The 64,859-nt window shown below is 37.8% G+C and overlaps 1 protein-coding gene and 2 pseudogenes across 1 annotated transcript; 2 read left to right on the top strand and 1 right to left on the bottom strand.

The window, feature by feature from the left end:
- Positions 1-8,878: 8,878 nt before the first annotated feature.
- Positions 8,879-63,613, top strand: SLC35A3 (solute carrier family 35 member A3). The gene is made up of 8 exons (XM_028102125.2): positions 8,879-9,021; positions 37,070-37,274; positions 42,532-42,686; positions 42,764-42,886; positions 45,450-45,621; positions 51,878-51,996; positions 53,551-53,684; positions 60,004-63,613. Exons 2-8 carry the CDS (start codon positions 37,088-37,090, stop codon positions 60,092-60,094), a joined length of 981 nt encoding a protein of 326 aa, XP_027957926.1. The 5' UTR covers positions 8,879-9,021; positions 37,070-37,087; the 3' UTR covers positions 60,095-63,613.
- LOC114208129 (U4 spliceosomal RNA) lies at positions 13,197-13,263 on the bottom strand (annotated as a pseudogene).
- Positions 49,530-49,689, top strand: LOC148164498 (U2 spliceosomal RNA; annotated as a pseudogene).
- Positions 63,614-64,859: the final 1,246 nt, after the last annotated feature.

Raw genomic sequence — 64,859 nt, 5'->3', positions numbered from 1 at the left:
TTGCCTTTTCCTGGATGTCATATAACAGGGTCATACAGTATTCCATCATATGGATGTACCCTTTCAAAAACATTTGGATCATTTCTAGTTTTGAGCAATTATGAATCATGTTGCTGTAAACATTCATGCACAGGATTTTGTGTGAATATAATCTTTCAATTCTCTTGAGTAAATAAATACCTAGGAGCCGGATTGCTGGGTTGTATAAGCATATGTTTAACTTTATAAGAAACTGCAAAACTATTTTCCAGAGTAGCTCTATGATATTGTATTCCTACCAACAACATATAGTTTGCTGCTTTGTGTCCTTGTCAGCACTAGTTATTTTCTGTTTGTTTGTTTACCATTCTCATAGGTACATACTGGTACCTTACTTGTGATTTTACTTTTTTTTTAAGATTTTGTTTTTAAGTAATCTCTACACCCAACCTGAGGCTTAAACTTAACAACCGGACATCAAGAGTCACGTGCTCTACAGACTAAACCAGCCAGATGTCCCTGTATCCTGGATGTTGTAATTGTTATGTTAAATTGCTATGTTAATTGCTATGACTCAGCCCTGTCAAAATCCACTGAAGAATGTTAGGTTTTTCTTTGTTTTGTTTTAGCAGCTAGTTGTCCCAGTTAAGTTCAGGCAAAAAGTCTTAGCCTGCCTTCGGTGGGCCATGGGTTCCTATATATATATAATTTCAGTTTTCAGACCCTGGCAGTACTGTTTGGATCTGGTCTATGTGTGTTTTCTCAGAAGCTAAAGGGGCCTGGGTGGTGGTCTACACCATAGAGTAGTGTTCAAAACCTTTGGTCTTCTATGTCAGGTTAGTTTCACACATGAGTGCCTCAGGGTGATCCTAGCACTTCAAACACAAATCTATAAAATTCCCTTCTTGAGCTCTCTCCCATCCCAAATCTCCACAACATTCTCTGGCTCCCAGTGTTCCTTTTCCTGATCCTCCTGCCAAGAATGCCTGGCTTTCGGTCTTCCTATGCTGTCAGATGTCTCCCACAACTGGATTTCCCTTCAAGGCACGTCAGGAAGCTCAGCTGCTGATGCGGCCAACTGCTCACAGAGTGCAGCTTTGGAACTGGAGCCCTGCAAAGCCAGGAGGAAAATAGAAACAAGATATTTCCCCCATTCTCTGTGTTCTTCGGGGCTACCTCTTCTCCTTCCTCTTATTAGACAGATTTCCTCTTGGCCGTGCCCATTGCAATGTTCCAGAATTTGGGATGCCTTGAGACTAAACCAAGGAATGATAGAAGGAAAAAAATATGAGACTCACCATTTGTTAGTCTTTGAGTATTGATTTCCTCCCATATTTGTCCACTGTTATTTATTTTTCAGGGTCCTCAGTTGGTTGCTTTACATATACTCTCCAGAGTTTTTATGGAAAGAAGAAGTAGGGTAGAGTATGCTTATGCCATTTAACCAGAGCTGGACACTATACCTTTTGTAATAGTTCAAGAAACTTTGATATGTTGGTGTAACCTATTGAGACATACTTCCACAAGTTTTGTGTTCCACAGGCTGTATTCCTATAAACATATTTGAATCAGAATTTACCTAATTTGAAAGTAAGTATCTTTTGTGTTAACAGGCAATTTCATTCTTACAAGTCTTATTAAAAACTGTGTAGCCTTGAGGCTCCTGGGTGGCTTAGTCAGTTAAATGTCTGCCTTCATCTCAGGTCATGATCCTGGGGTCCTGGGATCAAGCCCCTCATCGGGCTCCCTACTCAGAGGGAGGCTGTTTCTCCCTCTCCCCTCTACCGGCCTCCCGCACCCACTTATGCTCTCTCTATCTCAAACAAATAAATAAAATCTTAAAAAAAAGAGAGAGAGAATGGGCAAAGGACATTTCTTCCAAGAAGATATACAAATGTCCAATGAACACATGAAAGGATGCTCAAAATCATTAGTCATTAGGGAAATGCAAATCCAAAGCCTAATGAGATACCACTTCCCACCTAGTAGAATGGCTATAATAAATAACAGAAAAAAAGTGAGATAAGGATGTGCAGAAATTGCAACTCTTCTACATTGCTGGTAAGAATGTAAAATGGTGCGGCTATTTTGGTAACAGTTTGTCAGTTCCTCGGGAAGTTAAACATAGTATTACCATATGATCCAGCAATTTCACTGCTAGGTATCTACTCAAAAGAATTGAGAACAGAGACTCAGATACTTGTACATGAATGTTCACATCAGCGTTATTCGCAATAGCCAAAAGGTAGAAATAACCCAAATGTCTTTTAATGGATGAATGGATAAATAAAATAAAAAGGAATGAAGTTCTTATGCATACTACAACATAGATGACCTTTGAAAACATCAAGCTAAGTGAAATAAGCCAAATAAAAAAGGACAAATATTGTATAACATTTTTTGAAGTATCTAGAATAGGCAAATTTATAGAGAACAGAAAGTACCTTAGGAGTGGGGGCAGGGTGGGGAGGATAGAGAGTTATTAGAAAAAAAAGAGATGGGGAGGAGGGCCAATGGAAATATAGAGCTGACACTGGTCCATGGCAAGAATGTTGTGAAGTCCTGCCACTATGGGCATAGGGAATATTTCTTGAATTGGTGCTAATTCTGCTAAGAATGGCTGTCTAATTCATTGTTTTCTATGTCCCTTGACATACGGGACATATCTTCCTTGGTTGTATCTGAAGTAGTCTTTAGAGAGCATGCACTCTTTGGAGGCTGAGCAGTGTTTTGAACTCATTTCTTTTCTATAGAAGGTTGGAGGCCAAAGAGTTTTTTTTTTTTTTTCTTAAAGATTTATTTATTCATTTTAGAGAGCAGGGGGAAGGGCAGAGGGAGAGAAAGAGAGAATCTCAAGTAGATCCCCCCCCTGAGTGGGGAGCTGAAGCAGGATCCATCTCATGGCCTTGAGATCATGACCTGAGCCAGTATCAAGAGTCAGACGCTTAACCGACTGAGCCACCCAGGCACCTCTCCCACCCAAAGAGGTATTTTAAGTCTTGTCCAGGCTCTTGGTTGCTTTGGCAGCACAATTATTTCATCAACATAACTGGCTTCTTTTCTACTTGATTCCTGTGTTTCTTTTGCTAATAGTCATACCCACAGTTTTTTTCTTGACACATCTCCATTTGTTTATCTATTTAATTCTAGGTTCTTTGTACCCATCAAGTTTAGTGGGAGAGCAACACCTTTATTCCCTTCTTCCTCAGCCATGTCACCCATTGAAAGGATGTACTGAGTGACACTCCAATCCATTCAGAAATTTTAAAGATGGGTATGACAGAGATATGCTTACTTTTATCCTTGACTATAGGCCTAGTTTTGATGGCTTTTGTTGTTGTTGTTTAAAAGCCTACTCAAGGAACACCTGGGTGGCTCAGTTGGTTGGGTGTCTGCCTTTGGCTCAGGTCATGATCTCAGGGTCCTGGAATCAAGTCCTGCCTAGGGCTCCCTGGGGAGCCTGCTTCTCCCTCTACCTGCCACTCCCCCTACTTGTACTCTCTCCTCTCTCTCTCTCTCTCTCTCTGACAAATAAGCAAATAAAATCTTTAAAAAAAAAAGCCTACTCAATTTTATAGTTCACCAGTTGGAGATGGAAGACATTTACCACTCCCAACACAGCAAGTTCCCGAATGTTTGTGTTCTCTTTATTCCTTTCCATTTTCTTTCTTTCTTTCTTTCTTTCTTTCTTTCTTTCTTTCTTTCTTTCTTTCTTTCTTTCTTTCTTTCTTTCTTTCTTTCTTTCTTTCTTTCTTTCTTTCTTTCTTTCTTTCTTTCTTTTTCTTTCTTTCTTTCTTTCTTTCTTTCTTTCTTTCTTTCTTTCTTTCTTTCTTTCTTTCTTTCTTTCTTTCTTTCTTTCTTTCTTTCTTTCCTCTCTCTCTCTCTCTTTCTTTCTTTCTTTCACAGAGAGAGACACAGCGAGAGAGAGAACACAAGCAGGGGGAGTGGGAGAGGGAGAAGCAGTCTTCCCGCTGAGCAGGGAGCCCGATGCGGGGCTTGATCCCAGGAACCTGGGGTCACGACTTGAGCCGAAGGCAGACGCTTAATGACTGAGCCACCCAGGTGCCCCTATTCCTTTCCATTTCTGCTTATAAATTAATCAATTATTTTTTGAATACTTATCTTTCATGAAGTATGTTGTCAAACGCCGCCAACATTAACGAACACATGCTATTAACATTTGTTTTCTAGTTTCTTCCAGAGCTATAAGCATGCAAGGTTCATTATTTACCTAACAAGTTATTGTAGGTGACACTTTTATCAAATATTCCAGGGCATAGCAAATATTGTCATTCCTCTGGCTTCTAAAATAAGCTTATTTCACCCCTAAGCCAATGTTGCAAAAGTCTGGTTTTTGTTAACATATGCAACACTCCATCTCTGGGCAACAATATCCGTATCAATCAATGTATGCTAGGTTTTGTTGAAATCTTAATAATATAATATAATATAATATAATATAATATAATATAATATAATATAATATATATTCTTAATATATAATATATATATAATTTTATATAATCTTAATATAATAACAAAGATTTATTTCTTGTGTATGCTCTGGGTCTACTGCAGGTTGCTGGGGCTTTCACTTTTCATCTACTCATTGTAGGATGCAGACTGATGAAATCAACATTGCCAGACCCAAAGCTGAGAGAAAGAAGGTTTTGGAAGGTCACAAATTGGCAGTTCAGTGCTATGGCCCTGAATGACAGACATGTCCTGTATTTTATTTGGCAACTCTAATCAAGTCCTGTTGAGATACTTAGTCTTGTTTGACCCTGCCTATCCTCAGGCCCATATGTTGTTCAACTTTATCTGTCTTTAAGTAGCCAAAATTTTGCCTCTCAGAGCTGTTATTATAGGGATGCCAAAGCTAGTCCTCCACCCCAGTGTTCCCAGATTGCTGTTTTTCTCCCTTCCTTCATGGCTATCTCTGTTCTTCACTGACACTTTTTTTTCTAATATTTTTATTTATTTGTCAGAGAGAGAGAGAGAGAGAGAGGCAGAGGGGAAAGCAGGCTCCCTACTAAGCAAGGAGCCTGATATGGGACTCCATCCCAGGATGCCGGGATCATGACCTGAGCTGAAGGCAGACACTTAACCGACTGAGCCACCCTGGTGTCCCTTCACTAACACTTCTTAACTCTATTGCCACTTTTGCTGTCTGCCACATTTTTTCTATTCTGGCTCATTCTTTTCCTATGCCATTTTTTCTTTCTTTCTTTCTTTCTTTCTTTCTTTCTTTCTTCTTTCTTTCTTTCTTTCTTTCTTTCTTTCTTTCTTTCTTTCTTTCTTTCTTTCTTTCTTTCCTTTCTTTCCTTTCTTCCTTCCTTCCTTCCTTCCTTCCTTCCTTCCTTCCTTCCTTCCTTCCTTCCTTTCTAAGATTTTGTTTATTTAATTGCCAGAGAGAGACACAGTGAGAGAGCAAACACAAGCAGGGGGAGTGGGAGAGGGAGAAGCAGGCTTCCCGCAGAGCAGGGAGCCTAATGCGGGGCTCCATCCCAGGACGCTGGGATCATGACCTGAGCAGAAGACAGACACTTAACAACTGAGCCACCCAGGCGCCACAGCCATTTTTTCTTTCTATACGTTAGCTAAATGTAGTGTTTTAGAGCATGGACTTTAAAAGCAGACAAATTGGGATTTGAATCCCAGTTTATCTTTCAGTAAGTCTGGGAACTTCAGTAAATTATTGAATGTCACTAAGCCTCCGTTTCTCTTTCTGTAAAACACAGACACTAATGCCTACTCTACAGGGCTGTTCTGAAGGTTAGATGAGATGATATAGGCAAGCTACTCAAAGGGACAATCCTTATTAAATTTATGTTATTAGAAGAGTTTCAGATGTTGGGTACTGACTTAACTTCTTTGAATGTGTTAGGTGCCTAGACTTGCAGTTCAGGCTCTGCTCACATTCTTCCCTGGCAAGCTTTTGTACTGTCTGTCTTGTCTTTGACATCATTACCAACAGCTCAGTTCAGGAAATATGTACTGAGTTTCTACCATGTGCTAACCAGGGTGCTAAATGCTGAAGATCCAGAGATAAATGAGATAGCACTGATCTCAAGGAAAGTGTTAGAAAGAATTGATATGAAACAGATCACAATACAATGAAGTAAAATTATCTAGGTAGGCACAGGGTGCCTCACAACACTATGAGACCAGAGAAGGAGATCAGACCCCTGGGAGGAAGGAGGCTAGAAAAGGCTTCAAGTTTGTGATAACATCTGGGCAGAGAATTAAAAGTGGAATGGGCTAGCTATAAAAAATATGCAGGAGCAGTGGAAACATATTCTACACTTAGTGAACAGCATGAGAAATAGGAAAAGTTCCTATGGATGGTATATACAGGGAAACTCAAAGCAGTTCAGTAGGTTTATGAATATAAATTGTAAAGCCAGGAAAGGCTAATGAAAGTATTACTTTCTTTTGGTCATCAGTGCTAGGGCGCATAACTTTACAGCAGTTGTAGGTTTCAAATATTTGGCCCTCTATTTCCTTAAAAAAAAAATTGGCCCTCTATTTTCATCATCCCTTTTGTTTGTATAAAGTTTTGGTCATTTTCAATTTCATGCCTGTCCCAGATGTCAAAACACATGTTACTGTTTCATAATTATAACTGCTTCCACTTCTCATTTTTCTCATTGTAAAGCTTTCTGAGCTAACTGAAAGGTCTTTCTTTTTTTTTTATTTTTTTAAAGATTTTATTTATTTATTTGAGAGACAGAGAGAATGAGAGAGAAAGCACATGAGATGGGGGAGGGTCAGAGGGAGAAGCAGACTCCCTGCTGAGCAGGGAGCCCGATGTGGGACTTGATCCAGGGACTCCAGGATCATGACCTGAGCCGAAGGCAGTCGCTTAACCAACTGAGCCACCCAGGCGCCCGAAAGGTCTTTCTTTAATCTAAAATTGTATTCGTGGGGCGCCTGGGTGGGTTAGTCGTTAAGCGTCTGCCTTCGGCTCAGGTCAGGATCCCAGGGTCCTGGGATTGAGCCCCGTATCAGGCTCCCTGCTCAGTGGGAAGCCTGCTTCTTCTTCTCCCACTCCCCCTGCTTGTGTTCCCTCTCTTGCTGTCTCTCGCTCTCTGTCAAATAAATAAATAAAATCTTTAAAAAATAAATAAAAAGAAAAATAAATAAAAAATGTATTTGTGGCTTAAGGTATATTTTTCTGCTGGTGTATTTTTATTTATTTTTTTAAGATTTTATTTATTTGAGAGAGAGAATGAGAGACAGAGAGCATGAGAGGGAGGAGGGTCAGAGGGAGAAGCAGACTCATCCCTGGGACTCCAGGATCATGACCTGAGCCGAAGGCAGTCGCTTAACCAATTGACCTCCGCTGGTGTATTTTTAAAACATTTATATCTCTTTCCCCTTACAACCACACATATTTACTAAGTACCATTTTTTGAATTAAAAAATATAAATAGATAGATATGTTAGAATAGTGCCTAGCTATTACTATTTTGTACCAGCCATATTTTGTTTCCAGAATATTTGGACAAACATTAAGATCTAATATAAAGTTCCACATCCAGGGATTTTCTCAAGGTCATAATACAGAAAATTTTAAAGCCAGTTATTTTTCTAACACAGTTTAATTTTATTTTCCTGCTCTGTCTCTACGGAGGTAGTTTTAATCATGTGCAATATAAACAGATGTAGGCTTCATTTACAGAGGCATTGTGTTAAGAGGAAAGAGATAGGGGCGCCTGGGTGGCTTAGTTGGTTAAGCAGCTGCCTTGGGCTCGGGTCATGATCCCCGGGTCCTGGCATCGAGCCCCGCATCCGGCTCCCTGCTCAGTGGAGAGCCTGCTTCTCCCTCTCCCTCTGCCTGCTGCTCTGCCTACTTGTGCCCTCTCTCTATCCCTCTGTCAAATAAATAAATAAAATCTTAAAAAAAAGAGGAAAGGGATATTCCTGCTCTACAATTTGATGATCAAACTGGACCTAGAACATTAATTTTAGCTTGTCCACCATCAGAATGGACTGCCGTGGTTGGAGGGTTTCCAACAAAGATATCAGAAGGCCTTCAAAAGGTAGTGTTGTGGGGCGCCTGGGTGGCTCAGGTCATGAGGGATCGAGCCCCATATCGGGCTCCCTGCTCCAAGGGAAGCCTGCTTCTCCCTCTCCCACTCCCCCTGCTTGTGTTCCCTTTCTCGCTGTGTCTCTCTCTGTCAAATAAATAAAATCTTAAAAAAAAAAAAAAAGTAGTATTGTGTAAGGGATCCATGAAGCCAGGAAGGGGTTAGTCTCTTAGGACTCTGGGATCCTCTGGCCCCATTTTTTTTTTTTTTTTTCTTTCTGTTGTTGTTTCTTCCCCTCTCCTGGTTAATAGCACTAAGAGAGCTTTGGGCTCTCCTCAAACTCAAGGTCTCGGCCAGGATGGGAGAAGTGGTCATTTCCAACTCAACAAGCCTTCTTCTGGACTCCTGGGTGGCAGACCATGCCAGGGCTAATCTCGCTGTTTTCAGGGACAGTAACAGCTATTTCTAGCAGTGGGGTTGTTTGTTTCCTGGATCCGCCTCTTCACTCCCTCAGAGGGTCCTTTGCCCCAAAGGACTTGCCTTTCCTTTCGCAGTCGGACGCCCTGGCACCCTGCACAACCGGACAACCCCGCAGAAGCCCGGGTCGGAGCCACTCCATCTAACTCTTCCACCCCGGACACATCTAGCAGGAGGCAAGTGCCCCGGGCGGCGACGCGACGGTGGAGCCTACACCGGGGGCTGCCGGCCGAGCCCCCTAGGTGCCTCGCCTTCGGGACAGAGCTGGCAAACGCCAAGCTGGGGCCGCCACAGCCGAGCCGGGAACGGCGGTTGCCCGGGCCGAGGCGGAAGCCGGAGCATTTGGGGGACGGGACCGCGGGAACCCGGAAACGCCTGGGCCGCACCAGGCTTGCGGCGGCTAAGGCGGCTGGAGCCGGCGGCTCAGCGCGTCCAGGGGTCGCGGGGGACCCAGCCGGCTGGACAGCCTGGGGTGCCGGGCGGAGCTGAGGCGCCGCCCGGGGTGCAGGCAGCCTGTCGAGCTGCGCGGAAGGTGAGCGGGGCGGGGGGGGGGCGGGCGTAGGGCAGCAGGCTGCTGCAGCAGCCGGCCGGAGCGCGAGAGGCTACTGGGGGGTCCGGCGCAGCTCCGGGAGGAGGAGGCGGAGGCGGAGGCGGAGGAAAAGGTGTGCGGGAGCCTGAGGGAAAGTCCGTCAGAGTGAAGGGGACGGAGTCCAGCTAAGCACGGGTGGGAGGGGATGAAGTGACACGTTGTACCTCCGAGGGACGACGTGCGGAATGTGCTGGGTGGAGGAGGAAAAGGGCCCGAGGAAAGGGGTGTGTCAAGCGAATGAAAACGGCACTGTGTGCCTCAGAGCCTGGGGCGTGCGGAGCCCGGTGGCCGGTGGGCCGGGCTGGCCGTCGTTCCTTCGGGGAGCGTCCCTTGAGCTCCCGCTCCGAGTGTAGCCCTGTGGTAGGCGCCGATCCACCAGACGAGGACCCTGCGCTCAAGAAGCCGCAGGGACTTCAAGAGATGGAAGGGCTGTCCTTGGTAAGGCTAGTACACGGGCAGGGGCAGTCCGAAGCTAGGTGAGATTCCTATCAGAACAGGTGTGTGTGCGCGCGCGCGTGTATGCTGGGGGAGGGTTCTGAGTGTTGAGGAAGGGAGGATTTTAATAGCATTTATTTAACCAACTAACCACCTTTCAGGAACGCTGGTTCAAATGAACTATGAAGAATGATATTGAACGTTGAAATGGGCCTTGCTTAGCCAACCACCTACGTTTCATTATTTTAGTAGAAAGACTGAATCTTTTATTATGTTTTATTACACGCAGTATTTGAAAATGGAATCAGAGTTTTGGGTTTTCAGTCAACATTCAACTTTGATAGTTAAAGATGAAATATGGTACAGTTTCTCACTTGGTGCTCTTAGGTTCATTGGTAAACTCCGGTTGTTTCCTTTAAGGGAATGAGTTTTAAGTTTATGTTAATGGTCCTAACATTTCCTACCTAACACTTCCTCCTAAGTAGAGTCTGCTTTTTCAGCGTCTCAGTTTACTTCTCCCCTTTTTCTTTCCCTCTACATCCGTGCTAAATGTGGTGTTTCTCTTCTCTTATTTGCAATATAGCAATGGCTTCCAAACTGGACTTGCTTCCCTCAATTTGTCCCCCTTCCAGTCACTCCCCTCCATACTGCTTCTTAGAGTTAGAGAGCTTATGCAGTCCCTGGTTACTCTTCCCTCAGAAACACTCAGTGACCCTCTATTGGATCCAAAATACATTTAAAATTATTTAGGGTGGTATTCAAAACCTTTCAAAATTGCAGCTCTCCATAGCTCCAATCAGATCAATATGTCCCTTTCATTTTTTAAAATTAACTTTATCTCACATAATCCTGGTTTTTTGTTTTTGTTTTTGTTTTTGTTTTTAGCTAAACTGCAGTAGTTATTTGGAAGTGTTATTTCTGAACGTGCTTTATGCCTACCTGCCTTGGTCTTTGCTTGCATCCTTTCTTCTACAAGGATTTTCCTTACCATCTTTGTAGAGATTCTACTTATTTTTTTTTTTTTTAAGATTTTATTTATTTATTTGACAGAGACAGAGATGGGGGAGAGAGAGAGAGATCAAGAGAGGGCACACAAGCAGGGAGAGCAGCAGGCAGAGGGAGAGGGAGAAGCAGGCTCCCCACTGAGCAAGGAGTCCTACATGGGGCTCCATCTCAGGACCCCCGGGATCATGGCCTGAGTCAAAGGCAGATGTTTAACCATCTGAGCCACCCAGGCGCCCCGATTCTACTTATTCTTTAATGCCTTAAATGGCACCTTCTTTTTAAAAATATTTCTTAAGATATAATTGACATATGACATCATATGAGTTTCACGTGTACAACATAATGTTTCGGTATTTGTATATATTGCAGAATGATCACCACAATAAGTCTAGTTAAAGTTCATCACCACGCATAGTTAATATACTTTTTTTCTTCTTTTTTTTTAAGATTTTATTTATTTATTTGACAGAGAGATAGCGAGAGCAGGAACACAAGCAGGGGGAGTAGGAGAGGGAGAAGTAGGCTCCCCGCAGAGCAGGGAGCCCGATGCGGGACTCGATCCCAGGACCCTGGGATCATGACCTGAGCCGAAGGCAGACGCTTAACGACTGAGCCACCCAGGTGCCCTACTTTTTTTCTTCTGATAAGAACTTTTAAGATCTACTCTCTTAGCAACTTCAAATATATAATATGGTATTATTAACTATAGTCACCATGCTATACAGTATCCCTAGGACTTATTTTATTTATAACTAGAAGTTGACACCTTACAAAGCTTTCTGAAGTCTACCATTAGTCCAAAATACTCTTTTTTCCTCTTGTGTGCTGAGCCCTATAATTTTATAATATTTGTTAATTTGCATTTTATTATGGTTATTTGAGGAATTTATACTACCTCAAAGATTTATTACTAGGATCAAACATGGACCAGAAAGGCAAATTCAAATATAAGATTATTAATAAAAATCTGAAATAAGGTTACACCACCACACAAGAATTAATCTTTGTCTCCAGAATCACTTGTATCACAACTCGTATCCAGTTGTCCAGCTTCAGCTTACAGGGCTTTAGCAAAAGGGCAGTTTTTGTTCTTAGTGATTCCAAGTCGGAAGGGTGGGAGAAAGTTGGGAATGTTAGTTTGGACAGTCATAGTGAGATATTGGAGGAAACTAGAGGAATTCAGGATCCAGTCCGGTTTATCGGTAGATAACAAAACCCCAAAGACAATAACAGGTCTAGAATCTGATATCCACAGTAGTGTGCTACTGAAACATAATTTTTTTTCTCTACAGTCATCTCCATTTCTACCAAAGATAAACAGAGTATGACTAACTTGTGTGTAAAATCAGTCTAGTTGGGGCGCCTGGGTGGCTCAGTTGGTTAAGCGACTGCCTTCGGCTCAGGTCATGATCCTGGAGTCCCTGGATGGAGTCCCACATCGGACTACCTGCTCAGCAGGGAGTCTGCTTCTCCCTCTGACCCTCTTCCCTCTCGTGCTCTCTATCTCTCATTCTCTCTCTCAAATAAATAAATAAAATCTTTAAAAAAATAAAAATCTTTTAAAAAAATAAAATAAATAAAATCAGTCTAGTTTCATTAAACTTGGTTTGATTACTTATGTAAGAATAGTGATTAACCATATAGGATCTTTTAAAGTCTGCCTTGCTGGAACTTTTGAGAAGGAATCTCCAGGTGGACTTTTAAAAGCTCCTCAAGGCTAGGAAACCAAGCCGAGGATTCACCATCAGACTTTGCCTGCAATACTTTTAATTTCTTTTTTTCAAGATTTTATTTATTTATTTGACAGAGAGAGAGACCCTGAGAGAGGGAACACAAGCAGGGGGAGTGGGAGTGGGAGAGGAAGAAGCAGGCTACTCGCCAAGCAGAGAGCCTGATAATGATAAGGGGCTCCATCCCAGGAGCCTGGGATCATGATCCCAGCTGAAGGCAGCCGCTTAACCAACTGAGCCACCCAGGAACCCCCTGCAATACCTTTAGATTTGGGTGAATTCCTCTCTTCTCTCTTCTAGAGGTCCCTAAGAGATCCTGGGTTTCTTGGGCCTGCCGGGAATTGACCTTCCTTACCTCCCTGATTAAGACTGAGAACGCTGAAAGATACCAGTTGGGCTTTTTTTGGAGGGGCTTTATTGGCTCTATAAAGTCAATCTTTGTTTCTTAAAGTTGTTGGTCATATCTGATATTATACCCATCCTTCTCAAATGTGACATTCCAGTCAAAACTTAGGCAGTATAGCCAGTATTTCCAGTTGTGTCTTGTTACAGGGAGAACAGATTCATATTGAACTTGTACAAATAACTACATTGCCATGAAACTAAAAATACTAAGGGTTTCTGAATTCTGGAGGAATTAGGTAAGGAGAAAAAGATAAATGTTTCAATTCTGTTTACGAAGGTACCCTTTACCAAATTGTAAGTTAAAGAAAGCTTAAGAGAAAAGGTTTCCTTTAATCTTTAATTAAAAACAAAATTTTAAAAAAGATTTTATGTATTTATTTGACACAGAGAGAGCAGGAGCAGGGGCAGGGAAGAGGAGGAAGCAGGCTCCCGGTTGAGCAGGAAGCCTGACTTGGGGCTCGATCCCAGGACCCCGAGATCACGACCTGAGCTGAAGGCAGATGCTTAACTGACTGAGCCACCCAGGCGCCCCTTCCTTAAATCGTTTAATTAGCAATAATCACGCCTCAGATAAACCTCATTGGCTACGATACTGCCACTGTGCAAAGCTTCCTTAAATCTTTTAAACAAAATGTTAAAGAACCAGCAGTGTTTGAAACAAAAACTCAGAAATTATAATCATCCTCATCAGTTTATTCAGTCCCGTTTAATTCTTGTTTTGCTTGATCTTGGATTGTAGTTTTATGAATCCTTCAGTTTTTTTTCTATGGAATTCTGAAAATTCTTAGTTCAATGGTATGATCTTAAAAAGTTGTCAGAAACCTGTTTTCTAGAGTACTTGTCAGAATTATTTCCATGAATCTTTTTGAAGACAAGCATTTTTGGATCATAGCAGCTTGGAAAAGCTTTCATGAAAACATCAGCATAAAAAAATAACTACTGTAAATGACAAAAGACTTAAAATGGCCATGGTTAAAGATCTGAGAGTTCATGGGCGTCTGGGTGGCTCAGATGGTTAAGCGTCTGCCTTTGGCTCAGGTCATGATCCCAGGCTCCTGGGATCAAGTCCCGCACCGGGCTCCCTGCTCAGTGGGGAAGCCTGCTTCTCCCTCTGCTTCTCTCTCTCTCTCTCATGAATAAATAAATTAAATCTTTAAAAAAAAAAAAAAAGATCTGAGAGTTCATTTCTAATGCAGTTGACAAGGATATTTGGTTATTTCTGTGACACATACTTTAAGATGATAACTGGAATTATGACTGATGACATTATACCAGCTATATCAGATTTTAAGAAATTTTATACAATTTCTGGAACACATATTAATAACATCCATCCATACAAATATAACCTAAGAAGGTTAAACATCACTTCTTATTTAGCAAGGCTTTCTATATAATCTGACATATCAAATAAACCTCATTAGTTTGACATCTCTTTTTTTAATAAGGAGAGAGAACAAATCTTTTGAGATGTTTCAGGGACCCTCTGGAACAAATCAAAGTTCCAGGTCCAAAAGACTTCATTTAGGATTTAATTTTGGGGAATTTTGCCAAACATATTAATAGGGTTTAAAACACATGATTAAATAGGATCATAGGTCCTGTGAAACAATCCCTTTAAGGTGACAAAAACATTGAAGGCAAATACTGAAAGTTACATAGTTTTATATATATATATATATATATATATATATGATATATAAATGTCAGCTTCCAGTTAGACTAACTTGACCATAGAGTTCCTATATATATATATATACACATATATATATAACTTTAGCTCTTTTAATAGAGAAGACTCTGTTTTTTTAAGTAATCAAAGACCTGATAAAGAAAATGGGAAGCACAGGAAGTTATTTTGATGAAACACAGGATCTTTGTTTTCTAAGCAGGTTACTTAAAAGGTAAAGGAAAACCTTTCACAATCTTATCAAGAGTAGATCCATAGTCCAAGAAAACTTTGTTTTTTTTTTTTTTTAAGATTTTATTTATTCATTCGAGACACAGAGAGAGACAGACCATGAGCAGGGGGAGAGGCAGAGGGAGAGGGAGAAGCAGGCTCCCTGCCGAGCCAGGAACCGGATCTGGGGCTCGATCCCAGGACTCTGGGATCATGACCTGAGCTGAAGGCAGATGCCCAATCATCTGAGCCACCCAGGCACCCTGAAAACTTTGTTCTTTAAGGAGAAACAAGACTCAATTCTAGGGTGCCTGGGTGACTCAGTCAGTTAAGCGTCTGCCTTCCAGGGAGGTCATGATCCTCGGGTCCTGGGACTGAGTCCAGTGTCAGGCTCCTTGCTCAGCGGGGAGTCTGCTTCTCCCTCTCCCTCTGCTTCTCTCTCTCTCTGTGTCAAATAAATAAATAAAATCTTTTTGAAAAAAAGACTCAATTCTAGTTTTACATCAATGTACTTTTGATATTAATGCTTGTTTTTATAACCCTTATAATTCATGCATTCAATTTTAGCTACTTGACCACTCAAAATAAATTTCTCTCTCTCTTCCCAGCTTTCTATGTCTATTTGTTTTGTCTTTTATTTTGCTCTTTCTCATTCTGGAACAACCAATTATTCTACTTTAGGACAAAATTACTCTTTTTTTTTTCCCCTTGACAAAAACATATCTCCATATCCCCTAGTTTTTCATACCAAAACACATTTACTTTCCTTGTATACAGAGTTCCCCCTCTTATTTCTAGTATTTTAATTACATATATTAATTAGAATTCTTAACTCTTAGAACCCTTATTTCTAGTGAAAACTAGGAAGTAAGTAATTTTGAAATGTTTTCATACACCGACATTCTGGTTACCTCAGGACGTGCACTCCAACCCCCCCCTTTTTTTTACCTATTCACTGAATATCCATCATTTAACTTGACTTCGCAAAACTCTAAAGACATAAGTTACCAAAAAAATTTGGGAAACTATTTCAAGCAGACATACTATAAAAAATAATTATTGTTGAAAAGTTCATTTATGAATTTTTATATTTTTAAATTTTTTTACATTTAAACTTTTACATTTATTTAATTCACTTGTTTGAATAAACGTATTCAAACAAATACGTTTCAGTTACTCATGAAAATTTCATGAGACATTAAGCAGCTTACTATTTTTTCTTGCTGACAGATTTTGTAACATAGAGATAACGTGTGCTTATTTGACTCGTAAACCCAGGTAGAAAAGCAGTATGTCTACATTATATTTAATGCTGACAATTTTGGGATATATCCATTTTGTTTGTTTGTTTTTATTATTGTTGTTGTTTCAGCTAAACCAACAATATTCTTATTTGCCAAAGATTACTGGAGTCATGTGAACTTAAAAACATTTGTGTTAGTTTCTGTATTCCTCTCAGAGAATTTTAAATTAATATAGTACTCCTTTTTCCATAATTTAAATTGAGCTCTTTTACAAACTACTTTTGGCAAGACCATCTAGAGGTAGAAAAATATCACACATCTAAAACATGTAGACAAACAGAAATGAGATCTTACAGCTTTTCTTTTAAATTCTTAGCCATATGTCAGGTACAATAATAGAAAACTCACTAGTTGTTGTTTTTTCTTTTTTAAGATTTTATTTATTTATTTGACAGAGAGAGACACAGCGAGAGAGGGAACACAAGCAGGGGGAGTGGGAGAGGGAGAAGCAGGCTTCCCGCAGAGCAGGGAGCCGGATGTGGGGCTCAGTCCCAGGACCCTGAGATCATGACCTGAGCCAAAGGCAGACGCTTAACGACTGAGCCACCCAGGCGCCCCGAAAACTCACTAGTTTATATAAAAGAACAGTTGGATCCAAATTGTGTTTCTGGCAGATGGAATAAGATAAAGTTACCTGTTCAGATGGCTGAAGTTTTTTACTAATATTTGTTGAAAAGACTTTTTTCCCCCTAAGTTTATTTATTTAAGTAATCTCCACCCAATGTGGGCCTTGAGCTCATGACCCTGAGATCAAGAGTCACACACTTCTCTGACTGAGCCAGCCAGGTGCCCTGAGAAGACTTTTTTTTTTTTTAATTTTTAAAGGTTTTTTTTTTTTTATTTTATTTATTTATTTGACAGAGAGAGAGAACAAGTAGGCAGAGAGGCAGGCAGAGGGAGAGGGGGAAGCAGGCTCTCCGCTGAGCAGGGAGCCCGATGTGGGGCTCGATCCCAGGACCCTGGGATCATGACCTGAGCCGAAGGCAGCCGCTTAACCGACTGAGCCACCCAGGCGCCCCTGAGAAGACTTTTTAAGATTGTTCATTTGCCCAGTATCCAAATAGCTCCCTTTCCCTTTTCAGCATCAGGGTAGTTGTCTCTAACTCTCTTAGAGCGCCTGATGGAGGATAGGGGGCTTAAAGTTCAAGTGACTGTAGGCATCTGAGGGCTAAAGTGGGAAGGAAGGAGTCTTGCAGGGGTGGATAGAGGGATGGAGGAGATGGGGCCTGAAGGATTCGAGGGAACTGAATGGAAGATTGAAGTTGGCTAAAGGAGGAAGAAGGAACAGAAGCAATGGGAAGGGACAGAGGTCTTCGAGGAGCCAGTTTGGGAAGATCTTAGGTTTCCCAAAGAAACCAGTGCAGGCCCAGCTTATCCTCAGCAAAATCATGCCAATAAGAAGGAGGTAGACAGAGTTGGTGGAGCATATAGCCAGCAGGGGTTCAGGAAGAGGACTTCGGTGGACTGAAAAGTTCTCATGGGAAGAATAGGATGAAGTAGAACAGAGAGGCCTTAACAAATAGCTCTCCAAATACCAGCTTCCAATTAGACTAACTTGACCACAGAGTTCCTTTAAAAAATCCTTTCAGACACCTTATTATCAGGTTTCAGTTGGGACAAACAGTTAATATTCCTGGCAGTACTGAACTCCTTTTTAAAAATATTTTTTTCCAAAAAATGTTTTTTTTAAACCAAAGGTAAACCTATCAAGTGACTTAAAACCAAAACCAAAACCAATAAGCCTTTTATGACTTAACCGTGATGCAAGAGACATCCCCAGAGAAGGTAAAAAAATGCAGCCCTCCCAAGGTCTAGAACCACTACTAAAGATAGCCAAAAGAAAGAGACAACATGTCCCCATTTCATCCCCACGCCCCAACTGGCAACAGTCAGTAGGATGCTAGCTTCCAATGGGGTGCAACCCACATTTCTGTCCAGCTCCTGTTCTATATTCTGTATTCTTATATTTTCTTACTCTTATATATTCTTATGACTCCTAACCTGATGGTTGAGCCACTTGCACACCCAAGAACCAATAACCTGCATGCCCCAGGCAAGCAGAAAGCCAAGCCAAATATTTAAGGCACAAAATGAGACAAATAGGGAAGTAGTAGCTGCACTTTGGGAGGCAAGGATCAGTAACCAGCGGGTACCCCAAAACCAAATTACCAAGAATCTTAATTCAGAGAACTAATATTTACAAATGTTTTTCTTCTGCTAATCTGATTTTGGAAAGGAAGGGACCGTATGAAATTTTACCATGTTCTCTTGACTGACTGGGCGTTACAGACAGATCAAGGAGAGCTGATTTGGTAAGAATTCTTACCCATCTCTGGCTTCTGCCAGTTCTTCCAGGGTCCCATCTGTGAGCTCTGGGGTCCCATCTGTGAGTTCTACGTAGGTATTTCAGCAATCCCATCCTTTGTCACCAGGAACTGTAGGAGAAGAAAATAATTTTCTTTTCTTTTTTTAAAAATATTTTATTTATTTATTTGACAGAGAGAGAGGCAGCGAGAGAGGGAACACAAGCAGGGGGAGTGGGAGAGGGAGAAGCAGGCTTCCTGCCGAGCAGGGAGCCCGATGCTGGGCTTGATCCTGGGACCCTGGGACCATGACCTGAGCTGAAGGCAGACGCTTAACAACTGAGCCACCCAGGCGCCCCAAGAAAATAATTTTCTTTCTGATCTTCTGAGTTCCTAGCCAAGACCCTTATAGTAAAAGACAGATTAACAAGAGAAAAACAGAGGCTTATTAACATATATTCTCTATGTATACAAGGTATACACTCAGGGAAAATGAGTAACTCAAAGGAGTAGCTTTAGAATTCAGGATTAAATACCATTCTGAGAGGGAAAAGGGAAGGGAGATGTAGGCCTCTTAGGGGAAAGTAAGCAATTTTTAGGAAAGATGAATGGACCCTTAGAAGAATAGGTAAGAGGTAAGATAGTTTGTGGCAAGGTTTGTCTGGGTATAGTGTTAACTGTTAATCTTCTCTTCTGTAGTGAGTCAGTCCTCCCTGGTTGATGAAAGTCCTTTGGGGAGGGGATTTATGACAACTGAGTTCCTTGTAGAGGATTTGTTTTTAGGCAGAACAGGGAGGTTTGGGGAAAGCCTCCCTGCATTTGCTGTTTTTTAGGTACCTACAGCTCAAAATAACGAATATGCTAAAGTGGCATATTTTATGGGTAGCATATTCTATTTCCTTTCACCCCCATTTTATAGGTGAGAATATTAAAGGTCATGCAGGTCAAATAACTGGCCCTAGGTTCTGCAAACACTCTTTACGCTGCTTCAGTTATATTTGATATGGATATAATTTGTATCCTTAGATGTGTCTTTTTTTTTTTAAGGTTTTATTTATTTATTTGAGAGAGAGAGAGCACGAGTTGGGGGGGGCATCAAGATGCAGAGGGAGAGGAAGAAGTGGACTCCTCATTGAGCAAGGAGCCTGATGCAGGGCTCAATCCCAGGACCTGGAGATCATGACCTGAGCTGAAGGCAGATGCTTAACTGACAGCCGCAGATGTGTCTTTCACATAGTAGGAGCTCAATATGATGAATGAATGACTTGATACATATTAGAATCAACTGAAATAACCTCACTTAAAGCCCAGTCTTATCATTCAGTAACTGTGAAGTATAACTTTTTTTTTTTAAAGATTTTATTTATTTATTTGACAGAGAGATGAGATAACTTGAGAGCACAAGTAGGCAGAGTGGCAGGCAGAGGGAGAGGGAGAAGCAGGCTCTCTGCTGAGCAGGGAGCCGGACATGGGGCTCGATCCCAGGACCCTGGGATCATGACCTGAGCCGAAGGCAGCCGCTTAACCGACTGAGCCACCCAGGTGCCCCTGTGAAGTATAACTTTTGAGCCTTTTTCCTTCTCCTGAAAGTTTTAGAGAGGGAACTTTCTATTTGATATTAATCTGCTGTGGAATTTGTGTGTGTGTGTATGAAACTGCAGAAAAATTCATAGTAAATTGTAGACCTATCAGTAACTGAAATCAAACCAGCAGTTAATAGTGTCATTGAACACCATCATTTGAACATCACTAAACCAGCAGTTAATATCGTTATTCATGTGTATGAATTTATTATTAAAGTTCAGATCAATATGAATTGGTAGCTAAACATTAGATGTTGACCCTCTAAAAAGCAAGTCAATCCTAAGTACATTCAACTTAATTGTCTGCTTTAATGAAGGAGTGTAGTGCTGTGGTTATATATTTTTAATGAATTTTTAAATGTCTTCTATGTAGATTTTGAGAGTGTTTGGTATATAAATATGAGAGTTTTTACTTTATAAGCTTGAATGTTACTCAGCTTCTCTATCTAAATTGGCTGCCTGGAATTCTTACTAGTTTGTCATTCATATTGGAGATACACTCAAAAACCAAAGAACCAGTTGCTGTCTGGAGATAAGTGTTTTGGTTGAAAAAGTATGCTAGATCAGGAAATACAGTAGAAATTAGAGTTAAGATGAAGTTGAAACTCTTAGGTCACAACAGGTAAAATGCTAAAAAAGATCATTCCAGTAAGAGAGTGTCTAAATACAACATTATATTTGCTCTGCTTACTTTTTCTGTAAAAGTTGGATATGAAGTTTTTTTTTAAAATTCATATGTTCTTTAAAGCCACATTTAAACAACATTTCTAGGGGCTCCTGGGTCGCTCAGTCGTTAAGCGTCTGCCTTGGGCTCAGATCATGATCTCAGGGTCCTGGGATTGAGCCCCATATCAGGCTCCCTGCTCCGCAGGAAGCCTGCTTCTCCCTCTCCCACTCCTCCTGCTTGTGTTCCCTCTCTTGCTGTGTCTCTCTCTGTCAAATAATAAATAAATAAAATCGTTAAAAAACAAACAACATTTCTAGTAGCATTTTCTAACATGAGTAAGTCTTGTAAAGGTATTCAGTGAATATTCAAATAAAGCACTGTAGTATTATAACCACTTCTTCTGACTGATATCTTTTAATCCTCATAACCATTGTGTGAGGTACATACTCTTCCCCCCTTCCCTCCCTCCCATTATAGATGAGGGAAAGGGGGGACAGGGAGATTAAATAATATGCATTATTTATCAAGTGGTGGGGACAGAAAGTGAAATTAGGCGGTCTGAGTCCAAAGGCATACTCTAATATACTATGTTGACTGTCCATCTAAAACGTAGACATTTTTAAACACTTAGCCTTTACTGCAAAAACCATGCAAAAGACTTACTGCAAAAATTCATAAGCCATGAATTGATAGCTTTGACTGAGAGAAATCTTGCTTTATATCTGAGCTCTGACATGTTATGCAAGGCAAATTATATACTTAATATCTCAGAACCTACAGATTTTTTAAATCTGTAAAATTAGTGATTCCTTCTTTTACAGATTAAATGGGATAATACCTATAAAGCACCTAGCACAATGTCTGATATGCTGTAGGTGCTCAGTAAATGTTCTTTTATTAATTTAACTTGTGAAGTTACAATTATTGGGAAACATTTAATGAGAACCAGTTTTGGCATGGGTGCCTGTATCTTTTATGTATTATACAGAGAGACTTAATTTTCAAGGATCATTTTTCCTTTCTGAGAATTTACATATTGTAGAGTTTATTTATTCTTTTATAAATTCAACATAGAATACCTGCCTGTTATGTGACATATCCTCATGAGGAGATGCAGGAAATACAATGATGAATAAAACACAGATATGCATATATGTCAACAAATTAGATTGATAAAATTTATAAGTGGTATTACAAAATATAAATATAAAATCATATTGGAATATAGTAGAGGGGAGGCTTTAGTCTGCTTGAAACTTAGGAAAACTTCACTGAGAGTAGATTTGTATTTTGATACAAGATGAGAAATAGATAAAGAAGAGGAAAGAAAATTTATAATTAAAAAAAATTTTTTTAAAGTAGGCTCCAAGCCCAGTGCGGAGCTTGAACTCATCACTCTGAGATCAAGACCTGAGCTGAGATCAAGAGTTGGATGTTTAACCAACAGCCACCAAGGTGTCCCAAGGAAAGTGTATTTTTTAAAAAGGGATATTTATTCAAAGAATGCATGAAGAAAAAGTGTTTGAGACCGGTCATAGTTTATGGCAGAGAATTTAAGTTGGGGCCAGATTGTGAGAGATTGTTTTGTGTGAGTTTGAACTGTATCTTCTATTGGCAGGGAGTTAGTTAAACTTTACAAAAAGAGAAGAAATGTGATCAGATCAACATTTTAGTAAGGTATCAGCTATATGGAGATTGGAGTTGTGAGAGTCTGAAGGCTGTCCCATCAGTTGGGAGGCAGAGTGACATGCGACTTGGACAGTAAATACTGAACAGGCATAATTGAAATGTACTCAATAGTTTTAAACCCATGGTATATATAAACTCCTAAGACTGTAGGTTTACCTGGGAGTGGTGGCAATTTCCTGTTTAGAAAGGGTATTGGTTAAAAACCACCACCACCACCACCACCACCACCACCACACAGCATTTGAATTCTAATAGTGGAATTTTGTCCTTAGGGGAGGGTGGTATTCTTCCATTAATTACCCAAGCACAGTTAATAGCTAGAGTAAAAAATTTTTTGTCCTTGACAACGTGTCAAACCATAAATTCATAAATACCAGCTAATTCCATATGTTCTATTAAGTTTCAGTTAAATTATTTTAACATTTTTCTAAAATTTTTACCATTTGTGAGTGCTACAAAGAAAAACATCTTGGGACTCCTGGGTGGCTCAGTCAATTGAGTGTCTGCCTTCTGCTCAGGTCATGATCCCAGAGTCCTGGGATTGAGTCCAGCATCGGGCTCCTTGCTCAGCGGGGAGTCTGCTTCTCCCTCTGACCCTCGTCCCTCTCGTGCTCTCTCTCATTCTCTCTCCTTCAAATAAATAAAATCTTTAAAAAAAAAGAAAAAGAAAAACATCTTAAAGCCCCTGATCTTTCAGGTTTATCTTCAGGCTGAATTAAATAAATAGCTAAACATTATTTTTAATTATCCTGGTATACTTTAATTCTTAAACATTTGAAAAAATGCTAGAACCTTGTTATTAAGGTTAGTACTTGGGGAACAACACTATCCTATAGAATGATTATATTATGTTTGACTTCCTGCATATAGATAGGTATATTTTAGATGGCATGTTTTGACACACATAGTGTACTTCAAACTGGGCAATAAGTCATGTTTAAAGGATTTAATTTGGGGTGCCTGGGTTGCTCAGCCAGTTAAACGTCTCCCTTCAGCTCAGGTCATGATCCCAGGGTCCTGGGTCGGGCTCTCTGCTCTGTGGGGAGCCTGCTTATCCCTCTCCTTCTGCCTGACACTCCTCCTGCTTGTACATGCTCTCTCTCTCTCTCTCTCTGTCAAGTGAATAAATAAAATCTTATAAAATAAAGGAGTCAATTTGAGAATAGTCTAGTGTGAACAGAAAATTTAAAATTGGAAATTGTTTTCTAGATTATAAACTCTGATTACTGCTATTACCATTTTAGGTTATAAAAACAAAGACATGAATAAAAATAGTGATGATCTGTACTTTCTTTTACCTTTTATGTCCTTTAAAATAGCAAAGAAATTGATGTTGTCTGAAGTAAGCATTAGAATTACTTTGTAACATTGGTCAAGTCCTTCCCTTCCCTCTAGAAATGTTATTATTAACCATTTAGTTTTGTGAACTAAGTGGATGGGCTTTACATTTTCCATGACAGAACATCACTAGAGTAATATCTCAGTTATTTGGTATCCTTGATTTTTTTACTGACTCTGACATTTATTTTAAATAATATTTATTAAGCTGTGTGAGAGCAACTGTTGTATGCACTCTTCAGTGTAAGCCAGTATTCCTGGTAACTGATTAATTCTTTTGAGTACTGAGGGTGCCTGGGTGGCTCAGTTGGTTAAGCGACTGCCTTCAGCTCAGGTCATGATCCTGGAGTCCCGGGATCGAGTCCCACATCGGGCTCCCTGCTAAGCAGGGAGTCTGCTTCTCCCTCTGACCCTCCCCCCTCTCATGTGCTCTCTCTCTCTCTCTCTCTCTCTCATTCTCGCCCTCTCAAATAAATAAATAAAATCTTTAAAAAAAATTCTTTTGAGTACTGAAAACTTAATTTTAACTGTCTTCCTCCTAGGAATGGTTTCTGCCTAAGTAGACATAGAATGGAGAACAATTAAGTTTTAAAAATACAGATACTTGTATTGATTTCCTGTGGCTGCTGTAACAAATTATCCCAGATGGGTTGCTTAAATTAAAGAGAAATATATTCTCCCGGAGTTCTGGAGGCCAGAAATCCAAAATCAGTATCACTAGGCTGATAACCATAGTGTCAGCAGGACTACCTATGCTCCCTCTGGAGGCTCTAAGGAAAAGTCCATTCTTTTCTCGTGCAGCCTCTGCTGGTTTCCAGTCTTCCTTGGTTTGTGGCTGTATCACTAGTCTGCAAGGCCAGCATCTTCAAATCTCTCTCTGGATCCATCTTTTTTTTTTTTTAATTTTTTATTGTTATGTTAATCTCTCTGGATCCATCTTCACACTGTCTTCTCCTCTTGAGTATTTGTGTTCTCCTTTTCTGTCTTTTATAAGGACATTTGTGTTGGTGTTTACGGCTCATTTAGCTAATCCAAGGTAATTTTCCCATCTCAGGATCCTTAATTTGGGGGCCATTATTCAGCCTACTACAATCCTCAGGCATATTGTAATGTCTGGACATGTGCTAGGATATAGAGATTATAAAAATGTGTAGAGCATAGGATCCTGGGACCCTATGAAATTGTAAACTCAATTTGCTTTTTTTTTTTTTTTTTTAAGATTTTATTCATTTATATGAGAGAGCATGAGCAGGAGGAGAGGCAGAGGGAGAAGCAGACTCTTCGCTGAGCGGGGAGCCCAATGCAGGGCTCAATCCCGGGACACCGGGATCATGACTTGAACCAAAGGCAGACAGTTAACCAACTGAGCCATGTAGGCACCCTTCAGTTTGCTTTTTATTTCAAGCCCAGACAGGATCAGACTTTGGATTTGTTTTTCAGAAATACTGACTTTGTAGCTAAAAGAGATAAGTTGTTTTAGGGCTGTGATAGAAGCTTTCTGATACCTTACCTGGACCATGGGCTGTGAATATAGGGTCTCAAGTTCATTATTTTCTTTCTCCAAGTTTTCTAGTTATTTTAGAAGCAAGAAATGAACACCATTATATGCCAATTTCCAGTAAAATGTTTGTGGCAGCAACTACTTGATCACCCAAAATCTAATGTTGATTATAGGTATTTTGAGATGATAGTTTAAGTAATTTTTGCATTGGCATGCTGAACAACTACAACTGTCTCCTTTACCACTGGTAATAGGGTCCTTAATGGCCTTAAATCTAGTCTCATCAGAAAACTGATTCCAAATTACTATCATTGTGGTTCTGTTACCCTAGAACCACATTTGGTACCAAACACTGTATCAGGGTTCAATAGAGAAACAGAACCCTTCACTATTATAGAATAAGGGATTTGTGGTAGGAATAAGACCTTTCGCAATTATGGGAAAAGCAGGGGAAGTAAAGGTGTAAAAAGAGAGTGTTGGGGGAAAAATAGTGTTGGAGGATTACTGAAAAGTCGCTAAAAGCAGCCCTCCTGAAACACTGGTGTGGGTACACAAGTCAGAGCTTTCAAAGGAATCTAGGGAGCGAGGCATGTCCTATAAGCCAGAACAGGATCATGTAATCGAGCTGATGGAAAGGTGTATAGAAAGCTGTCCTCTCTGTGTAGCTGTCTTTTTCTGTCCACAGTCAAGAGTCTGGTGGAGAGCATGAGCCCACTTTTGTGCAGTAGCATCAGCAGTTGTGAGGAAGAGCTGACCTAGCGCAGGGAAGAGTGAGGATAACTAGAACCTAATTATGTTTCTGTTTTACCACATTTAACCCTGAGTATTTTTTGTGAGTAATGCTCTTGTGTCACCCTGTCTCCCAGGTTTGTTTTTTTTTTTTTTTTAAGATTTTATTTATTTGAGAGACAGAATGAGAGAGAGAGAGCACATGAGAGGGGGGAGGGTCAGAGGACGAAGCAGACTCCCTGCCAAGTAGGGAGCCCGATGCGGGACTCGATCCCAGGACTCCAGGATCATGACCTCAGCCGAAGGCAGTCGCTTAACCCACTGAGCCACCCAGGTGCCCTCTGTCTCCCAAGTTTTGTGCAGACTTTGTGTTTAGCCAGTTCTAACCTCGCACCATACAGAGAAAGGGACTTTGGGAAATATGTTTGAGTTTAACTAAGTTGACATAAGATATCATCATTTTCCTATGATATTTTTCTCTTGCACCCTATGTTATGGGAGTTTACATACTTAATACTATTTTTTGAGTTGTTTGAATAATGTATCTTCCAAGCTAGAGGATAAACTTCATGAAGAAACAGACTATATTTGTCTTGTTCATCATTGTGTACCTAATGGCTGAGCATCGTATGTATTAAATATTGATGGCAGGGCGCCTGGGTGGCTCAGTCGTTAAGCGTCTGCCTTCGGCTCAGGTCATGATCCCAGGGTCCTGGGATCGAGTCCCACATCGGGCTCCCTGCTCAGCAGGAAGCCTGCTTCTCCCTCTCCCACTCTCCCTGCTTGTGTTCCTGCTCTCGCTGTCTCTCTCTGTCCAATAAATAAATAAAATCTTTAAAAAAAAAATATTGATGGCAAGTTGTGGAGAGTTGTAGGATACCTTTATTTTTCACTTCTGCCCCCAGTCTCCTTGGTCTTGAACATTTACTAATGGTTAGTGCCTGTGGACCCTACCTGGCTTTTACATTAATAAAAGCTATTCTTTTTAGAATAGCTTTATTTTTTTTTTAAGAATATCTTTAACTTCTGCCTTTAGCTGTAAGTGGAGGAAATGGCCATAGCAGAAAGTGGTAGAGCAGAATAGCACAGAGGTGGAGAAATGGGAGATTGAAGCACAACACATTCAAAGGGGATCTTAGAGCCATACTTATTAGATCATTATGTTTTCCAAATTACCAACATTATATAAAGAGTACAATAATACTGAACAATTTTTAATCTAAAGATTAGAATGCAAATAGGTTTTATATTTGTATAGTTGAAGAAATATTTGAGTATTATCGATTTAACTGAATGTAAGAATGGAAATTCTGCAGGAGTGAAAGAACAAGTTAAAAATTGGCAGTACTGTAATTTACATACAGGTGATATTTGCCTTATGTAAACAGACACCTGACACATTGAGGAAGAAAGGAAAGGAGAAGCAATGAAAAGTTGTTTTACTTAGAATGTAAGAGGAACCTTAGATAGTAAAGAGCTGATTATTAAAGTGTTACTGAGCAGGATTGTGCTTTGCACTTAAAAGTGAACCAAGTTAGTGGAAGTTATTATTTCTATCATAGAAACAATTGATTATACAGATAGTATAAATTATCTTTGACTCATTTTTCTTTCACTTTTATAAAAAATAAAATTTTTTGATTTTCCACAAGATTATTAATGGATTTCAAGTATGACATATTTTTGCTACTTTAAGGAAATGCTGTGGCTACTTCTGAGGTAGTTTGAAAGGAAGGTATATAAATGCCAGTGTCAGAAGTAAAGGCAGTTGTGATGAATTTTATTTGTCATTATTTAGCATACAGTTATAGGTTGCAGTTTTAAAGTTTGGCATCATGGAAGACAGTGGACAAAAAATTGCAACTGAGGTCAGTATTTTTGTATGTATTTATTTACTTTTTCTGTTCATTTACTTGGGAAAATCTTAAAAGATCTGTTTTTACCAGTAACTGTTTCTGAATAGCATATAATGTGAACTGATATTTGCCTAGCACTTTATAATTTGTGTGTTTTCATGTGTACTCTGCTATGTCATTGACCTTTAGTAGATTATTATATTGTACTTAGGGAGTATATTTCAGAACTAGTGTTTAGAAAATATAAATATAGCTTACTCTAAAAACCATAAGTTAAGAAATTTAGACTTTTATTTTTACAATTGAAGGAAAAGTGATATGCAGAATTTCTTAGGTACTTAGTAGTCTTTAAGAATCTGTGTAAATTTTCTTACAGTTTAAAAACATTGACTAAACATTTGGTCTTTTGGGACTTTTAGTAGCTGGAGACATATCAGTGAAGTACAGATAGTCTTGTTTCAGTAGAAATAATGGGCTTCATATATAGTCCTGAAGATTATGCATATACTTTGATAAGCTATTGGAACAAGTCTGTAGCCAGACTGATACTACAGATTTACCTACAAGGACCTATCTGTGTCTGAAAAGATGAGTAAAAATTATTAGTATATAATGTTTTGAATATTTCAAAATTTAGTTAGTGCATATCTAATGCACTTAGATGTGTTATACACAACTCATTTCTCACTAACCCTGATTAATTTGGGTGTAGAGGGGGTAGCAGTAGTGTACATTAATGATACATATACTTCATGTAATGTATATTTTTTAAACATTTTAAGCCTTTAAAATATTTAAGCCTTTAGACTCAGAATTGACATTGTAAAGCAAGAATCTTTGGAAGCTACTTTTTTTTTTAAGATTTTATTTATTAGAGAGAGAGAGAGAGCACAAGCAGAGGGGAGGGGGAGAGGCAGAAGCAGACTCCCCATTAAGTAGGAAGCCCAACGTGGGGCTCGATCCCAGGACCCGGGGATCATGACCTGAGCTGAAGGCAGACACTTAACTGACTGAGCCACCCAGGCAACCCAAGAAATTTTTAAATTTTTAAAAGGAAAATGATGCTAAATGTTTATCAGTAGGAGATTCGGTAAATAAAAGGTTCACTCATTTGATGGAACTTTAGAATTGTTAAAAGCAATGAGCTAGGTCTGTATATCAACATAGATGGCAAAACAATACTGAATAGAATAAGGAGAATGCCAAATAATGGATACAGTTTGATGCCATGTTACTGTAATTATGGCTTATGATTATATTATATATGTACGAAAAAAATTTGGTAATAGACTAGAAATATATACTTTAAACCTGTAATAGGTTCCTACTGGGGAAGGGGAAGGGAATAGGACTTAGAGTGGTGGCTTAAAGGGGACTTTGACTTTAGTTGTAATATTTTATTCCTTTACAAAAGGAAAGGTAAACAAATGTAACAAAATTGAGACATCAGTTCTGGGTGATGGAATCATGGATGTTTGTTATGGTCTTGGTACTTCACTGAATTTTAAAATTCCATTTTTTTCCCCTCAAGAAAGATCTATCTATTAGGAAAAGGTGGAACTTTGTGATTACAAGACTCTGTTTTCCGTGTAACTAAGAAACCCAAAAGGTTGTTGAAAACTCTTAAGTGGAAATATGAAATGGTCTAGGTACTTTATTTCACCTTTGCCACTAAAGTCCTGGGGTTTAGGGATTTCCAAAAAACTGAAATAAAAATTATTGACAAAATCTATATCAAATATCATTAGATGTTTTTGGATAGTTGATTATGGTTCAAATTTTTACCAATTAAAATAAGTTTTCTGCATTTTTCTAAGAATATACTGCTTTTTAAAATAAAGTAATAAATGCTATTTTTAAAAAGGAGAATAAGACAAAGAAGAGCCATCAGAATGAAATAGTGTCCTTTAGTAATCAACAAGAGTGCATTTTTCAGGTTTTAGCTATTAAGTAAAAGTGGAATATCTAAGCATCCTTGCTCCTCTGATCCTGCTATAAATCTGAGAGCCTCACTGAACCCAAAGTGAGTTCAGGGAGCTTAGTAACCAGGGACCTTAAAAAAACATGGGCAGTAATTTGTTGACTGGTTTGTAAGGCTTTTGGTAGTAAATCGAAAAAAGCTACATTTTTTTGGGCACCTGGGTGGCTCAGTCGTTAAGCGTCTGCCTTCAGCTCAGATCATGATCCCAGGGTCCTGGGATCGAGCCCCGCATCGGGCTCCCTGCTCTGCGGGAAGCCTGCTTCTCCCTCTCCCACTCCCCCTGCTTGTGTTCCCTCTCTGGCTGTGTCTCTCTGTGTCAAATAAATTAATAAAATCTTTTAAAAAAAGAAAAAAAGTTACATTTTTGAGAGAATTTAACACAGTTTCTTATTGATTATTGGTTTGTAAGTTTCTTAGAGAGGAAATTTTAATGAAACAAAGAATAATATGGAAACTAGAGGATTAGCACTACCTGAAAGGATAAAAAAAAGGGGGAATTAGGTGGCAAGAGAAGAAAATGTAGGGAGGACTAAAATTCAATCTTAAACATAAGATTGTTTAGAGTTTGTGTTCAATGGTAATGAGAAAATATTGTATACTTTAAAATGAAGAAACAATATTAATCTTATAAATTATAGAAGTGGAGTATAGTCTTTGTTTTGATAGATTTCATATTTATGGATTTGCTGTGAATTTATGGTCTGTATTAAATGAACATATTTAATTTTACCTGTATTATATTCCAAAACCAAGTTATGTATTTATATAATCTTAGAAATACTCATATTTTTACTTTCCTTAGGCAGAATTGTGAATTAAATTGTAATTCTTTACAGTTGATCTGTACAAATGATCATTTGTTTGTATATATTTTACTTTTCAACTTTATATTAGAAAAACAATCCAGTTCTTTCTTCCTGTGTGTCTCCTTTACTCCTTATACAGAACACTTCACTTCTAACATTTTAGGTCACCAAATGTTGGGGAGAAGGTATGGTTTCCTCACACCAAGCAATTCTCTGTGACATCAGCTGGGTATCCTACAATTTAACTCAATTAGGACACTATATACCTTCAGATAGTGTCAGATCCCACGGATTAGGGACTCAGTCCTATAAGAATGCTCCCACCCTATTTAAGATCCAGTTGCAAGTAGTAGGTCACCAAATTACCCACAACTCTGTCCAGTTTGGCTACAAATCAGAGGTTCCCACCATCTCCTCCACAAGTTGGATTAATTCCCTAGAGTGCCTCATAGAACTCAGAAAAACGCTTTCTTAAACCAGTTTATTAATGGATATGCTGAAGGATACAAATGAACAATTAGATGAAGAGCTATATAAGCACAGGGCCCGGGAAGGTCCTGAGTGCAGGAGCTTCTGTCCCTGTGGAGTTGGGATGTGTTATTCTCATGGTGTGTATAGCTTGTTATCCTGAAAGCTCTCTGAACCTCATACTAGTGGAATTTTTATGGAATTCTCATCGTAGAGGCATGATCAATTGATCACCCAGGAAATTACAAGGGTTTCAGGAGCCCTGTGTCAGGAACGGGGGCCCAAGATCAAATATTAGAACAAAAGATGCTCCTAGTGCTCTTATCACTTAGGAAATTACAAGGGTTTCAGGATCCCTGTGTCAGGAGGTAGGGCAGAGACCAATATATATTTTTTCTATTATCTCACATACTTTAAAAAAATGCATTGTAAGAGACTGTTAACTGTATTAATAATTAAGAATTGAATTATCACGGTGAATGTGTTGATGTTGTATATGCTTGGAAATGGAAAAGCAAAATAGTAAAAATAGTATATCCTGGTTTAGAATCTGACCTTTAAAATTTCATTTGAAAAGAAAGAGCTTTGCTGTTACGACAGGTACATTATGGTCTTAGCTGTACAGAATAAACAAAAGACTTCCTTGAATAGATTTTCCAGGAGAATCAGGTGCCTATGCCAAATGTAGATTGCTGGCAACTTGCTCTCCTTCCATACAGAGATAAAGGCTACCAGGATGTCCTCTGGAATTCTACAGTAGCGTGTCGTGAGAGCTAGCGAATCTGATATTTAACTATATATTTCCAATTAGTTAGTTAAATGACCTTGAACAAGTAATCTAACTTCTCTGTTTACTATTTTCTTCATTTTCTTTTATTTTTTTAAAGATTATATATTTATTTATTTGATGGAGACAGACACAGAGAGAGCACAAGCAGGGGGAGCAGCAGAGGGAGAGGGAGAAGCAGGCTCCCCGCTGAGCAGGGAGTCCGATGTGAGAGGCTCGATCCCAGGACCCTGAGATCATGACCTGAGCCGAAGGCAGACACTTAACGACTGGGCCACCCAGGCGCCCCTATTTTCTTCATTTAAAAATGAAGATATTTATACTAGATGATTTCTAAAGCATCTTCTACCTCTAAAATGCTGTAATTTTATTTCACATTAGGACTCTTGCTAATGCAGATTTACAAAAGTGAGATGGTTGATACATAAATCGATGTATTCTTTCCTCTAAGCTTGATCCTTTATGTGTGACAAAAAAGACATATATTATTCAGATTTTCTCTCTGAAATTCAGATGAAGTACTTAAGGTAATTTTTTTCAATCATTCTTTTTCGTCACTAAAAATTTTATCCTCATATTGATGGTGTTACATTGTTTGATTTTGGAGCATATTCTGTCAGAGAATTGCTAAATTTAATGAGCTAGACTTTGTGCCTTCAAGGATAGGCTGTCACTGTAACCATGGTACTTGGTCTAGTATAGGCACCAAATAATGACTGTTAAATGTTTGAATATATTACATGCTATTTTAATAATTATGAGGTAAGGGAAGATAGAGGATCATATATCTAAAACTGTAAATGGTGGCTTGGTTGTGAGAGCTATAAAGAGATATACAATAAAGAGGGTCCATATTAACAAAACTTAGGATGGAAGATGGAATCATGGAAAGGATAGAGTTGGGCTGAAGAACAGACTAACAGAACACCATTGGTATTAATCCAAAGAAATTGCAGCCAGAATCAAAGCTATGAGGAAAGCCTGCTGAGGAATGCTACTGCTTAGTATGTTCTCTATCTTTAATCAACTTTGTTAAGCTGTAGTTTACACACAATAAGATGTACCCATTTTATATGTTTAGTTCAGTGAGTTACAATAAGTGAATACAATTGTATAACCATCACATAATCAAGATACAGAATATTTCCATCACCACCAAAAATTTCTTGCTATCCCTTTGCAGTCAATCCCCAACCTCAACCCCTGGCCACAGTCAACCATAAATTTGCATTATTGCAAATTACTTTTGCCCTTTTTAGAATTTCATATTAATGGATCATATAGTATATACTGTTTTGTCTGTGAACTTTTTTGCTGTTGCAAAATGTTTGCATTGATGTTTTAACATGTATCAGCATTTCATTTCTTTTTATTGCTAAGTAGTATTCCATCATAAGGATGTACCACTGTATGTTTAGTAATTTACCTGTTAATGGGCGTTTGGGTTATTTCCAGTTTCTGGCTGTTACAAATAAAACTTCCATGAATAATCATACACAAGTATTATGGATAAATGCTTTCAGATCTTTTGGGTATACACCTAAGAGTAGAATTTTTAGGTTATATGAAAAGATTATTATTATTTTTTAAAATAAACTATCAAACTGTTACTTAAAGGGGTTGTATCACTTAATATTCCCACTAGCAATGTTAAGAGCTCTATTTGCTCAAAATCTTCTCCATCGCTTGGTAGCATCAATTTTTACAATTTTAGCCATTCTAATAGGTATATAATGGTATCTCATTGTGGTTTTAATTTGTATCTCTAATGACTATGATGTTATGTCTTTTCATGTGCCTATTAGCTATTCGTTTGTCTTTTTTGGTGAAATGTCTATTGAGATCTTTTACTCATGGATTGTCCTGTATTTATTATGTTGTAAGAGTTCTATATATATTCTGGATACAAAGCCATTGTCAGATACACGTATTGAGAATATTTTCTCCCCTGATGTGGTTTGCCTTTTATTATTTTTATAGTATCTTGGGATGAACAGTTTTAAATTTTGATGATATCCAATTTATCCATATTTTTCTTTTATGGTTTGAGGTTTATGTATCCTGTCTAAGAAATCTTTGCATGTCCCTTCTGGGTGGCTCAGTCGGTTAAGCTTTTGACTCTTGGTTTCAGCTCAGGTCATAATCTCAGGGTACTGAGGTTGAGCCTGGAGTCTGCTTCTCTCCTTTCCATCTCCCTCTGTCCCTCTCCCTCCTTGTGCTCTCTCTCTCTGTCAAATAAATAAGTTTCATTTATTTGAGAGAGAGAGAGAATGGGGGAAGGGGCAGAAGGAGATGGAGAAAGAATCTCAAAAAGGAGATGGAGAGAGAGAATCTCAAGCAGAGCCCCACGTGGGGCTCATCCTCACTACCCTGAGATCATGACCTGAGCTGAAACCAAGAGTTGGAGGTTTAAATGACTGAGCCACCCAGGCACCCCAATAAATAAATCTTTAAAATACAAAAGAGAAATCTTTGCCTATCCCTACATGACTATATTTTTCTCCTGTTTTCTTCCTGAATATTTATAGCTTTAGCTTTTATGACAGATCTGTGATCCTTTTCTAGTTAAATATTTGGTGGGAGGTAGATAAGGGTAGAGGTTCACTTAAAAAGATTGCAGATGTCTTGTTCTAGAATTATTTTTTTGTTACCATTGTCAAAGTCATTTGACCAAATATGAATGGATTTACTTCTGGACTGTCTTCTGTTCCATTGATCTATGCTTCTGTCCTATGTCAGTAGCAGTTTTAATTACTAGAGCTTTATAGTAAGTATGGAATTTCAGGAGTTTAACTTTTTTTTTTTTTTAGAGGTTTATTATTTGAGAGAGAGGGAGAGCATGCCTGCACATGAGCGGGGCTGTAGGGGCAGAGGCAGCAGGAGAAAGAGAATCTCAAGTAGACTCCCACTGAGCTTGGAGCCCAAAGCCGGCTCCGTCTCACGACCCTGAGATCATGACCTGAGCCGAAATCAAGAGTCAGACACTTAACCACTGAGCCACCCAGCCACCCCTCAAGAGTTTAACTTATTTTTTTTTAAGATTTTATTTATTTGACAGAGAGAGACAGTGAGAGAGGGAACACAAGCAGGGGGAGTGGGAGAGGGAGAAGCAGGCTTCCCGCTAAGCAGGGAGCCCGATGCGGGGCTCGACCCCAGGACTCTGGGATCTTGCTGAGCCGAAGGCAGACGCTTAACGACTGAGCCGCCCAGGTGCCCCGGGAGTTTAACTTACTTAACACTGTTTTTCCTTTTCAAAATTGTTTTGGTTTTCTATGTCCTTTGTATTTCCATATAAATTTTAAAGTCAGCTTATCAGTTTCTACCAAAAAAGCATGTAGGGATTTTGCTTGAGATTGAATTGAATCTTTAGATCAGTTGGAAGCAAAGGATGTGACCTTGGGTGGAAAGGCAGTTAATTGACCACACACACTGCATTAAGTCCTTCCTTGAAATAGGCTCTTAGTGGAGCATCTCCCTGTTTTTGACAGTTATAGCGGTTGATAGTGTTGTTCAGATCTTCTGTATTCATACTGGGGGGTTTGGTGTATATGTGTGTATATTCTTGTAATTACTGAGAAAAGTGGGTTAAAATCTCACATTATAACTTACGGATTTACTTGCTTTTTCCTTTTAATTCTGTTAGGTTTTGCTTCATGTATTTTGAAGCTAGTTATTAAGCACAATATTCATCTATACTGGTTATATCTTACTGATGTATTGACTCTTTTATCATTATGAAGTGTCCTTTATTCTAGAAATAATTCTTACATAATTTATTTTTCCTGATATTAATTTGGCCTCTCCAGCTTTCTCATAGTTATTGCTCTCATGGCATATCTTTTTCCATTCTTTTACTTTTTAACGTATTTGTATCTTCATATTTAAAGTGAGCTTCTTAGAGTCAATTCTGAATTACTTTAGGGAAAATATAGGAACTTTGCAACTCTTACCTTTGGGGAAAGCTGGGTGAAGAGTACACAAGAACTCTTGTACTATTTTTATTCTATGTGAATCTAAAATTATTTCAGGAGTGTTTATAATTGCTTGTTGTTCATGCATTGTTACAGTAGCTTCTTTTAAATTCTTGTCTGGGGGCACCTGGGTGGCTTAGTCGGTTAAGCGTCTGCCTTCGGCTCAGGTCATGATCCCAGGGTCCTGGGAATTGAGCCCCACGTTGGGCTCCCTGCTTAGTGGGGAGTCTGCTTCTGCCTCTGCCCTTCCCCTCTGCTCGTGCTCTCTCTCTCTTAAATAAATAAAATTAAAAAAAAAATAAATTCTTGTTTGGAGGTCAGTGGGGTGCCTGGGTGGCTCAGTGGGTTAAGCATCCAACTCTTTTTTTTTTTTTTTTAAAGATTTTATTTATTTATTTGAGAGAAAGAATGAGAGAGAGAAAGCACATGAGTGGGGGGAGGGTCAGAGGGAGAAGCAGACTCCCTGCTGAGCAGGGAGCCCGATGCGGGACTCGATCCCGGGACTCCAGGATCATGACCTGAGCCGAAGGCAGTGGCTTAACCAACTGAGCCACCCAGGCGCCCAAGCATCCAACTCTTGATTTCAGTTCATGTCAGGATCTCAGGGTTGTGAGATCAAGCCCCACACTGGACATGGAGACTGTTTAAGATTCTCCTTCCCTTTTCCTCTGCTCCTTCCCACCTCTCCCTTGAAAAAACAAGAACAACAAAAAACAAAAACAACAAAAAGTTAAAATTCTGGTAATTCCGACATCTGTGTCAACTCTGTATTGTTGTTTGTTGATTGTCCTTTCTCATCCTAGTTGAGATTTTGCCTGGGTTTTGTTGTTGTTGTTTTTTGGTGTGAGGAATATACTCCTTTTGGATTGTATCGAGGACATTTTGGGTATTATGAGACCTTGGTTCCTACTTAAATCTTCTTTATTAGTATGGAGGGAGGGTGCTGCCTCTTTGCTCACAGTCACCTTGCTTAGGGCCGGAGTGGTTCATAGGCCTCAGCCTCAACAGTCTTTGTAGCTGTCGCCCCGGGTGGTAGGGAAGAGGGCCACTGTCTCCGCCCTCATTAATGCAGGGTGGAGATGGTCAGCGAGTCTCTGTTCCACACATTACATAGCATCCAGTTAGTAGGGCTCCATTCTGCAGAGCTGCTGTCTTCCTATTCCTTTGGTTGGAGACAATGGGTTTTTCGCAGGACTTCTGTTTGTTGTTGCTTTCCACTTGTTGTGGTTCCAGGTTGTGAATTGTTATGGTAGCCAGGCTGAGATACATAGGTGGCAGAAGTCTCCAAGGAATTTACTATTGGGTTATCACTCAGGATCTGGGGTCTCTAGCCAGTTTGTCTTATTTTCTTCAACTTCCAGAGTCTTATAGTAGTTAGCTTTTTTCTCTAGTCCAGGGTTTATAGTTGTAATTAGCAGGAAGAAAAGGGTGGAATGCACTTAACTATCTTGTCTGGAATGAGAAGTCTCATACTGATTTTTAATATGTTTCTGTGTTTTCTAATTTTATTTGCCCTGCTTATTTATTTTTCAGGCAAATGAAGATAAAACAATGTCTGCCAACCTAAAATACCTTTCCTTGGGAATTTTAGTCTTTCAGACTACCAGTTTGGTTCTAACGATGCGTTATTCTAGGACTTTAAAAGAGGAGGGACCTCGTTATCTATCTTCTACAGCAGTGGTTGTTGCTGAACTTTTGAAAATAATGGCCTGCATTTTATTAGTCTACAAAGACAGCAGTAAGTTTTTTGGTTTTCTGTTTAAGTCATTGCAATTTTTTCGATTGTTTTTGTGTTATTTACATATGATACATACATAAGTGTATATTGGTAACTACATATTTAAACACTATTGCTTTATTATCTAATGTAGTACTAAAAACATTTCAATATTCTTCATTTTCTTTTTTTTAAGATTTTATATATTTGAGAGAGAGAGTGTGAGTGCATATGCACAAGCGGGGATAGGGAGGGGCAGAGGGAGAGGAAGCAGACTCCTCCTTGAGCAGGGAGCCCCATGTGGGTTTTGATCCCAGGACCTTGAGATCATGACCTGAGCCAAAGGCAGCTGCATAACCGGCTAAACCACCCAGGTGCCCCCTATAGTTTTCATTTTCTTAGGATGGTTTTAGTCTAGTAACAAACATATTTTATTCTGATCTATATCATGATTCATGTCTTCTGGCTAATGCTAGAACTGTGAAATGTAGTTTCTTGCATTTATAATTGAGATTAAGAGTAATTCTATAATCTATAACTTTTAGAAATTTAGAGAAGTCATAATTAAAGTCAATGCTTTTTATTTTATTTGCTGCATTGATTAGTCCAGCAGTGACTAATTTGATATAGTTTTTTTTGAACAGTTTTATTGAGATATAATTCATGTACCATACAAGTCAGATTTTGAAGTGTACAATTCTGTGTTTTTTGGGTATTCTACATTATTAATTGTTTGAAGTTGTAGTAAAATATACTTTTACACATACACGTATATCATAAATTGTATAAACTTAACCATTTTTACATATAATTCATTGGCATTAATTATATCCACAGTGTTGTGAAACCATCAGTACTATCTATTTCTAAAACTTCATCACACCAAACAGAAACTCTATAACCATTAAGCAATAACTCCCATTCTCCTTTACCTTCAGCACTTGGAAACCTCTAATCTACTTTCTGTCTCTATGAATTGGCCTCTTCTAAATAGTCCATCTAAGTAGAATCGTACAGTGTTTCTCCTTCTATGTCTGGCTTATTTAACTTAATGTTTTCAAGGTTTATCCACATTGTAACATGTATCAGAACTTTATTCCTTTTTATGAATAAATAATATTTCATTGTATGTAAATGTATGTGTGTGTATATATAACATTTTAGTCATTAATGTATTCATGGGCACTTTAGTTTTTTTCTACCTTTTGGTTATCGTGAATAATGCTGTAATGAACACTGAATAATACTGCAATAGAGGTATGTCTCTGCTTAACTCCCTGCTTTGATAAGTTTTGAGTATATACTTTGGAGTGGAATTGCTTGGTCACATGATAATTCCGCGTTTGACTTTTTGAAGAGCCACCAGACTTTTCCACAGCAACTGCACCATTTTATATTCCCACCAGCACTGTCCAAGGATTCAGATTTCTCTACATCTTCACCAACACTTGTTATTTTGTTTGTTTTTTTAAATTATAGCACATCCTCACCAACACTTGTTATTTTCCATTTAAAAAAAATTGTATAGCCAATTCTAGTAGTGTGCTATCTTATTGTGGTTTTGATTTGATTTTCCCTAATGATTAATGATGTTGAGCATCTTTCTATGTGCTTATTGACCATTGGTGTGTCTTTAGAGAAATATCTGTTCAAGTCTGCTGCCTATTTTTTAATTAAGTTGTTTGTAAATTTGATATACTTTTGAAAGTATCATGGTGGCCAGTGTGTCTGTAGCATATTGGTCTGGGAGGAAAATGGAACAAAGAGAAATTGAATTGGCATTCAGTAAAAAGACAATGTAAGATAGCTTTGTAGGCTACAGATTTCACCATAAAAATGAAAAGAAACAATTGAAATGTTTAAAATATGTCCCATTTTACACATGGAAAGACCAATGCAGTAACCATATTGACAGCAGAGGAGATGCAAGGATAGGTTCAGAAAGTCATGTTTGGAAGCTGTTGCACTAGTCCAGGCAAGAAGATGATAGTGTCTTCGATCACATTGCTAGAGAAGAGATGAGGTTTATGAGATGTTGTGAATGGGAGGTATATGCAAAACAACTTCCAAAGCTGAAGGAGCTCTGAGACTAAAGAAAAAGGCTGACAAATGCAGCTTGACAAGGGTGTTGTGAGTGGCTGCAAGAGGAGTAGATCTCTGCAATACCACCTCCATTAAGACCTGCTTTTATAGTCCCTAGAGGTGGAGAGTACATGTTGAGGGACCATCCAAGAGGAAAATGTTTTGTTTTGTTTTGTTTTAAGATTTTATTAATTTGAGAGAGAGAGAGAGAGTGTACCAGCAGGGGGAGCAGCAGAGGCAGAGGGCGAAGCAGACACCCTGCTGAGCAGGGAGCCTGATGTGATGCAGGGCTCGATCCCAGGACCCTGAGATCATGACCTGAGCCGAAGGCAGACGCTTTACCGACTGAGCCACCCAGGCGCCCCCAAGAGGAAAATGTTTAAGAAAAGGTGTGCGTCAGTCATATCTCCAAGACAGATCATGGATGTTATATCCCAAGGGTGTACTTAAGGATGTGGTTAAACAAAAGGAAAGAGTGTGTGTGTGTGTGTGTGTGTGTGTGTGTGTGTGTGTGTTTGGGTGGGGGGGGTGAAATCTATGCTCCAGAATGCTTCATATCACAGAAGGGTCATCAGCAGAGTTGTCCAAGATGGCATTGATTTGGTTCACAAATCAGCATCTCTTAAAAAGATGTCTTTTTAAGCTACAGCTCACATGACTTGCTAGTAGATTAGGTGTGTGATGGTCAAAGAAATGGGGAATCCAGTCTGAGAAATAATTCCTAGGTTTTTAGGTTAAATTACTGGGTGAGTGGGTACTGCAGTGAATGATATATGGAAGATAAGTTAAGGGGTAATTAAGGTTTCTCTTGGGCCATGTTAAATTTGAGATGCCCATAAGGCATTCAAATGGAAATGTTAAATAGTATGATATATGAATATGGAGCTCAAGGATTTGTCATCTTATATATTGCTTTAAAGTCAAGGATTGGATGAAGTAATTTAGTATATACTGAGAAGAGAAGGCCAAAGACTAAGCTCTGTAGCATTCCTAACATTTAGAGGTCAGATTGAGAAGAAGAACCAGCAAAAAAAGACTGAGTCAGGGGCGCCTCGGTGGCTCAGTTGGTTAAACATCCGTCTTTTGATTTTGGCTCAGATCATGATCTCAGGGGTTGTGAAATCAAGCCCAGCATCCGGCTCTGCTCTAAGTGTGGAGTCTGCTTGTCCCTCTCCCTCCACTCCTTACACCGAACCCCAAAGTAAATAAATAAATAAATCTTAAAAAAAAAAAAGAATTTCACCTGTAAAATGGTCTAGATCTGGTGGTTTAAAAAAAAGAAGACTGAGTCACCAGTAAGGTAGAATAAAATTCACATAAATGTGGGGCACCTGGATGGCTCAGTGGGTTAAGTATCTGCCTTCAGCTCAGGTCATGATCCTGGGGTCTTGGGATCAGCCCCAGGGAGGGCTTGCTGCTCAGCAGGGAGCCTGCTTCTCCCTCTCTTCTGCCCCTCCCCCTGCTTGTGCTCTCTCTCTCTCAAATAAATAAAATCTTAAAAAAATAAAAGATTTTAAAAAGACAAATATTTAAAATATGTTTATATAAATATATAAAAATATATAAATATAGATCAACCTAACTAGCAATCAGAGAAATCAAATTAGAGCCACAGACTCAATTTCACTACCTTCAGATTGACGAAAATAAAAAGCCTAACAATAACAGGAATTGGAAGGAACATGGAACAAGACCTTCCCTAAACTGCTGGTGAGAAAAATATGTGATAGCATTAATTATTTAAAAGTTTAATTTATAATTAAAAAATTTTTAAAGATTTTATTTATTTGTCAGAGTGAGAGAGCACAAGCAGGGGAAGCTGCAGGCAGAGGGAGAGGGAGAAGCAGGCTCCTGGACAAGCAGGGAGCCTGATGTGGGACTCGATCTCAGGACCCTGGGATCATGAACTGAGCTGAAGGCTGATGCTTCACCAACTGAGCCACCCAGGTGCCTCTAATTTTAAAAATGTTTAAATGAGCTAATATTTTAGGTTTTTTTCCTACTAAATCTAAGAAAAATATCTTTTCGTAACTTTTAGTTACATCTTATTTTACTATTATTATTTTAGCGTGAGGAAGGGATAAATATCAGATATTAATCTTTAAATAGTATTTTCATTTTTAAAAAGTTTTCATAATGAAACTTTTCACGTTTTATGTTGGGAGAGAAAATCATCTATGAAGTATCATTGTTGGCAAAGTAGTAGGATTCCTTAGATTTCTCCTGTCTTTGCGGGTTTATGTATCTTTTATTTTTTAGTTTTTTTTATTTTAAGTAGGCTCCATGCCCGATGTGGGGCTTGAACTCAGGACCATGAGATGGAGAGTCACATGTTCCACCAACTGAGCCAGCCAAGTGCCCTGGGTTTATGTGTTGGTAACCTTCTTTGGACACTTTTTGTGACTAATACTGTATGTTGGCTAGCTCAAAGTCCATTCCCAGCCCCTTTCTCCCTTTGTTGTTTCTAATATGAAGAATATGAAAGAAAAAAACTACATTGCCCAGCTCCCAGCTCCCTTATTATAATGGGTAGCTGCAACATTATCCTGGTCTATAAGAGCAATGCCCACTAGGTCACTGTGTCCTCCTGTTCTTTCTTGTTGCCTAAACACAGGAACCAGACAGAAGTGCAGGAATCATTTGGTGACTTTTTTGCAATAATCATGTAGACAATAGATGAAAAGCATGAAGGTAAAAAGCCAGTATATATGGAGAGAGAGCTTAGGTCCTGATATCATCGCCGAGCTGCTGTAGCAGCTTTAGACCTGGACCTGGACCTGTGGGGAAGAGACAGATCCCTTTGAAGTTCAGCTGATGATAAAATGGAATGCACAAAATACAAGTTTTTATAATGTTGCTACTATAGAGTAAGAATACTCAGCTGAAAAATTAATACTTGCTCTGAGCTTTTGGTTATCATAAATATATGTGTGTGTGTGTGTGTGTGTGTACATATATAATCAATTTGCTTGTGTTCCCTAATGAAAGAATATAAGGAGAATGCTTCTTAAAGTGCTATATTATAATATTTAACTTTGAAAAATTAGTATCATTAAAGGTATACTTTAGACCTAAAGGTATCTTAACATGTAGGACTATTTCTGTTTTTTTATGGGTGAGAAAACAGGCCTTGAGAGAGTGTACGTAAATTATTCAGAGTTACTTAATGATTTTTCCCATTTCATGTTTTTACTAGAATGTAGTCTAAGAACACTGAATCGAATACTACATGATGAAATACTTAATAAACCTATGGAAACGCTTAAACTTGCTATTCCATCAGGGATATATACTCTTCAGAATAATTTACTCTATGTGGCCCTGTCAAATCTGGATGCAGCTACTTACCAGGTACTTAAAACATATTTCTAGTAGTTCTTTTAAGAAACAAACAAACAAACAATAATATTAACTGTTTTCTTTTTCAGGTCACATATCAGTTGAAAATTCTTACAACAGCATTATTTTCCGTGTCTATGCTTGGTAAAAAATTAGGTGTGTACCAGTGGCTCTCGCTAATAATTTTGATGACAGGAGTTGCTTTTGTACAGGTAACTATTCAAGATAAGTATACCTTTCATTTTTATCACAGTTTCAGAACTTTAGTTACTGTGTATGGAGAATATAGTTCTATTAATCGTTGAAGCAAATAAATGCTTATTCTTACAACTGACATATTTTTTGAAGGTTCCTTTGAGCAATACTATATTGGGGCTGCAACTGATAAAAAAATAAGAATCTGACTGATTTCACTTAGCTTATACTCTCTACATCCATCTATGTTGTTACAAATGGCAAGATTTCAATCTTTTTTTATGCTTGAGTAATATTCTACTGTATATATATATATACACACCATATGATTTTACTCATATATGGCATTTAAGAAACAAACGAACAAAGAAAAAAAGAGATAAACCAAAAAACAGACTCTTAACTATACAGAACAAACTGATGGTTACCAGAGAGGAGGTAGGTGGGGAGATAGGGGAAATAGGTGATAGCGATTAAGAGTCCACTTACCTTGAGCCCTGAGTAATATACGGAATTGTTAAATTACTATATCGTACACCTGAAACTAATATAGTACTGTATGTTAACTATATTGGAATTTAAACAAGGAAATGAATGATTGAAAGGAAGGAAGGAAGAAAATTTTAAAATTAAAATAAATAAAAATAAATTATCTGACATGAAGAGATAAACAATCTAGGAAAATAAGATACTGCATATAAAACATCTGATTTTTACTGGATGTCTGAGCATTTGAGATTATTAATCACTTCCTTCTTATTGTCTATCAGCTTCCCTGATACCATTCTTTCCTGGTTTTTCTTATCTTTCTAATGATTCCTTGTTGGGTTCCTTCTTGGGATCCTCTTCCTTGATACTTGATATTGGGGTTGTTGGTAGGCTTGTTCTTTTCCTTAAATTATGTCTTTATTTTTGGAGACATCATATATTCTGTAGGTTTTTATTAACCCTTAAATGTCCATGGTTCCTTGGTCTATGTCATCACTGTAATTTGAGATTTGTATATCTAAAAATCTGTTGGACATCTTAGCTTGGTTATTCAGTAGACCTTATAAACTGAGCATATCCAAAACTTTACCTTTTCTTCCACCAGACCTGTTCTTGTTTCTATTTTTTCCTCATTATTTACTCTGCCTGGGAGTTGGCCTAAACTCTTCCTTAATGACTGTGCATCTAATCAGTCACTAAGATTTTGCTGATTCTGTTTTGTTTTTTTTTTAGGATTTTATTTATTTATTTGAGAGAGAAAGGGCGTGCAGGGGGGAGGGGCAGAGGGGAAAGTAGGCTCCCGACTGAGCAGGGAGCCTGACACAGGACTCGATCCCAGGACCCCAGGATCATGACCTGAGATGAAGGCAGATGTTTAACTGACTGAGCCACCCAGGCGCCCCCTGATTCTGCTTTCTAATGCTTCTTGATTCTGTCCTTATCTGTCTTTATCATCACTTCCCCAGTTCATGTGTTTTTTGTTTCTCACATGATCATTTACCTCCTGATTTTTTTTTTTTACTTCATTCTTACACATCCCTCAAAACTCAAACTCCACGTAGTCACCACTATGGTTTATCTAAGATTTTATTTATTTGTTAGAGCATGCACAAGAAGGGGGAGTGGCAGGCAGAAGGAGAAGCAGACTCCCCACTAAGCAGGGAGCCCCACACATGGCTTGATCCCAGGACCCTGGGATCATGACCTGAGCTGAAGGTAGACACCTTACTGACTGAGCCACCCAGGCGTCCCCACTATGGTTTATCTAAAAACAAATCCAATCATGTCAGTTTCCTGCCATCCAGAGTGTGGTATGTCTGTCACTTTCCCCAGAGTGTGGTATGTCTATCTTGAATAAATATTTTATTTTTAAACAATGCAAGCATTTTTTTTTAAGATTTTATTTTTAAGTCATCTCTACACCAAATGTGGGGCTCAAACTTACAAAAACCCGAGAACAAGAGTTGCATGCTCTACCAACTGAGCCACCTAGGCACCCCTTGAATAAATATTTCTAATAGTTATTTTTAAATGGGTATTAAAAAAATTTAACTGTCATTTCAAACCCATATTTTCATAGATATTGCTAAGGATAAGTTAAAATAAGTATTACATTTTAAAAAGTGAGTTGTTTTAAATTAAAATACCAAGTAATAAATAGTTCAGGTGGAACACAGATTTGACAAAAACCATGAAGATGATAATTTCTGGAACACTGATCTGTAGGATAAAGCCCATAATGGTTAACATGGACCTTCCATAATTACCAACAGCTCTGTTCTCATTTTTGCTGCTCCGACAGTTCACACTCTGAACTTCTACAATTTATAGAAGTTGTTTTGTGCATCTGTGCATTTACTCATTCTTTCTCTTTTTTAGGGAATTTTTTGAAATTGTAAGTTGTAATGGTAATATCACAATGGGAAAAAAATAAAATGATTCTAAGTTTTTCTTTCAAAAGCTCTCCTCTGCAAATCCCCAAGGATGGTATTGGTTACATTTTTATCTTAAGGTCTGAGAGTGGGCTCTAAATATGCACTTTGTAAAATATCATAAGGACTAAACTCCAGTTTTGTTTTTCTTTTTGTTCAGTGGCCTTCAGATTCTCAAGAGCTTGATTCTAAGGAACTTTCAGCTGGTTCTCAGTTTGTAGGCCTCATGGCAGTTCTCACAGCATGTTTTTCAAGTGGCTTTGCTGGGGTTTACTTTGAGAAAATCTTAAAAGAAACCAAACAATCAGTGTGGATAAGAAATATTCAGCTTGGTAAGATAAGTTTTAAGTGCTTTCTAATATTTTTTTTAATGATTATATTGTTAGTTTTAAAGATTACCATATATCTTTATTTTTCTTTTATTTTTTTTTCAAGATTTTATTTATTTGACAGAGAGAGACACAGCAAGAGAGGGAACACAAGCAGGGGGAGTGGGAGAAGGAGAAGCAGGCTCCCTGCTGAGCAGGGAGCCCGATGTGGGGCTGGATCCCGGGACCCTGGGATCATGACCTGAGCCGAAGGCAGACGCTCAACGACTGAGCCACCCAGGCACCCAAGATTACTATATATCTTTAAATAAATAAGCCTCTGGGTGCCTGGGTGGCTCAGTTGGTTGAGCAGCTGCCTTCGGCTTAGGTCATGATCCTGGAGTCCGGGGATCGAGTCCCGCATCGGGCTCCCCGCTCAGCGGGGAGTCTGCTTCTCCCCCTGAACCTCCCCCCTCTCATGCTCTCTCTCTATCTCATTCTCTCAAATAAATAAATAAAATATTTAAAAATAAATAAAATAAATAAATAAGCCTCCCATAGAATCTGCCATTGGGATTCAAATATCTGGCAGAGTTTTCGCCTTTCAAACATTGTATTTTAAATGAATGCCTTTTATTCAAGAAATGGAATTTTAGGTCTGTGACATAAGGGTGTATGTGGCCTGTTTCGGTCCTCACTATCTGGAGACTTAGGAACTTTATTCTTGGTTGCTACAATTCTTGGACAAGATGTTACAAATGACCTATTTTCCTCCTGGAAAAGGAGATTAAAATACTTGGCACATTTCAGTTATATAATACATGTTATTAACTGTTATCACCATGTTGTATATCAAATACCCACAATGTACTCTTTAAATATCTTGCAGTTTTGTCAGTTTTACATCAGTAAAGCTGAAAAAGAGAAAAAAAAAAGATACATAAATGGATAAAGTTTGAAATGATGCAATTTTCATCTTTGTTTTAAAATCTTAATACCTTTTTTATTTCAAAATGTTATGTTTTAGCTTTTAAATACTGTGTCATTTTTCTGACTGAAGGTAAATAATTTAAAACAAACACACCTCACATATTGAAGGATTGCCTTTGAACAAATTTTTTTTATTTTTTTAAGATTTTATTTATTTATTTGACAGAGAGAGACACAGCGAGAGAAGGAACACAAGCAGGGGGAGTGGGAGAGGGAGAAGCAGGCTTCCCACTGAGCAGGGAGCCTGATGCGGGGCTTGATCCCAGGAGCCTGGGATCATGACCTGAGCCGAAGGCAGACGTTTAATGACTGAGCCACCCAGGTGCTCCTGAACAAATTTTTTTTTAAATTTTTTATTTATTTGAGAGAGAGAGAGAGAGAGCAGAGCGAGCGAAAGAGAAAACGAGTGGTGGGAGAGGGGCAGAGGGAGAGGGAGAAGCAGACTCCCTGGGGCTCGATCCCAGGACCCCAGAATCATGACCTGAGCTGAAGGCAGACAACCAACTGACTGAGCCACCCAGGTGCCCCTGAACAAATATTTAAGCTATTTATATGCAGTATTATAGCCTTTAATTCCTCATACAAAGATTCCAGCATTTAGTATTCCTGGTATATATTCATTCTGGAAAATACTGCATGTGAGAGACAGCTCAGTTGTAAATCAACTATTTTGTCTTAAGCCTCTGTCCTTGTGATTTTGGAGCTCATCTTTGGAAACATTATTTTTTTCTGTCTACATCAATTTTTTTTTTTAAAGATTTTATTTATTTGTTTGAGAGAGAGAGAGAGAGAATGAGAGATAGAAAGCACGAGAGGGAAGAGGGTCAGAGGGAGAAGCAGACTCCCTGCCGAGCAGGGAGCCCGATGCGGGACTCGATCCCGGGACTCCAGGATCATGACCTGAGCCGAAGGCAGTCGCTTAACCAACTGAGCCACCCAGGCGCCCTGTCTACATCAATTTAATAGGTATACCATGTCTGCCTTGGTAGCAGTCAGGCCCTCCACAGTGAATGTCTATACTCCTAATGGCCTATATTTTAAGTAAAACCATCCCAAACAAACCTTCCAAATTTGATTAGTCCATTTTTCCAGCTGTTTTCAAATAATGTGATAACAAACTAAACCTTCATTTTTATCACAGGATTTATTTTAGTTTCTGTGCAAACTCTGTAGAAATGTATCAAGTTGGGTTTGTTTTTTTTTTAGAGAATATTCGAAGTAAATACTTTTAAAGATTAAATTAGCTTCTTTTTGTTCGTTTGTCTCCAAGGCAAGTACAGAGGCTTAAAAAGCACCAACCAACTTAATTCACCATTTCAGAAACAGTGTATCTTTAGTATAGTGGATAAGAACACTTGATTTTGTAGTCAGACCAACTCAAATCCTGATTTCATCACTTAACCACCTTTGTGGCCTTAGGGATGTTACTTAATCTTTCTCTGCTTCACTTTCCTTATTGATAAAATGTACTTAATTATAGTACTAACTCCATATGTTGCTATGAGGATTAAATGAGTTAATACTTGTAAAGTGTTTAGAATAAAGTGCCTTGCATAGTAAGCACTAACGTCAGCTATTTATATAAATATGCAAATATCAGGAAAGAATGAAATATTAAAACATTGTGTGATTGCCCCAAATTTTCTTGAATTATAAGATAAAAACGAAAAGTCAGAATTCATGATTCTGTGGTACATCATGGGTTTCTTATTCTTTAATTTGACCTCATAACACAATCTAGTGAATGGTAAGCTAACTCAAAGTTTCGAAAAGGATACATAAATTAGTTGTAGATAACTTGAGATTACAAAAACAGAAAATAAAACATTATTTTTTAAAGATTTTATTTATTTGAGAGAGACAGAGCAAGAGTGTGCACACCCACATGCATGCACTAGCAGGGGTAGGGGCAGAGGGAGAGGGAGAAGCAGATTCCCCGCTGAGCGTAGAGCTGATTATATACCAGGACCTGAACCAACGTCAAACGCTTAACCAACTGAGCCACCCAGGTGTCCTCAAATTAAAACATTTTAATCGCATTTGTCAAGTATCAAACTGTCAAAGATTAGCAAATTGATAAGATCCAGTGTTAGCCAGAGAGTGGAGAAACAGGAACTCTTATTATCTAGGATTGTCAGGAGTGTAGATTAATATAACCTTATTGGATCTCAAATTGGGAATGTTTAACAAAATTTTATTTATTTATTTTTATTTTTTTTAAAGATTTTATTTACTTATTTGTCAGAGAGAGAGAGAGATCACAAGCAGGGGGTGGACAGAGGGAGAGGGAGAAGCAGGCTCCCAGCCAAGCAGGGAGCCTGATACGGGGCTCCATCCCAGGACCCTGGGATCATGACCCGAGCTGAAGGCAGACGCTTAACCGACTAAGCCACTCAGGTGCCCCAGGAATGTTTAACAAAATTTTAAATAAATGTTTTGATGAAAAAATTCTTCTGGATAAGAATTTATCCTACAGATATACTTACACAAGAGCATAAAGATAGATGTTCAAGGTTATTTATTTTAGAATTGGTTATAATTGTAAAAAATAGAAAACATGTAGAAGATTGCTCAAAGAAATTATCGATATGATTAAATAGTGCAGTGGTTAAGATCATGGAGTCCAGAGCCACACTGCCTGGGTTCACATCCAGAGTCCATCACTTACCAGCAGTGTGAACTCAGACACGTTTACTTAACTTCTCTGTGTATCAGTTTCTTCATCTATGAAATGGGCATAAGAATATCTACCTAATAGGGTTGTTGTGAGTTAACATACATAAAGCACTTAGAACAACTTGTGGCACATGATGCTATGTATGTATTTCATATTATTATCCATACAATGAGATATTATACAACAATAGAATGAAGTAGATCTGTACATACTGACATGTATGTAACCTTCTATACTATATACCTTTTATCATTATCAAGAGTTAATCGCTTCTTCGCCTTTTGGCTAAGATCAAGTGTATTATCAAGAGTTATTTTTATTTATTTATTTTTTAAAAGATTTATTTATTTATTTATTTATTTAGGGCGCCAGTTGGGGGAGGGGCAGAGAGTGAGGGGGAGAGAATCTCAAGCAGATTACACACAGAGCACAGAGCCCACAGCCCACAGAGCACAGAGCCCAACATGGGGCTTGATCCCATGACTCAGATCATGACCTGAGCCACAACCAAGAGTCAGCTGCTTAACCAGCTGAGCCACCCAGGCGCCTCTCAAGTGTTATTTTTTACAATTAAAACATAGAAAACTGATACCGTCGTAAGTGTTTCTTTTTGTATTTTTTATTTTTCTAGTTTTGTAAGTTTGTATGTTCAAAATTAGACGTCTTAAAACGATTGATGTATACCTGAAACCGATATAACACTGTATGTTAACTGTACTAGAATTAAAATAAAAAACTTAATTAAAAATGATTGAGTTGGCATAAATAAAATTAAAAGAACATTTCATATCCCTTTTAGTTTGTTTCCATCATGGAATCTTCAAGTAGTTATGACTTTATAAAAAAAGTTGCTTCACCCTGCACTCTTTGATTACAAATATTATCAGAAACTACTCCTAACAGGTGGCCCTTGTAGGCATTCATTTCTTTCTTTATAGCTTATGATTGCTCCTGGAAATCTCGTAGATCCAGTAGTCATGTGATAAACTCTGTGGTACAACTAAGGAATGCAGGAGTGAATAAGACAGTTTCTCCTCTCACTGAACTGGCTTTCCTTAACAGTGAGACTTTAGTAATGACAGCTTCTGATGTTGCCTATTTCTTAGCTTTCAATTTTTGAATACTACTTAATGTACTTTCAGAACTTCTTTTTTTAAAATATTTTTTATTTATTTATTTGACAGATAGAGAGCACAGGTAGGCAGAGAGGCAGGCAGAGGGAAAGGGAGAAGCAGGCTCTCTGCTGAGCAGGGAGCCTGATGCGGGGCTCGATCCCAGGACCCTGGGATCATGACCTGAGCCGAAGGCAGTCACTTAACCGACTGAGCCACCCAGGTGCCCCTCAGAACTTCTTAATAAGGAAAAATGCTATGCCACATACTTGAGCTTTTATATCTACATATATAAATATGTAGATATGAAAGTCTAGAGCTAGCAATAGGAAGGTATGAGACAATGAATATGTCGAAAGTGACCATTTTTCAAATATTTGAATGAGGCAGCGATGTAGTCATGTAATGTAAGCATTATATATATATATTTTTAAAGATTTTTTTATTTATTTGAGAGAGAGAGCACATGAGAGGGGGGAGGGTCAGAGGGAGAAGCAGACTCCCTGCCGAGCAGGGAGCCTGATGCGGGACTCGATCCAGGGACTCCAGGATCATGACCTGAGCCGAAGGCAGTTGCTTAACCAACTGAGCCACCCAGGCACCCTATATATATATATTTTTAAAGATTTTATTTATTTATTTGAGAGAGAGAGAGTATGAGAGCCCAGGGGGAGAAGAGGGGAAAGGAGAGGGAGAGAATCTGAAGCAAACTCTGGACTGAGTGCGGAGCCTGTTGAGGGGCTCAATCTCACAACTGCAAGATCATGACCTGAGCTGAAAGCAAGAGTTGGCTGCTAAACTGATTGAGCCACCCCAGTGCCCGAAGCATTGTATTTTTTAGTGTTCCAAAGTTGGTAATCTCTGCTCTTTTCTATATTTTCCTGTCTTTGTCTTACTGTCATAATATAGTACTAAGTATAATTTTGTTAGGTTTATATAAATATCCAAGTAAAAGATTTTTGTTTAAATTTTATTTATTTTTTTTATAGATTTATTATTTGAGAGAGAGAAAGAAGGGGGAGGGGCAGGGGAAGAGGGAGAAGCAGACTCCACGCTGAGCAGGGAGCCCGATTCAGGGCTCATCTCAGGACCTCAGGACCCCAGGATTATGACTCGAGCTGAAGGCAGATGCTTAACTGACTGAGCCACCCAGGTGCCCCCCAAGTAAAATATTTTTTAAGTAGTCAAATTTTATCAACAAGGAAAAGCTAAATACAAAATTATTTCGAGGGGTGCATGGGTGACTCTGTCGGTTAAGCGTCTGCCTTCAGCTCAGGTCATGATCCCAGGGTCCTGGGATTGAGTCCCACATGGGGCTCCCTGCTTGGCAGGGAGTCTGCTTCTCCTCCTCCCCCTACTCATGCTCTGTCTCTGTTTCTCACTCTCTCTGTAAAACAAATAAATAAAATCTTAAAAAAAATTTTTTTGGGATGTCAATGGAAAAATATTCCTCCAGACAAACTAAGTGACACATGACATAAACTTTACTTTTTTTTTTTAGGTTTCTTTGGGAGTATATTTGGATTAATGGGTGTATACATTTATGATGGAGAATTGGTGTCAAAGAATGGATTTTTTCAGGGATATAACCGACTGACTTGGATAGTTGTTATTCTTCAGGTAAAGCATTTAAAGTCTTATATTTAATGCTAATAAACTTTATTTTAATGTAGATAATCACATAGCTCCTAATGTACTATGTGAGGGAAAAAGACCCCTCCTGTTGGTGTTCTCATTATATCTAGTTTATTCAGGGACGTTAAAATAGAACTGGTCTTAATGCCATAATGAAAACTTACTTTGAAAAGATCATAAATGAACTTTATGACATTTAAATTTGACATCATTAAAATCAAGTTTAAGAATAAAAGAGTTGAAGCTGAAAGCAAATGTAACTTTGGATTTTTTTATAATTCTTATTGTATAGGAAGTCTGTGATCAGCCCATTAAGGCTCAAAAGCAGATCTAGATATTTAAATCTGTAACAGTTTATAGCCATATATTATAGTTATATATTAAAATATTCCTGTCAAATTACCTCAGTTGATAATTTGAGATTGTTCAAGGGTTGAATAATTTCATCATCAAAAGTATACTTGATTACTCTGGAGAATATAAAAGTAAAGATACAAGTCACTGCCCTCACAAAGCCTTTCTTTAGAGGTATTTGAAGCTGTAAGAAGCAAGATCTCTTATAGAAGTTGGGTGAAGATAGCAAAGGATAGTTGTGTTTTGAAAGCAGAAAGGATACTTCTATTTGTAAGGTAGGAGAAAAGGAGACAAGGATAAGTGAAAATTCAGAGGAAATTTGAATCAGAGATAGGTAAGTCAAGAGAGTTTGTATGATGGCTTTTGTCCTAGCAGAGGGAAGCCCTCTTTCTGTGGGACTTGAGTAAGATAAAGAAGGTTTGGTACGGTCGATATGAGGGATTCATCAGGGACTAAATAGATGAATGCGTACATTGCCAGGAGGTAATAGGACATCAATTTGTAGTGAGCTCAATGGGCATAGTTTGTGACTTTCAGTAATAATAAGCTTCTGTCATATGAAGAGGTACAGTGGAAGCTGTTAGCATGGGTAATCCAGATTTAGGATTTATAAGTAGAGTTTGGCAGAAAACAAAACTATGTAGTATGGTAAAACCTCATTATTTAAGTAGGCACAATTTGGAATTTGAGAGGGATTTGGTAGAAAGTTCTTTCAGAGTTTTTTCAGGAAGAGTAATCTGACAGTAATAAAAGGTAGATTGAACGGTGACAAGCTGGAGGAAGAAAGCCAGATAAAATAAATTTCAAGTTACACTTTATTTTTACTTCAAAAGTAAAAACATTTCACTGATTCAAGTGACCAGTCTTTCCACATTTGTCTGAACAAGTGGTGTTTAATTACTAAATTGGTTGAGGATAGATGTTTTATTCACAGTATAGTCAAACTATATTATAACAAACTGCAGATTACACTGGTAGTTACTTCATCAGGTAACTTTTGAAATAAAAGGGCTGTTGAACAAAACCTGGAAGTGTATTGGTTATAGGATATATTTAATAAAAATCACTTATTATAATGGGATTAAATTTATAGAACAAAAGCTTAGAGCTTCATTGAGTAATGAGATTGTTTTGAAAAGCAGTTTTATTTGTTTGTTTAAAATAATTTTTTTAAAACTTTTGCAGGCACTTGGAGGCCTTGTAATAGCTGCTGTTATTAAATATGCAGATAATATTTTAAAAGGATTTGCAACCTCTTTATCCATAATATTATCAACACTGATATCCTATTTTTGGCTACAAGATTTTGTGCCAACCAGGTAATACATTCTTTTCTTTTTCTTTGTCTCTTATTAAGAATCTTAATAAGATCTGGTATGAAAATTTTGTTTTATTACAACTTTTGAAGGATCAAGGAAATATAGTAAAAAATCCATTTAGTGGTCTTTTTTTGTTTTTAAAAAATTATTTAAATTCAATTTAGTTAACATATAATGTATTATTAGTTTCAGGGGGAGAATTTATTTATTTATTTTTTTAAGATTTTACTTATTCATTTGACAGAGAGAGACACAGCCAGAGAGGGAACACAAGCAGGGGGAGTGGGAGAGGGAGAAGCAGGCTTCCCATCGAGCAGGGAGCCTGATGCGGGGCTCAATCCCGGGACCCTGGGATCATGACCTCAGCCAAAGGCAGACGCTTAACGACTGAGCCACCTAGGTGCCCCCAGGGGGAGAATTTAGTGATTCATCAGTTGCATATAACACCCAGTGCTCATTAAATCACGTACCCTCCTTAATGCCCTAGACCCAGTTACCCCATCCCCTACCCATCTCCCCTCCAGCAACCCTCAGTTTGTTTCCTAGGGTTAAGAGACTATGGTTCACCTCCCTCTCTGTTTTTATCTTTTTTTTTTAACATTTTTAAATTTAAATTCAATTAATTAACATATAATGTATTATTGATTTCAGAGGTACAGGCCTATGATTCATCAATCTTATATAATACCCAGTGCTCATTACATCACATGCCCTCCTTAATGTCCATCACCCAGTTACCCCATCCCTCCACCTCCTCCTCTCCAGCAACCCTCAGTCTGTTTCCTTTCCTATCATTTAACTGTCTTCTAAAACAGATTTCAAACTAAATGCATAAAAGAAAATCTTCCACTAGAAAGTTTTTTATACAAATTTGTCTAGCCAGAATTTTCCCAATAGATTGGAAAATTTTTTCCAAACCTTTTTTCCCAAAGTAAAATGTCATATAAAAAAGTTCATAAGTCATATAAAGTCATAAAATAAGTCACATAATGGCATTTTTATGTGCAGAATTGATATAGGTAAACCCAGGAGAGTAGATAACATTCTTTTTTTTTTTTTTAAAGATTTTATTTATTTATTCGACAGAGTGAGAGAGTACAAGCAGGGAGGAGTAGTAGAGGGAGAGAGAGAGAAGCAGGCTTCCCGCTGAGCAGGGAGCCCGACGCGGGGCTCGATCCCAAGACCCCGAGATCATGACCTGAGCCGAAAGCGGACGCTTAACCATCTGAGCCACCCAGCGCCCCATGTAGATAACATTCTTAAAGAGGATAGTTTATGTAGAGAATGTGATGCATGAGAAAACTCTTAGGTGGTGGCAGGAAGAAGAGTGGTTGGGAAGAGAATTGCAAAAGGAATGATGGGTGAGGCAGGAGACCCTGGATATGTGGTGTCATGGATGCCAGGGGAGGAGACGGAGTCAGGAAGAATGAAGTGTGATTAATACCCATTACAGCTGGTATTGAAGGTCCTATTATTTTTTTGTAATTACTAATTTATAATCCCCAAGTAATGAGATTATATTTTAGTGGATTCCGGGTTACTAGTCTTGGTTTTCCTCTAACTTCACTCCCCTCCTCATCTTCTCAACCTCTAAACTTTGGAGTCTCCGAAGGATCTGTCCTTGAACCTCTTATTTACACTCACTCCCTTGGGTGATCTGTATTCCCAAGGCTTTAAATACCATCTATATGCTGATAACCTTCCCTTCCTTTCTTTCTTTCTCTCTCTCTCTCTCTTTTTCTTTCTTTCAACTTTCACATTTTAATTTGAATTCTAGGCTTGTATATTTAATTGCCTATTTGATATTTTCACTTGACTGTCTACTGCATAATTCATTCCCTATCCTTATAAGGGTTTCCCAATTTAGTAAATAGCAGGACCTCCATTCTTCCAGTTGCTTATGCCAAAATTCTCCTTGGCTTAAACAGGAACAGTTCATCCACAGTAACCTAAGAGAAGGTCTGTAGAGATGAATGTAGACAGACTTAGAAAGTTAAAATATATGGAAGTTCTTTATCTGTTGAGTGAAGTAAGAAGTAAGGTCATCAACTTCTCTTTACCCTTCGCTCACACATCATTCTAATGTAGAAATAAAGCCTGTCGCCTCTTCCTTTTTAATATCTCCAGAGTCAACCATTTCTTATAACTTCCATTGCTACCACCCTGGTACAAGGCATACTCATTTATCATTAAGGAAATAGTCTCTTGATATATCTCCTTGCTTCTTTTCTTGCTCTGTACCCCTATAATGTTCTCCATTCAGCAAACAGACTGACTATTTTCAATGTAAATTAGGTATCACCACTCTGCTCAGAAACCTTTTGCTTTCCATGTCACCTAAAAGTTGTCATTATTAATGGCCTATTTGATATGGCCCTCAGCTACCTTTCTGTCCTCATCTGATATTACTTTCCTCTTGTTCACTCCTTCTTTCCTTCCTCTCCTTCCTTCCTTCTTTCATTTCTTTCTTTTTTTTTAATTTACAATAACCTCTTTGCCATAGGCTTTGACTTGCCCTTCAGTCATCTTTAAATACTCATCCCCTATATATTCCACATGACAAACTCCCTCACATCCTCAGGTCTTGGCTCAAATTTACTTTATCAGGAGACCTCCCTAAATAAAGGAGCACCCCCCCCTCCATTCTAACATTCTTTCCGCCTTTCTTCAGATTTATTACCATTTTATAAGTCAGCAAGGCCAGGGTTTGGCCTATAATAGGTACGCTGTGTGTTTGAATGAATGTTCAAGATCTTAAAATTTTAATACAGCTAGTAAAATTCATTTGTGTTATTGAGAGTGAGATAAGATTATGGATGGAATGTGGCAGCAACAAAACATAATATGCTCTTTATATTTCTATATTGAACATTTATGGTTTCATTCTTCTAGCAACCTGGATAATAGGTCTGGGACAGGCATGTTGAAATGTATAATTTCTCTGGGGCATGAATTTTAAAGTATTTCTGTTTCCAGTTTGGTATGGGAATGAATTGCTTAGCTAGTGAGACCAGCCTAACAACTAGGACCTATATCTTAATGATGCTTTAGCTTCTATTCATTAAATGGGGAAATTATGTGCTGGTGTATTATTTGAGTATGTTTGGAACTTTATTTTAGATGTTTTGGAACTGTAGATTTTTAGGGTACATTGAAAAAGGCATACCTTTAAAAAAAAACATCTCATATAAGGCTGACTCAGGGTGTTAACTTTTAAATCTTTGAATCATGCAGGGAATAAACAATAAACAAGTAAATGAAAAGGTAAATCAGTAGAGGGACAAAAGAGAAGTAATTTGTCAATAAGATATATACCTGCATGTAAATCCATGTTTCTGAGGGACTGTGTAAGGTATGTTGGGATGAAGATAAAAAGAGAAAAGACAATGATTCTGTTATTATTGAATGAACGAATGAATGAATGTTTTGACACTGAGTCATGAAGGAGATGGATTATTTTTCTTATAGTATAACTAGACCCTCTATCTTTATGTATTCTTATTTTTGTGAAGAACATCTCTTAAGCAATAAATCCAATGACCTCTATTCCAAATGTATTAATGTATTTTCCTTTGTTATCCCCATTTCACTTCCTAAAACTGTTTTTTGTTTTATTTTGTTTGTTGTTTTCTCAGAAGTGATTCCCCTGTACCCCCTTTCTGACTGCTCCTTTAGTACCCTATCAATCCTTACTCTTTCATTCATCTCATTCACTGCCATGTCTTGTTTGTCTTCTCTGTGAAGATAAGTCCCAACTTCACTTCCACTCTAGATCCCTATTTTCAGCTGACTGCTAAACATCTCTATTGATATATCACCAGTATTCCCTTTCCTAACTTACTTTTCTTGTGTTGATTATTTTGCTTATTGGTATTAACCATCCTTGCATTTAGGCTTGTTCATTCTTCCATCAAAAATTCACTGTGTGTCTTCCTTTCATTCTGCCAGATCCTGGACAAACAGGAATGTATGAATGAGATAGGATTTCCTCTCCTCAAGGAGGTCACAGTGATTAGAGAGGTAGACATGTGAATAAATGAGAATTTTATGATCAGTGCATCAATGAAGTATATATACAATTCTGTTGGAAATCAGGTGCTCAAATCCTTGAAACAGTCATTGTATTCTGATAGTTTTTTCCCAACAAAATTTTTTCTCTCAGAACCATCTAAAAATAGCTGTCTTGACAAGTGGAGGTTTCCTGACATTATTAGGTATTCTAGTAGATTCTGTTAGAAATTTCATAGAATTGGGGTGCCTGGGTGGCTCAGTCATTAAGTGTCTGCCTTCGGCTCAGGTCATGATCCCAGGGTCCTGGGATCAAGCCCCTCATCAGGCTCCCTGCTCGGTGGGAAGCCTGCTTCTCCCTCTCCCACTCCCTCTGCTTGTGTTCCCTCTCTTGCTGTGTCTCTCTCCATCAAATAAATAAGTAAAATCTTAAAAAAAAGAAAGAAAGAGAAAGAGAGAAAGAGAGAGAGAGAGAAAGAGAGAAAGAAAGAAAAAGAAAGAAAGAAAGAGAGACAGAGAGAGAGAGAGAGAAAGGAAGGAAGGAAAGAAAGAAAGAAAAAAAGAAATTTCATAGAATAGATTCCTGCAGTGGGTAGAAAATTGGATCAGACAACTTTTCAGTTGAGCTCGTGATTCTCTGTAATTCCAGAGGTCCAGAAAGCTAGGCAAAGGTCAGAATGCCTGACAAAGAAAGTTTTCAGTCAGAAGCTTATCCAAAGCCTAAATAATTATGAAATATTCCTATGTGGTAATTTTCTTCAAGAGGTATTGTAGGAAGTTTTATGTTATCATAAACTTACATGTGTACCTGCATCCAAGGCTTTTGAAAAGTTGCCCATTTACATAAAACCAACACTAGATATTTATCACAGCAGATAATTATTGAGCTCCCTCTATATCCTAGGCACTTGGGGTATAATGATAAATGAGGAGCACGTGGTTAAGCAGGGGTGCAGATGTGTCAATAATGCATCATTTAATATGGTTTAATAAATGTGATCATGGAGTACCTCTGCCTAGGGGAATGAGTCTTGGAGACATTAGACCTGAGTTATGAATAATCAATTTTCTTGGGAGAAAAGGCATTGCAAGCAGAGGGAGTAGCATCCACAAGGACACTGTCCTGAAAGGCACACTGCGTTCACTGAATGGAGTGGCTGAATCATAGATTGGGTGGATGGAATATGGGAGATGAGGTCAGAGGAACCACATTAGGAAGGGCCCTCTATGTTATAATAAGGGTTGTGATCTTTTTCCTTTACAGAACAAATGTTTATTGTTGTAAAGCTCATGGGAGTGACTTTGAACTGTTAATAGAAGCTTTAAAACCAAGACTAACTCATGTCCCTGTAATAGTACTTTGAAGAATATATGTCTTAAAAGTTAAGATTGGTATTCACTTTATGTCCACTTTAAGTTCCAGTACCAGTTTAAATTCGTTTCCAGTTTACAATAAGGTATATTATATCCCTGGATAGATAAAATAAAGACTAAACCAAGTCTACCTGCATTTAATTGAATTTCATTTTGTAAAGCATCCTATGAAATTGGTCCCGAGTTTTGCCTATTACTACCTTGGATTTTAAACTGAACTTTTACTAAAAAAAAAAAACAAAACTTTGGTCTCAAAAGAATGCCATTTTCCATTTATATTTTCAAATATTTAAAAGTTGAGATCTTTTTTTTTAAGATTTTATTTATTTATTTGATAGAGACAAAGTGAGAGAGGGAACACAAGCAGGGGGAGTGGGAGAGGGAGAAGCGGGCTTCCCACGGAGCAGGGAGCCCGATTCAGGGCTCGATCCCAGGACCCTGGGATCATGACCTGAGCCGAAGGCAGACGCTTAACGATGTAGATACCCAGGCGCCCCTTAAGTTGAGATCTTTTATTATTCAGTGTATTGCAGGCAAAAGACATATTAAGGGGAAATACATTTAAAACATCTTTGCTTTGGGAGACAATACAGTGCAGTGGATGAAAGTACGGGCTCTAGAGTCAAACATACCTAGCTTTGAATCTTGTCTTCCTCTTAAAGTTGTAGGACTTTAAGCAAGTTACTTAAACTCTCTAGCCCTCAGTTTCCTCGTATATAAAAAAATGAGGGTAATACTAATACTTCATATGGTGGTTATAAGAACGAAATGAGATGCATGTAAAACACTTGGCTTGAATACCTAGAATGTAGTATTTGTTAGCCGTATTACTGGAACATTTTTTCCCAAGTTATAATTGTTTTTATAAGAGAAGAAATAGAAGTTGTTTTGCTTTTAATCTGATTGTCTCTTTTTCATTTTTTCTTCATCTATTTAGTGTCTTTTTCCTTGGAGCCATCCTTGTAATAACAGCTACTTTCCTATATGGTTATGATCCCAAACCTACAGGCAATCCTACTAAAGCATAGTCGTATACTATCTTTAACTGGTTTTTCACAATGGTGCACTAGGAATGTCAACATTAATCTTGCATAGAGGACTTCTACAGATTCTAAGAAGACATCATCATGCTGAATCTCATATTGTTCAAATGGTTTGAAAATATAAAAGTTTAAGGATAAAAAATATGTGTATATGTTAACGAAATACCAATTACATCTAGAAATCAAAGCTTGGAACTATTTCCAGGGATTGGATTAATTATTGGAGAAAACTTGAAATCTGGGTTTAAAAAGATTTGACCTTTTGATTGCTGCAGAAATGCCCTATGCACTCTTTGCAAGAGCCCACAAGTGTCAGATACCAATTTTTGCAAATTATCTATTTAATCTTATTAAATTTTTTTTATCTTTTTCTGTACAGAAATATCAAATCACATGGAATATTCAAAGTTTGAAAATTATAATTATAATTGCCTATAAAGCTGTGAAGAAATAGAAGTATGATTTGAAAAACATTTTCATGTATCTGAGATTTTTATATTTATACAAAAGATAACTAAAGAAAGGATTGCTAAATGTCATTTGTTCAACTACATAAAAATCGATAAAGTTACATCCTGGGTCTAATTTGTGAGAGAATAAAATTCGTATTTAAATTTAGTGTAGGGAAATACACACATCTATTTCTCCATCTACATTTTAAGATCTTTTCGTGCTTTGAAACTGCTGAAAGCAATCCAGTTGCTCCTGGGCTAGATAGTAGCCAGAGACTATTGCACTAATGGAGTTTTGTCCTTAATCTTCTAATTGTATTTCTTTTCTGTAAATCAGATAAATCCTTAATATTTCTTTAAATTAAACTTCTATATGTGGTAGTTTCCATTAAAATTTCAAAATGAATTTAAAAGGATTAGTCATTTAATAATTTAAAATAATTATTATTGTCTAATATCTCCACTTGGAGAATTTTGAACTATCAAAGCATATTCTGTACACAACTAAAATGTTTTTAAATGAACATTTTGGTCATTGATCTGTAAAAACTTCCTTTAATCTACAACTGTTAAAAACAACAACCAAAATAATAATAGTATAGATTTCAACTAATTGAGACCAAAATGACCTTTCTTAGAGACATTCCGGATTGCCATGATATTATATTATTTTAAATGGCACTGTAGCTGTAAACTCAAGGCTGCTCAGAACTTTTTGGCCTCTCATAAACCCACCATCCCAGGAATACTCTGGTCACATGTCTGGGAGAGGTAGCGAATTCTGAGCTCCCTTTCTGTGGCCCTGTAAAAGCTGCTGGGAAGGAGCCACCACTTAGATTTAAGATAGTGGTTTCTTTTCCATTTTGATTAGCACTGGAGTTGAGGTTGTAAATTACATGAGTTATTTAATAAATTGGCTCAAGGGGGAGAGAAAATATAGCAAAAATGGTAAAGTGAATTGTTGGGCAAGAATACTTTCTAAAATTGGAGTATGGATTTAATTTAATTATTGACTATAGATAGAATTACCTATTATGTATAAGAAGTATTTTACTTTATTTTTTCATTCATGCTTTATATATTTTTAAAAGTTTCCCAATCTAACAGTATAAAAACTGTAAAAAAAATAAATATTTTTATAGAGCTATAATGGATTTTGTTAAATAGAATTTGGCTCAAAAATTCTGTGTTACAAACTTTTGGGTACTTTTGGCTTATTAGGACTGGCTGTGTTCCTTTACTTATGCAAACCATGTCTCTGCAGGACACAGGCCTAATCTGTTCCATTCTGAGTTTAAAAGTGATTAAAATTACAAAATATCTTAAATCAGTTTGCTGGTGATTCCAAATTGGAACTAACTAAACATTCTGGAAGCCTGATTGATTTAGCCCTATGATTTTCAGTGACCATCTTTTAGAGTATTTGTTTAATAACTTTACCACATTCTGAGCGTGGTGTTTTTAGATTGTAACAGCATTCAGACATCTTACTATCTACTGCTGAGTGAAATCTAAGCCCTACAAATGCAAAGAATTCAAGAGTACATATAAAGATTTATGTTCAGCCCACATGGAAGTACTAGTTAGGTACTAGTATGTATTAAATCAGTGTACATTTACAACTAATTGTTATTTCGGGCTGAGTGTCCCTTCAAAAAATGATGAAAGCAAATATTGGATATCAAGACATGTTAGTTACCATAATATATTTTCTGGTGTCCAAAATAACACAATTTTAAGATTCCCACTAAAGTTTATAAAAATATAATCAAGAGTTGTGAGAAAGGACAAAGTAGTCTAAAGCATATTTTCAAACCAAACTTTTATTAGACAAGCTTAATTTATACTTTGCTTTTCTAGTAGGCTTAAAGATGTTATTAGAGATTGGGTTGTGTAGCTTATAATTTTTAATTCATAGAGAAAGAATCGTATTTGAGAAGGGGGGCCTGTATCCTAGATCATGTCATTTATACAGATAATGCCATTTTCATATGTCTGTGTGGTGTGTGTTTTGATGACCTCCAAAAGCCTTATTGTATCAATCTTATATAATGATGACTTCTTGATTATTTAAATTCTTACTTTTTAAAGTTTACTTGTTATCTCTCAACTACTTTGTTCATTATAAAAATGCCCTAATTCATGGGAGAAAAGTGCCAGTTGATAGTTCTATTAAAAAATAAATAAGAAAAAAAATAAAATAATAAAAAATAAATAAGAATATGGTATTTGGGAAGAAAAGTTTGAAATTCAATATGTAGATGTTTCAACACAGTAATATCACCACTTCTTTAGCAAGTGTTTTTAGGGAAGTTGTAGGCTACCTTTATGGCAGAAACTGTAGTTTAGAGATGCAAAACTTAAATGTTTACATCAACTTATATTGAATGTCACAATTTCATAGAAGGAAAGGTAGTTTAATATTAAAACTAGATTCTAAGGAGACAAGAATCTGAAAAGAAACTAATTGACTTTGTGCCCAGTAGACTGAGTAATATTGATTATTCTTAAGAATTGATACACTTTTCCTACATATCAAATTATTGGACTTTTAAAATGTCATTGTATAGTCATTCAACTGAGTTTTGTTTTTAAAAATAGGGTTTAGCATCACTTATTTTATTTACACTTTCATTGTTATTTAATTACATGTGGATGTATGCTTTACATAAGAAAAGGTTTATAAATTATTTATGCTATATTGAAAGTCATCTTAAGAATCTCCCAGATATGTAGCATATTTAAAGTAATTACAGGACCAAAGAAAAAGCACCTTTATCAAAATCTGGTCCTACGTGCCTTGCTTTACCAAATACCTGACTTTTCTGGAGGATATTACTGTAATTCACTACTTTGGACACATGGGGAAATTGACGTTTTACGAATAATATAATTCAATTTTTTGGATGTTTCAACATTTGCTCTTTAAATCCATTATCTAACAGAATATTAAAATAGGTATATTATATAAACATTAGTAAACAGTACTTATTTAAATAAATTATGCACCATTGCTCCATCATTGAGCTTTTGAAACTTCAACAAATGTATATAGCTGTCATTTGGTTGTTTTATTTCTTATTATGAGATATAATTTACTGTGATTTTTAAAATATTTTTTTAATGATTTGAATTCTGAATTTGTTTATATGTTTATGTATTTCATTTGTTTAGAAATCCTTTGAGTTTGGGAATGTGATTTGTATATTTAAATTTTTTATGGACATAATTTAGAGGAATGTATAAATTCTTCTTTTGTTAAATGGCTTTTTAATGGATCAATTTCTCTTTGTCATTTTTTGGTACCCAGTTATCTATTGAGTAGATTAATGAAAAAGATTTTCGTAATTAACCATATAAATTTCTTCCTATATTTCCTTGTTTCCCTTTTCATCCGTGTTTGACTTAACTGAATTAGACTCCTTACCGTACATCGGAATGACTCCCTGATCCTTTCCATATCTCTCTAGTTACCTTTATCATGTGTGATCTTCCTTCCTTTTTTCTAGCCTATGCTCTAGCATGGAAGACTGGGTTTTACTTAAACTAGTTAGAACCGCTCTGTGTGATAATAGCCTAATTTTTTTGTTCTTGTTTTAAATAAATTATCTCTTTGCTAGCCTCAAGGTTAAGTAATTACAGTAATTGGTATATATTTTCTTCATAAGTCGTTGAATATAATTGCTTCTATCATGACTATCAATTCAGTGCATAGAAATCAAATGATAAGCAATATAAAGGATTTCATTTCCACCTCTATTAGTGAAATAACCTTGTACAAAATGCTTTGTTTTAAAAGATCACTAAAGACTATCAGCATTTTATTTATTTATTTAAGAATATCAGCATTTTAAAAATGGATACTTTGGTTTCTTCTTGTGAAAAGAATTAACTGAAAATCTTTTCATCTTTTCGGAATTGGAATACTTCTTTTGTTGGAAGTATATCACAATCCTTGAATCTCAGTGCTATGCAAATACACCTCATAATTCAAATCTTATAATTACTACCATTCAACAGAGTCATATAGTGACCAGCATTAGTAAATGGTCTTTCTTACGGTTCTTAAAAGTTCTGAATTCCTTCAAAGCAGGATTGATTATTACATATATGTTCCAGAAAAAAAAATAGCAAAGAGGAAATAACTTGGCTTCAAACGCCAAAGATATGAAATTCTACTATAGTAGAGAGTGTCTTGGTGACTGCAAGTTCATGCGTTTCCCAAATTTACCTTCAGGTTCAATAATTCACTAGAAAGACAGAACTTACTGAAAGCTATTACACTCACAATCACATTT

This window comes from Eumetopias jubatus, unplaced genomic scaffold, assembly GCF_037043125.1.
Source record: "Eumetopias jubatus isolate StellerSeaLion01/CBP00866 unplaced genomic scaffold, mEumJub1_p1.0 scaffold_4, whole genome shotgun sequence".
NCBI lineage: Eukaryota > Metazoa > Chordata > Mammalia > Carnivora > Otariidae > Eumetopias > Eumetopias jubatus.
This window is presented reverse-complemented; position numbering and strand designations above follow the sequence as displayed.

Excerpts from the sequence above, each read along its gene's own strand:
- SLC35A3 (XM_028102125.2), top strand. The coding sequence starts at position 37,088 with ATGTCTGCCAACCTAAAATACCTTTCCTTGGGAATTTTAGTCTTTCAG. Across the intron at positions 42,687-42,763 it reads TGGATGCAGCTACTTACCAG|GTCACATATCAGTTGAAAAT; the intron begins GTACTTAAAACA and ends TTTCTTTTTCAG. Across the intron at positions 45,622-51,877 it reads GATAAGAAATATTCAGCTTG|GTTTCTTTGGGAGTATATTT; the intron begins GTAAGATAAGTT and ends TTTTTTTTTTAG.